At 50.4% G+C, this 53,745-nt stretch overlaps 1 protein-coding gene across 1 annotated transcript; it reads left to right on the forward strand.

The window, feature by feature from the left end:
• Window positions 1-5,027: 5,027 nt before the first annotated feature.
• On the forward strand, window positions 5,028-30,157 carry TBX19 (T-box transcription factor 19). The gene is made up of 8 exons (XM_058700387.1): window positions 5,028-7,359; window positions 15,193-15,457; window positions 17,116-17,250; window positions 20,251-20,312; window positions 21,686-21,747; window positions 23,106-23,294; window positions 25,511-25,646; window positions 28,873-30,157. Exons 1-8 carry the CDS (start codon window positions 7,157-7,159, stop codon window positions 29,156-29,158), a joined length of 1,338 nt encoding a protein of 445 aa, XP_058556370.1. The 5' UTR covers window positions 5,028-7,156; the 3' UTR covers window positions 29,159-30,157.
• Window positions 30,158-53,745: the final 23,588 nt, after the last annotated feature.

A 53,745-nucleotide genomic window follows, 5' to 3' on the forward strand; every position in this document is an offset into this window, starting at 1 on the left:
CACCTAGGCGCTGCTGAGCCTCCTATTTTCAATTCCCTCCAACATTTCCAGTGGGTTGTCCAAGAGTCAACTCAAACATTTCCCAACATTGTCTTTTCAACCCCGATTCTCCTGTGTTCCTTATGGCCGTTCATGGTATTGGCGTCGACCGGTCACTCAAGACTCAAAGTTGTTGAGGCTTCCTAACTCCTTCCTCTCTCTTAATCCCCACATCTAATTGATGCCAGAGTTATGTGGACTTTATCTGCTAATGAGCCAGTGTCCCCGCTTTCCTCACATGACTTACTGCCATTGACTGGCTCATGACCTTGCCATCCCTCCCCTGAACTCCTGTAACGGGCTCCTGGCTAGCCTCCCTGTCTCTGTCCATTTGTCACCCTGCCATTAATCAGTATTTCAAAAACAAACCTCAGTATAGCACTATTCATTTATTTACTTATTATTTTTCTTTTCTTTCTTTCTTTTTTTTTTTTTATTTTTTTTTTATTTTTGGGACAGAGAGAGACAGAGCATGAATGGGGGAGGGGCAGAGAGAGAGGGAGACACAGCATCGGAAACAGGCTCCAGGCTCCGAGCCATCAGCCCAGAGCCCGACGCGGGGCTCGAACTCACGGACCGCGAGATCGTGACCTGGCTGAAGTCGGACGCTTAACCGACTGCGCCACCCAGGTGCCCCTCTTTCTTTTTTTTTAATATGAAATTTATTGTCAAATCGGTTTCCATACAACACCCGGTGCTCTTATATAAAGTTTCAAGACCTCCTCCTGTTTGGTCCTAGCCAGAAGCACCCACCCCCCTGGGTGTCACAGGTATGCGATGCATCCCATCCCTGAGGTATTTCGGAGTTGTCGGGCACACGCTGGCTTGCTTCTTACTGGCTTCTGCCTGGAAAGCCTGGATCTCCACTTTTCTCTGATCTGCTACATCAGCCGGGGGGGGGGGGGGGGCATCCATTTGTTTCATCAGTTTCCAGCATCCATTTGTTTCGTCAGTGTCCAGCATTTGTTGACCGCTCTTATCTGCCCCCATTTCCTCTTCTGTACTTTTCAACTGTGTGGGTTTACACTGTGTATTTCCTTAGTGCCATTTTAGAGGGGCTTGGTGGGGAGCAGATATGAACCAACGCATGTGTTCAATCTGCCACGCGGTTTTCAAATCCCATTTTTTAAAGGAGAAAGCGTGCATATATTTGTAAGTAAAAAGTATCTACGGCAGACTTGTTAACAGGCGTCTCTGGGTGTTGAGATGATGGAAAGTTTTTATTTTCTCCCTTATACTTCTCAAAGTCATCTTTGATAAGATACTTAGTAACTAGAAAACAATTATCCAAGTAAAATGGTATTATTATTATTATTATTTTTTTATTTATTTTTGGGACAGAGAGAGACAGAGCATGAACGGGGGAGGGGCAGAGAGAGAGGGAGACACAGAATCGGAAACAGGCTCCAGGCTCCGAGCCATCAGCCCAGAGCCTGACGCGGGGCTCGAACTCACGGACCGCGAGATCGTGACCTGGTTGAAGTCGGACGCTTAACCGACTGCGCCACCCAGGCGCCCCAAAATGGTATTATTATATAGATGGTATTAGTATATAGTCAAGGCATTTTATATTAGCTTAAATCCAAGAATTAGATTGAGCCATATGAAATTGCCGTTGTTTCCAGGTAAAACGTATGTTGAGTATCAGCCGTTTCATGTGGTTCCGTGTGGTTCCATCTAAAATGTCTAATATATCGGGGCACCTGGGTGGCTCAGTCGGTTAAGCGTCCGACTTCAGCTCAGGTCATGATCTCAGTCTGTGAGTTCGAGCCCTGCGTTGGGCCCTGTGCTGATGGCTCAGAGCCTGGAGGCTGCTTCGGATTCTGTGTCTCCCTCTCTCTCTGCCCCTCCCCCATGTGTGCTCTCACTCTCTTTCCTTCTCTCTCACAAATAAATAAACATTAAAAAAATTAAAAAAAAAAAAAAACTAAAAAAAAAAAAATTAAAAAATTGGGGTGCCTGGGTGGCTCAGTCCATTAAGCGTCTGACTTCAGCTCAGGTCATGATCTCATGGCTCATGAGTTCGAGCCCCACACCGGGCTCTGTGCTGACAGCTCAGAGCCTGGAGCCTGCTTCGGATTCTGTGTCTCCCTCTCTCTCTGCCCCTCCCCTGCTCATGCTCCGTCTCTCTCTGTCTCAAAAATAAATAAAAACATTAAAAAAAAATGCCTAATATAATACAGATTTCAGAGGTGGCATAGGCTGGAAAGAGGCCAGACATAAAGCCAAGAGAGCGTAAACCATTTTTTATTGCTTGGGGACCCTGTCTTGGGGCTGCCCCATGGCCACTGCGTGTGCTGTTCCCTAAGGGCCATCCTCTCAGGGGCCTGCTGGTTGAAGAAACTCATGAGCTAACCTAGTTTTCAGGAGCACATGGTTTGGGATATAACTGACAAGAAAAGAACACTATTATTATTTCCTACTTTTCTCCCTTTTTTGGTACTTCCAAAACACCTTGCACACTCTGTATTAGAGTTTCCAGAGCATATGTCTCTTTCTCCCTCGTAGCTTGTTAAATTCCTTGAAAACAAGAGTCCTCTTCTCACTGGTGTTATGGACTCTTTGGGGGAAACATCGTTGACTGTATTGCCCTCTGTTTTCCTTAGGATTCTTTAGATTCGTGGGAACATTTTCTCATGGGCAAATGGGTCGTTTTTATTTTAGGAACACGGTGTAATGTATGCCGGATTGCATCCCCCCCCTTTTTTTGCACTGGCTGCTAGGAAGCTCAGAGCCACACTTGTGCCACGATTCTAAGCAGTGCCTTTTGGAAATCTCTACTTGGAGGCATGTCTTAAGGTCTTTGTGTTAGTCTCTTATTGTTGCTGTAACACAATGCCACAAACTCAGTTTCTTTAAAACAGCACAAATTTATCTTCTAGTTCTGGAGGTCCAAAGTCCAATCAGTTTCACTGGGCTAAAATCCGGATGATGGCAGATGCTCCTTCTGGAAGCTCTAGGGGCGGAATCCATTTCCTTGCCTTTCTATCCCCTGGAGGCTGCTTAGATTCCTTGGCTTGGGACTCCCTCCTCCATTTTCAAAGCCAGCTGAATATATCGTCTTTTCTCCTCTCTGACCTCTGCTTCCGTCCATTTTACCTTCTCTGTTGGCTTCCGGATCTGTTTGCTCCTTCATATAAAGACCTTTGCGATTACACTGAGCTCCCTCCGTAATTCTGGATATTCTCCCCATCTCCGGATCTTTAATTTAGTCACATCTAGAGGGCTCCCCACCCCCTTCCCTTAATAGGTTTTAGTTTTTAGAGCAGTTTTAAGTTTACAGTAATATTGAGCTGAAAGTATACAGATTTCCCATATGCCTTCTGCCCCTCCGTCTCCCCCCTGCAGCCTCCCCTGCCTTCAACATCCAGCACCAGAATGCTAAATTGGTTACAGTCGATGGACTGCATCGATACACCATCATTACCCCAATTCCATACTTTTCTTTTTTTTTTTTTAATCTATTTATTTTTTTTTTAACGTTCATTTATTTTTGAGACAGAGAGAGACAGAGCATGAACGGGGGAGGGTCAGAGAGAGAGGGAGACACAGAATCTGAAACAGGCTCCAGGCTCCGAGCCGTCAGCCCAGAGCCCGACGCGGGGCTCGAACCCACGGACCGTGAGATTGTGACCTGAGCCGAAGTCGGACGCTTAACCGACTGAGCCACCCAGGCGCCCCTAATTTTTTTTTTTTTGAACGTTTATTTATCTTTGAGACGGAGAGAGACAGAGCATGAACAGGGGAGGAGCACAGAGAGAGGGAGACACAGAATCGGAAGCAGGCTCCAGGCTCTGAGCCGTCAGCCCAGAGCCCGACGCGGGGCTCGAACCCATGGACCGTGAGGTCGTGACCTGAGCCGAAGTCGGACGCCCAACTGACTGAGCCACCCAGGTGCCTCAATTCCATACTTTTCATGAGGGCTCCTTCTTACTGTTGTACATTCTGTGGGTTTGGACAAATGTGTAATGACAGGTATCCGTCATTACGGTAATTTACAGAGTATTTTCACTGCCCTAAAAGTCCTGTTCACCCCTCTTCCTGTTTCTCCCCAACCCCTGGCAACCATCGACCTTTTCGCTTTTGCATCGTTTTGCCATTTCTAAAACGTCCTATGGTTGGAATCATACAGTAGGTAGCCTTTTCAAATGGGCGTCTTTCACTGCGCAAAATGCACTTCGGTTCATTCTCCCGTGTCTTTTCATCGTTGACAGGCCATCTCTTTTTGGTGGTGAGTAGGATCCCACGGTCTGGATGGACCACGGTCTATGTATCCATTCACCCGCTAAAGGACATCTGGGTTGCTTCCAACTTTGGGCCATTATGAATAAAGCTGCTAAAAATCTGTGTGCATGTTTTTTGTGTGGACATAAATTTTCAACAACTTTGGGTAAATACCAAGGAAAGAGATTGCCAGACCCTACGGTGTTTAGTTTTGTGAGAAACCACCGGACTGTCTTCCCAAGTGGCCGTGCCATTTTGGATTCCCGCCGGCAACGAATGAGAGCTCCTGTCATTTCACGTCCTCGGCGGCATTTGGTGCCGTTAGTGTTTGGGATTTGGGCCATTCTAACAGGTGTCGAGTGGTATCTCATTGTTGGTTTCATCTGCCGTTCCCTGATGTCATATGACGTCGAGCATCAGAATCCCTTTTTACCCCGTGAGATCATACTCACAGGTGCCAGGGTGTAGGGCACGGACATCTTTGGGAGGGCCATTAATGCGTCTATCAGTCATCTCAGTGTTGCGCAGAAAAACGACATTTTGATTCCACTATCCAAAGCTGTACCTCTGCCCCCAGCCTTCCCCATCTCAGCACACGGCCGTGCCGTCTACTAATTATTCATCACGTACATAGTTCCTCACTCCCCCTCTGCCCCTCACGGAGTCCCTAGAGTTCTGTCATATCTGCTCCTTTTTTTTTTTTTAAACTTTATTTATTTTTGAGAGAGAGAGAGAGAGAGAGCGAGAGCGAGCAGGGGAGGAACAGAGAGAGAGGGAGACACAGAATCCGAAGCAGGCTCCGGGCTCCGAGCCATCAGCACAGAGCCCAACGCGGGGCTCAAACCCACGGACCGCGAGATCGTGACCTGAGCCGAAGTCGGACGCTTAACTGACTGAGCCACCCAGGCGCCCCTGTCATATCTGCTTCTAAGATGTATCTGGAGTCCGTTCACATCTTTGCGGCCACTGCCGCCACTCAGGCTGACCCACCACCGCCTCTTGCCTGAACCACCGTAACAGCTTCCTAATCTCTTTACTTCAACCCTTGCCTTTGACTAGTCTGTTCGGTACAAATCAGACTTTGAAAAGTACAAAGCAAATCATGCTGCCTTCCTGCTTCATTCTGTCCGCGGGTTTCCTGTCTCACGTGGGATACCATCCGGTTCCTTGCCATAGTTTACGAGGCCCCCCTCGGAGCAAATCTTACTCTACTCTCTCTGCAGCCCCCTTCCGGCCCCGCCTCCCACAGTTCTTCGACTGGCCCACCCGTGCCAGGAACCTCTTGGGGTTCCTCTGCCCGGAACTCTTCCCCGACTCTTCCCCGACTGTGTCCTTGGCATCTCGTCGGTTTCGGCAAGACTGTCTGCTCCTCCGGGGTTTTCCACACAACCCTCTCTAGTTAGGATCTTCCCCGCCTTGCTGGGTGCCACTACCCCACCCGTTATGCAGTCTGCATAGACTCGTCACCGCTGAGCATTTTTCATTTTCCGCATCAGGTTGTTAATTCCACGAAGGCACAGGCTACTCGGCCTCATTTGTCGCTGGATGTGACGTGTCACCAGTATTTGGCACTTGCTAGGCACTGAGTGCGTTTTGAGTATCATCCTTACCCTGACTTTCTCTTCTCTTTTTTTGCTTGTATTTTCCCTTTAATCCTCTTTGGGTTCTAATGAGAGAGAAACTCCTAATCCCCCGGGGATCTACCGCTGGCCAGCTCTGTCCTTGCCCCCGCCTCCTCGGCTTGTACTGTGTGTCATGGGTAAATGAAGCATCTACGGCAGTATCTTCCCAGGGAAAATGGGGCTTCACCCCAGAATGCCAGATAGGTCACGGGCCGTCTAAGAGGAAAGCCCGAGAGCCCTTGTGGAGCCCTTCTGGATCCTTCTGGATCCTTCTGGGTCCAAGTTGCTCTGCCTAGTAATGTCAACAGCTTATTTTCACTCACTGAGGGCGGTGCTTCCTTGGAGAGGGTAATATGATGCTGAGTGAGTTTTTTTTTCCTCCCTCTGGCGGGGGCTGGACTCAACAAAACTGGGGCTTTGACTTCTAGGGAGGAAGGACGAGGTTTGGAGATCTGATTGCGGGAGGTGCTGGGGTCCTGTGTGTGCACAGGGGTCCCGGAGGAGGGAGAAGAGCAGTAGGGGGTGTGCCGGGAGGAAGGGGGCCCTGGCTCTTTCCCCTTTCTCTGGATCTCTGACCGTTGAGTGGGTGGCACACAGAACATCTTCACTCACTCTTGGGTACGGCTGCCATATTCCCTGGCGTGGTGCCTTTGGCCTTTTGTGTTTGCCGTTCCATCCGGGGCTGGTAGATATCAGAGGGATTTGGGTTCCTGACTGTGGCAGGACAGCCTGCTTTGGCCTCAAGTTTGGCGATTCTCCCCAGGAGCTCTTTTCCTATAGGTACCACATGCCACGATTTATACACAAACATGATTTGCCTGATTGTCGCAGTCTGGGCCTCGAACAGTTTTAATTAATGGGAAAATGGTCCTCAAAACAGTGATTAGACCTCTTCAGGTACAACAAGATAAAAGCCTGATAATTTGGATGGAGTACTCTTCTTAAATGTCTATTCTATGCACAGCAGCCAATGGGAAAGCCAGGCTCTCTCCCACCTGATCCAATGAGTAATTAAGAGAGGGCTTTTTCTTCCTACCTCTCCCGGCCCTCCCCCTCCCCCTCCCCACTGAAGCTTAACAGGTTGGTGGTATAATTTGGAGACTTTAAGGGGTGTCATGCTAGGAGCTTAGGCGAGAGCCAAAGCATCTTCTCCCCAGCTCCCCAGGCATTGCCGGGCTGGGTTGGAAAAGCAGGCAGGTGAGAGGAGGAAGGAGCTGGAAGCAGGCTCGAGGTAGGTCACGACGCTCCGCGGCCAAGTTTGAGAGGGGCCTATGGCCATGAGCAAGCTGGGCGCCCAGAAGACCAGTGATGGCACTGTTTCTCGGCTGCTCAACGTGGTAGAAAGTGAGCTTCAGGCAGGGAGGGAAAAAGGTGACCCTACGGAGAAGCAGCTTCAGATCATCCTGGAGGACGCGCCTCTCTGGCAGAGATTCAAGGAAGTCACTAACGAAATGATCGTGACCAAGAATGGCAGGTGAGTGGATCTGCGGCCCGGCCTGGGCTGCAGGGGGGGCTTGGCGAGGGAGGTGAGACCCCCCGAAAATGGAAGAGGCTGCCGCTCTTCACTCAGAGGCAGCCGAGTCGGATTAAAATGCTCACGAGAAGAACAATCTCAGACGGCTTTCCCCCAGCCAGCTTGATTAATTTCCTGAGGTCAGAGCAGAGAATGAAGTTGCATTCTTGCATGCATTCTCCGTGGAGAAATCCTGGGAAATTACCATAAGTGGGGGCCTTAGGGAAGTTAGTCGGGAGGTGATATTATGTTTTGACTGACTGCGTATCTTGGAGCCGACCTGAGCTCCACCGCCGTTCGGATAAGGTGAAAGTCAACTTTATTTGGAAGCCGGATGCTTCCTCTTAAGGGTAGCAAACTTGCCAGGGAATTGTGGACTTAGCTGAAGATCGGGAGCCAAAGGGCAAATTTCATCTCACTGCCTGTCGCGACGTCTGCTTCGTCGTGTGTGTTTGTGGTGAGGGTTCCTTTGAGATTGTGTATGTTTGTGGTGACGGGAGAACCATCGCAGGAATAGTTGCTGAAGCCATAACATACTGTCTGAGAAAAGAGAAGAGACCCGCTTTTTCCCCATCGCCACACATGAGAGATTAACAGAAACCGATCTCCGGTGGCATTTCTTGGATTCTATTAAATCCAGCCCTGCTGAGTGGCTGTCAGGGTAATAGTGGGAGGTTTCACTTAAGCAGAGGAGATGCAAATATTTTGAAAGAAAATCTCTCTGCTCCCAGCTTGGCCAGACTGGCTCCCGAGAGTCAGACGATGCTCACAGAACCCTTGGTTCACAAGGTCAACAAGTACAAAAGTCAGAAAGCATTTTCGGTATGCTCAGTTTCAGCAGAGCTCCAATTGTGGCCCTTCGGAGAAATGCTGGTAAGAGAGAAGAGTTGGGGCCAGCAGGACCTCTGGCAGGCTTTTGCCCTCGTGCAAAATGCCTCCGTCCCCGATGTCTTGCTTTCCTATGTTTGAATGAAATGCACAGTACTGACATTGAACCATTCCTTGTCTACCTGGGAGAATTAGACACTGCCACGCGGGTGCCCCGTAATTTTACAATTTGGGAATGGCTTCCACGTGCCTCTGTTCACCTAAATACTTTTTCTGCATATGTAAAATTGGAAAATCTTCCCAAGTTTAAAGTCCTTTAATGTTAGATATGTGAAAAAATAGCCTTTGTAGAAAAGTCTCATGTCAGCCAACTCGGTTAGTCTTATCTGTGGAGGTCCTGCTGTCATTTCCCTTCCTCCAGTGAACTGAGTCATTTCTCAGGTTCTCTTAAAGATCTCTGAACCCCTTAGGATCGAGATTCTTCCAGGAGGAGACCGTTCCCCTTATACTTCAAATAAAGAAGGGAAGACACATGTCTAAGAAATTGACGCGGTGGATCGTGAGTGAGCGTGGCCTGGAATTACTCCCTATCTCGTATTTTCACAGGTTAGATTGTTAGCCACATCTTAACGTTCTTGATACCAAAAGATCGTTCTTGTTCCTGTCCCCTTGTCTTCCCTTAACCGTCTGTCCCTGCGTATCTCCTCTGTACCCCCAGCCTCTGCCTGCAGACCCGCTATCTCCAGATGCTTCATCCCTGCTTCCAGACCAACTCCTGAGCCCGGGGCGCATGCCCCCGTGGCCCTTCTCTGTGCGGAAGACTGTTTCTGGTATTTAACACCCAGCTGTAGCCCTTTCCATTCACATAACCCGCCTGCCCCTGTGGGCAGACTTTTGGGGGTCTAGAAGCTTCAGTGGGGGTAATTAGATAGCTCCTGTCCACTTGATGTCTCCTTGTTCTGTGTTAATAGCAAGTTTTGAAATAACATAGGGTGGGCTGATGAAAGAATTCAGTATATATGTGTGTGTGTGTGTGTGTGTGTGTGTGTACACACACACACACACACACACACACAGAGGAGGCTTCTCTCTGACATTGATCAGAGGTAGTAAAGAGAGGACTTCCCCCTGGATTATCCCCAGAAACCGGGACCCTGATGGGTTTCATTCCTCCCTCCGTCTCTCCTGCCTCACTCCCTGTCCTTCCTTTTCTTCCCCTCCTCCCTTTCCCCCTTCCCCCTTTCTAAATACAACTTTTAGTTTTCCCTCTTCAGTCGTCTTTCAGCTACAACAGCAACAATTATAACATCCCCCTAGAGCTCATTTGAATCATCTGTAGGGTGTGTAGCTTGACGAGTATTCTCTTTCATCTCAATCCTTGGAGCCAGGAACTTCAATTTTAGGTCGGATAAAACAACAACAACAACAACAACAACAACAACAACACCCTTATTCCAGGCTTCCGAGGCAAATATATGAAATCGCCTGTGCCTCTTGTTGTCTTTACTATACTGTCTTCACCTGAGTGGAAAAGGCCGTATTTCCCATGTATTTCCACGCAGTTAAATAATTTCGACTCAGTTCTGATTCGATTTGCCTTGCACACGTTTTCAGAAATTGGAAGCATTTCAGATGTAATTGGTGTGCCCATGTGTTATAAACAAAGAAGCGTGGGGAGTCATTAAGTTGAATTTGCCAGTGATTAAGGGCAGCGAGCTGACCGTGCGAGAGGGGAGGAAACGGAGGCTGTGCATCAGGCAAATGCTTTTCCCTGCCCCGTAGCTCACACACCGTTTCCCCCCAGAGTTCACAGTTAGGATTCATGGGGATCGTGGGTATTGCTGCCAGCTGCCTTCTGCTAACCAGGTTCCTTCTGCTACTCTTAAGGCTGCTTACCATCGCACAAGCCTCGACACACGCGTGCACACGCGCGTGCACACACACACATCCTGACGGGTAGTTGACGAATATTATAGTTCTGCGGTGAGAGCGGAAGGTGAATATTACCTTTAACCATCTCTGCTGTTCCCCACCTCCAACAGCTGCCCCCTGTCTTCCTGCCAACGTCACTCCTCGTAGCCTCCTTTGCAGCGCTGGCTCTCAAGATCCGTTAGGAGAAGACAGAGGGAGGAACCGACCTCCTAGCAAAGCAGAGTTCACAGGCAAGGCCCAACCACCTGTGGTCCCTCAAGCATGGTTCTGGGGAATGCTTTTTTCACCCTGCTGCATTTGCTTCTCTATTCCTCTCTCTCTCTGTCTCTCTCTCCCTCCCTCCCTCTCTCCCTCTCCCTCCTTCCCTCTGTCTTTCTCCCTGTCTTCCCCCTTCTTTCTGTCTCTCTCTTTCCCCCCCAACTCCCGAATTAGGGACCGACTTACATATTTCTCAGCTCCTCACCAACTCTGGGGCTCCTCTGTGGTGAGCCATACCTTGGAAACAGAAGGAGGAAAATCAACCAGATTAGAAGTGCAGTTCATCCTGGGCTCCTGGGTGGCTCAGTCAGTTAAGCGTCTGACTTCAGCTCAGGTCATGATCTCGCGGTGCGTGGGTTCGAGCCCCGCGTCGGGCTCTGTGCTGACAGCTGGGAGACTGGAGCCTGCTTCGGATTCTGTGTCTCCCTCTCTCTCTCTGCCCCTCCCCTGCTCACCCTCTGTCTCTCTCTCAAAAACTAAAGAAAACATTAAAAAAAATATTAAAGGAACGACACTATGTTGTACACCTGAAACTGGTGTTATGGGCATAAACTATACTTCAATTTAAGAAAAGAAAAGGAGAGAGAAAAGGTGTGGTGAACGTACCAGAGGAGGAGGCAGTGGGGCAGAGTCAGAGGAGCACGGACATGTACCTCCTGAACCCCAAGTGCACAATCTGTGAAATGGGCATGGCAACATTTACTTCCGTGGGGCAAAATGAGACATGAGTGAGATGCACATACATTAAGTCCCGGGTGCCGTAAAATTCCGTGTTTAGCTGCTGTTGCTGGAAAAACTGTCTTACATTAAGTCATCTCGTAAATCTAAAGGCAGAGTTATACGATCACACCATGGAGAGAACAGCTTGGCCACGTGCTGGAGCAGCCGTGTCCTTCCTCGCACTTTAGTGTGAGAAGATATGTTACATGAGCTTTCTTTTCTTTTTATTGCTTTCACACGTACCGCGTATCCTTACTGAGAAAACTTCTGGTGCTCTCTAACTTTGTGTATGAAACGACAGTGATCCACATTTAATTCCTGAGTTTTCTTGAAAAACCCAAACCCAAACCCAAACTTCAGCATTTCAGAGAAAGCAAAGGACCAGGAATCAGACCATCTCTTCTCTGTGTACGTCGTGGAAACAAGCCAGGCTCCTGGCTGTCAAAGTGACCCAATCTGACCCCTACGATCATTTCTGATGCCCACTTTTGTGATTCTTTGCAAATGACATTTGTGTTTTCAGGAGGTTTTTGCTTTCTTTTTCTTTCTTCCTTCCTTCCTTCCTTCCTTCCTTCCTTCCTTCCTTCCTTCCTTCCTTCCTTCCTTTCTTCCTTCCTTTCTTTCTTCCTTTCTTTTTTTCTTTCTTTCTTCTTTCTTTCTTTCTTTCTTTCTTTCTTTCTTTCTTTCTTTCTTTCTTTCTTTCTTTCTTTCTTTCTTTCTTTCTTTCTTTCTTTCTTTCTTTCTTTCTTTCTTTCTTTCTTGTTCATTTATTTTGAGAGAGAGAGAAACCGTGAGCACAGGAGGGGCAGAGAGAGAGGGAGACAGACAGAATCCCAAGCAGGCTCTGTACCACCAGCACAGAGCCTGACATGGGGCTCAAACTCACAAACCATGAGATCGTGGCCTGAGTTGAAACCAAGAGTTAGACGCTTCACCAACTGAGCCACCCAGGTGCCCCGGGGCTTCGTTTTCTATACGTGGCCAGGATTATTAAAATAACGGAAAACATTAAAATATATTGCAAAAGGGAATAGTTCAGTCTGATATGAGAGAAGAGAATAGATGAAATCCTTCTGTCGGAGAAAAAGCAAAAGGGGGGGCGCCCGGGTGGCTCAGTCGGTGAAGCAGCCCACTTCGGCTCAGGTCATGATATCACAGTTCGTGGGTTCGTGCCCCGTGTTGGGCTCTGTGCTGACAGCTCAGAACCTGGAGCCTGCTTCGGATTCTGTCTCCCCCTCTCTCTGCCCCTCCTCCCCTCATGCTCTGTCTCTCTCTCAAAAATATAAATAAAACATTAAAAAAAAAAGAAAAAGAATGTGCAAATGGAAGAATTTAGATGACACAGGGAGCCTCCCGCGGGGAGAATCCTCATTTTCCTTATCATGAAAGTCTCATCATTAATGGAGAGGAGAGACAGGTGAGTAATGCCGTGTTCAGGCAGGATCTGGATTCGAGGTGCATCATCTGATGCATTTTTTCCTAGAAACTTCTTTTAACTCACATACTTGTCGTAACCTCCTATTTAGATTTTGTCTCCTTGTGCCCACCAAGACAGAGGGAAGGGAGAGACAGTTCTGCTGGGAGCCGGGGGAAGGAGGAAACCTTTAGCATTTCCCACTCGTGATGCCAAGGCCAGGGTCTCTGGGCAAATAACTGTGATCCTGCTGGAGAATAAAGACCATGGTGGTGTAAGTTATTAGTTTGCTCTTTTTTTTTTTTTTTTTTTTTTTTGGAGAAAGAATTCCTATGCTATCGAATTCATCCTTTGTAGAGTATACAATTCAATAGTTTTTAAAATAGTCAGCCATCACTGCTATCTAATTCCAGAACATTCCCTAAAAAGGAACCCAAAGCCATCAGCAGTCACTCCTCTGTTCTGCCCAGACTTCTTCTCTCCAGAGAGGAAGGCGGAGGGAACTGGCACCTGTCAGCCAGGCAGAAGGGAGGTGGAGCTGGTGTCCCGCGTTTCCAACTTCCAAAGTCACTGCCCTGGGGCAGGATTCTGGAACAGAAACAGAGCTGGGCCAGCTGAAGGGCTTGGACGTAATGACAGAACATCCGACGCTTGCAAAGCACTCACTGGGCGCCAGGCCTTAGAATGAGCACTTTGGTGAATTAGCTCACGGAGTTCTTGCCCCCCGTGGACAAGGCTGGGGTGAGTGTGCTTGGAGAACAACTTCAGGAAGGGCGGGAGACGGAACCAAGATCGCTCTTCCGTCTGGCCTCTCGGAGGGACTGCCGAATCCTTACCGAGTCCCAGGCCAGAGACACGGACCAGACTCTGTGTTCCGCCGCGAGGAGACGGGAACTGGTCTCTGAGGCAGTGGTCTGAAAGCACACCCCACCACCGCCAGTTGGAAGACCAAGTCGAAAGAGGAGCCAGGAAAGGAAATGCCGAGGGAAGATAATTCTGATCTATGTCCAGATTGCTCAGGAAGCCCTTGTAATTTCAGCTCAGGAGAGACAGGGAGCCTGCACGGCTTGAGTCCATCTCTGGGTCCTTCCCTTGTCATCTGCCTGTCAGGTCCCTTTGCTTTTCTTTTCTTTTCAAGTTTATTTATTTCTAGAGAGAGAGAGAGAGAGTGGGGGAGGGGCAAAGAGAGAGGAAGAGAGAATCCCAAGCAGGCCCGACTCGAGCCTGGGCTCGAACTCACGAACTGTGAGATCATGACCTGGGCCGAAATTAAGAGTCAGATGCTTAACTGACTGGGCCAGCCAGGCGCCCCTCCTTCGTTGTTGTCTTCAAAGCCAAAGATGCTTTGAAGCTAAGTACTACTTCAGCTTTAATGTTCCTGTGACACACCCGGGGCTTTGGGAAAAGTGGGTCTGGAGTGAGGTCAGAGGTTCCGCATTTCTGATGAGCTTCCAGGTGATCCTGGTGCTGCTGGGTCGGGGGACCGCCTTGGGTAGCAAGTGTCCAGACTCTCGGTTATTAGCTTCTCAATGTGGAGATTCGGATTTCAAAAGACGTGTTCACAATACGATGACGTCTGGGGCTATCAGGTGGTGGAGGGGGCATGTCCGGAAACCAGGTCTTTTGAGGATAGATTAGAGCGACTTAGGACATTCGGTGAAGGGAAAACAAACCAGAGAGAGGGAGCAGCCAAGCAAGGTAGCCTCTCCACACATGTGAGAGCACATTTGCTGGCACCGTTCTAGAAGGTGGAAGAAGGACCGAGGACTCCAGATCGGTGCGTCTCCGAGTACATCCCTTGAACACAAATTCGCACAAAATGCTCAGTGAAAGGATGGTTCCACTGTCCTATAAGTTCTGTGTGTGCACAGTCCTCATCTGCTCGGAGGTTTATCGTGCACATTCGTAGATTAAAGGCTCTGAGAAGTCACGCAGGGAAGGAACTGGTCTAGCTCTGTAGAGCCAAGCGTTCTCTCACTTATTTTTACCATGAAACCACGTTTTTGCCGTTCAATGCTATTGCTGTCATTCAGAGCTAGTGTTCTCTGTGACAGGGGAAGGACTGGTTTGTGGCCTTAATGGAAGAACTGATGTGTGCCCGGAGGAAGTCTTTGAAGAAAGGACTCCGTGAGAACGTGGCATGTGATGATATGCTTTGGGCTTCAGGGTCCTCTGTCAAATGACTAGATTAATGGTTTTCAGACTTTAAAATGGAGCACAGTGGTTTTCAGTAAAACCCATATATCTATATAGATATAGACATATTTAACTCTATTTATTTTGAGAGTGAGAATGCACGGGGGGAGGGGCAGAGAGAGAGGGAGAGAGAGAATCCCAAGTAGGCTCCCCGTTGTTAGCATAGAGCCCAACACGGGGTTCGATATCACGTAACCTGAGCCAAAATCGAGAGTCCGACACTTAACTGACTGAGCTCCCCAGGCGCGCCCCTAAAACCCCAGTCTAAAATGCATTTGTAAAAAAAGATGCTCTGGAATGGGGGGCTGCTGTCCTGGGTCACTCGCTGTACCCCGAGGCTCTCCACGGAAGGTCTCCGCGCAGTGGAGAGACAGCCGGACCAGGCGAAGGGTGGCCCGAACCCGCCACCATCCCCCCTGTGACTCAGTTTCTGCCTCTTCTTTTAGACGGATGTTCCCCGTCCTAAAGATCAGTGTCACGGGCCTGGACCCCAATGCCATGTACTCCCTCCTGCTGGACTTCGTCCCAACGGACAGTCACCGCTGGAAGTATGTCAACGGGGAATGGGTGCCCGCGGGCAAGCCAGAGGTCTCCAGCCACAGCTGCGTCTACATCCACCCGGACTCCCCCAACTTTGGGGCCCACTGGATGAAAGCTCCCATCTCCTTCAGCAAAGTGAAACTGACAAACAAGCTCAATGGAGGAGGGCAGGTAAGATCGGGTCGCCTGATCGCCTGTCCCCCCGACCGCCCCACACCACCAATCAAGAAATATCAAGGGTGCATTTAGGCAATTAGAGGGGTCCTCACCGGCCTCTTCTCCCATGGAAGCCAATTATTCCCCGGAGTCCAAATGTGAACAGGAATAAACAGCTCTTAATTGGTGCTTTCAGTTTTTAATGGACTTCCTGATGTTAAGAGAGAGGGAGAGAGCGCGGTAGTTTACGTAATCATCGTAATCATTGAGGGCCCTTTCAGAGTTTTGTCTTGTGTGGGGCTTTTTACCCAGCCCCCCGGAGAAGGAGATGGTTACGGGTACCGGGGTTTTGTTGTTCTCTCTCCTCTGTTTTGGTATAAGTGGCATGTTGGCAATAGACAAATGCCTTAATAAAAAGCGGCTCCCAAATGAAATAATTGCTACCTCGGCTCGGGCATGATGATAATTGTCAATAGAATATTGAATCCGCTTTGGGTTTTCAGAACAACAAACACACCTTAAAGAAGGAAGGTTTTATTTAAGGTCTCCAATCAGAGTAAACACGAATTTGGGGCTTTTTCCTCCTTTGTTTTCTCTGGCAGGATAGCGGATACTAGTGTAATGTGTAAGGTTGTGATTTATGTTATAAAATGTAGACCGTTTGGGGGGGGCGGCGTGGGGGAACTCTGTAGGCTGTTCAGAGCTGGAGCTGGGAGGCGAGGCCCTTGCCCCTATTTCCTGTTGTTGGCCTCTCAGCCCTCCATCTCTGTGGCCTCCTCTGATCCCCATGTTTAACCAGCCGGGACCCGGGAGTTGACGGTTTAGGAGGAGGAGGTGACCCACCCAAGCCTGGGCAATAGTCAGAAGGTTTCAGTTCTTTATTAAAACAGGAAACTGAAAAGCGACCTGTTCTTGCCTCCCACATGTCACAACCGAAGACTTTTTCTTTCTTTTTCTTTTAACTTTGTTTATTTTGAGAGAGAGGCAGAGAGAGAGAGAGAAAGGAAGACAGAATCTCACACAGGCTCTGCACTGTCAGCGCAGTGGGGCTCGAACTCATGAACCCTGAGATCATGACCCGAGCCCAAAAAACGTGAGTCAGAAGGTTAACCGACTGAGCCGCCCAGGCGCCCCCACGACTTAAGACTTTTAAGAAGGCTTCTGTGTGAATCGCAGAGTGGGTGCTAGGTAACCGTCAGACGTCAGACATCCTTACTCTTTAGCTAGTCGCTCGCAACAGGCAGCCACGTCAGCATTTTGAGATGTCAGGATTCCTCATATGGAGAAAAACAGTATGTTTTAATGGATCGAAATCCACACTGTTGTTCTGAAAATAGGGAGAGAGCGAGAGAGAGCGAGAGAGAGAGAAAAGGAAGGCATGATGTTGGCAGAGAACTGAACGCTTTAGAACTTTCTGGCAATCCTAGCATAAGCTCTCATTTCATGCTCCCTGGGAGCTTCTGAATAACTACCCCCCCCCCCCCCCCCCCCCCCGCCATTCAGTTCTCAGACAAGGGAATCGTGTGGTGGCAGCTCCGGTGACCCGGATTCGAAACGTATGGCCCTGACCGGGCTTGGGTGCCCAGCCTGGGACCAACCAAAGGGGTCACTATTGCCTGTGCTACACCAGGCTCTGCATGGCTTCTCCTTCTCTTCCTCTCCCACCTCAACAGATAATGTTGAATTCTCTGCATAAATACGAACCTCAGGTTCACATAGTGCGCGTTGGAGGTGCCCATCGAATGGTGATGAACTGCTCCTTCCCAGAAACCCAGTTCATAGCCGTGACCGCCTATCAGAACGAGGAGGTGAGTGTGCACAGGCGCGTGCCTGGGCGGCTGTCCCCTGGAAGAGGGTGGGGGATGGGGACCAAGCGTGGGTGAGAGGTGGGTTTCTGGGATTCACCGGTGAATCTAGCAGAGCTAGAGTCCGGAACACCCCAGCGGAGATGAAGTTAAGCAGGAGGAAACCACTCTCTACTCCCTCTTGCCTGTTGGCCAAAGGCCTGCCACCCTTGCTCTCCAGGTGCACGGTTGTGCACTGCGTTAAAACCAACAGACCCAGGAGTCTTTGTGTTCCGGGCCCGGCGTGCGCTCGGCCCAGAGCTGGTGCTCAGAGCCGGGTGGTCTCCTGCTCCAGGAGCGGGTCTGTGAGAGCCGATCCCTGCACACCCGCCTCCGGCTTGGGTTAGGCTCACTGTCCTGTTGGCTCGTGCTGAGCACACTGAGGTCTTTCCTGCCCCACGGGAGCCGCTGGCGCTTTGAGCCGAGGAGGCAGAACCTGGCCTCTGTGGATTAGTTTGGGCACAGGACGTTTGGGTCCGTGTGCACCTTCTAGGGCTTTCCAGGTTTGTGTGTCATCGGAGGCACTGGGGGCGGGTTAGATCCTTTCTGACTAAACTTAAAAAAAAAACGAACACTTTTTTAAAGTAATACAGGTTCATTACAGAAACTTCCCACAATAAATACATAGTGCAGAACTACGTTCAGTGAAAATTACAAACAAAAGGTAAAAATGTATTCTTTCCCTCCTGCCTTTTGAATCCAACTCCCCAAGGCCGCCACAAATAACAGCTTAAAGTGTGTGTCTTCCCCTGACACGTATTCTCTGTATATATAAATATATATGAGAATATAGACTTATATAAGTTGGCTAATGAAGTACAATATTGGTCTGAAAATTTCTTTTTATTTCCCATTTAGCCGCATATTATGGATATCTTTCTATGTGATTAAGTTCAGGCATATCTCTTTTTCTGAAGTGCCTGCGGGGGATATACGGTCTTTCGGGCAATCAGCTCCCCAGGGTGGCTATTAGGTTGTTTACAGGTGTTTTCTTTGCTCTGACCCGTGATGCTGCAAAGAATATGCCAGTACCTCTGCCCCCGCTGTTTGCTTGCACGGATGAACATCTAGAAATGGAATTCTCTGTCAAGGAGGGGGTGGGTTGAGAAGCGTGGGACATCACCAAGTTACCTCCCCCAGAGAGCCCCCACCTCTGCAACCCTCCCACGGTTCCCGACACGGGTGATGATCAGCCCTTTTCAGTTTTGATAATCTGCTAGGTGAAACAAAACAAAACAGAACAACCCCAAAGTATCTTATTGCTGCTTTAAGCTGTAGATCTTTATTTGGAAGCTTTAAAAGATTTGGAGCTCCCCCCTCCCCGACCCCCGCCCAGCCAATGGAGTCAGAATCTCCAGGGATGGTGCCCCGAATCTGTAGTTTTTAAAGTCTCCCTAAAGGATTCTGATGATGAGCGTTCGGATTTGGAAACGGCTACCTTAGTGCCTCGAGGTGAAATTGAATTGTAGGTCTAACTCCCATCACAGACGTGCAGAGAAAACGTAATTTCGTTTCTGTAAGTCGTCTGGCCTCTTGGCCGAGTGCCTCCAAGCAGTTAAAGATTAGATCATTTAAATATTAGATCATTTAAACAGGCCCTCAGGTGGTGTTGACCGTAGGCTAAAACAGGCTTGTGTTCTAGACGGCCTTCCCTGCCCTGCTTCTCTCCCTATGGTGGAGTCTGGGTCTTTGAGGGGAGGGTGTGGCTTTTGCGACTCTAGAGAGTGGGGAGTGGGTGTTGGGGACGAAGCCCTAGCCGCTTCCGTCTCCACGGCGATGCCCCTGCCCACTTACTCCCACCTGCTCCCTTAGTCAGGCTGCCTGCTGGGTGGGTGCTGGAGAGTCCCCTCTGGACCACCAGCCTGGCTAAGGCCACCCCTCTGGCAAGCTCCCCAGCCTCATGCTGTGTTTCCACCTTGATTTCCCCCCCTGGGAATCAAGCCCAGGAGACCCCATCTTAGAGCCTCCCTCTACTTCCAACACTTTCCAGCCAAATGGGTGTAGATGCACCCTGAGAGGGGAGCATGCACCTGGGGCTGCATGCTAGGGCTCCCTATGCACCCGAACACCCCCTCTTCTCTCCCCACGCCCCCCCTCCCCCCGGGTTTAGGCCAGGAGAAAGACCAGGTCACTCGCATCAGGCTCTGTGGCTTTCCTCCCTCTTCTGATTTCTTCCGCATTCCCGGGGCCAGAAAGAGGCGTGCTTTTATTTCACTTTTCTTCCTGCCCCCAGGCCCTTGCTGCAGCGAACATTCTTTCCAACGCTTATTCATTCAGCAAAATATTTGTTGAGTCTTAGTACCTGCTGGGACTACTGTGATGGGCATCACAGATGTGTGCACTGCCCTCAAATCACTTACACTGAGGTCACGAGAGCACACACGCGTCATATACACGGATATGCACCTCTGGGGGCGCTGAAGAAAAAGGACGCCCGCGAAGGCCAGCGGGTTGGCGCGAAGGCGGGTGGGAGTGAGAATCTGTGGTTGTGTGAACATGAACGTGGCCCAAGGAGTAAGTGATCCCCGAAGACTTATGGAGTGACATTGGGCCGTACTCTCTGGGTGAGGGGGAATCACTCCGACTGTGTTCCCAGGGACTAGAAAACTGACATGGGGATGTTTTGGGGGGGGGGGTGTTCAATAAAAAAAAAAGGATGAATAAATAAAAGAAGACATGGCAGGCTTAGCACATCAGGCTTTGCTCCTTTCTAACTTTGTCCTTCCCTTGCTCGCTTTTGCTGCGTTTGCCTTTCTCGCTGCAGCCACAATATAGCATCCTTTGTCAGGAACGGTGTACTAGTAATTTCGTGCAGAAGGAAGCAAAGATACGCGGACAGGGAGAAAAGGGAAGAGAGGGGGAATGCTTCCAATTGGACAGAAATTCACAGGTGGAGATACAGGGTTCTGCCCGTTCGTAACGTGTTCCGCTTTCACTAACGCTTCTTGTCTTTGTAAACGCAAGATAACAGCTCTCAAAATCAAGTACAACCCTTTTGCCAAAGCCTTCTTGGATGCCAAGGAGAGGTGAGTAGAGAAATTGCAGCGAAATCTTGCGGGTTGGCTTCTGCAAATGTGAGATTGATGACAGGATGATCTTGAAAGGACACACACTCCCTCTGATAGAAAGAGGTTTGCAACATTCAATTCGATCTTCAACAAAATCATCGCAATTCAACAAAGTTCCTAATTATCTGTCCCTTAAGCAGGGCTCCAGGGGAACCTCATAACTGGCAATGTTTTGTCAGCTCTGTTTTACTACCAGCTCTCGAAAGTAGCACAGGCACGTTTAAGAAAACATAATTACGTGATTCAGATTTTTAATAATTCACTCCTCCCCTCCTCTGATTATCTCTGAGTAGTATGGTTTCAATTTTTTTTTTTTTTTTTTGAACTGCATGGAGCCTAGGAGAGGTGAGTGATTCATACACGTAGCTCATAAAGGAGAGAACTTTTGAGAGAAGAAGTTCAGAGACTTCTGGGATCGTGAATGGTCACTTTGGGCCAGTGGCTGTACATCTTTGCGTTTTTCCTTTCCATTCTAGGGAAAAAAAGAAAAGAAAAATAGTGCTTATCATTGACTTCTATCAAAGGGCTTTGTCCGTCCTGTCAATATTGGATTTAATGTAATTTCAGATAACCAAAGGCCTAAAAAAATAAAAAAAAATCTGATGTGTGAGATAACAGAACTTTGAATATGCGGTCCTGACTTGGAGTCCTAGCTTTGCCGTTTCCTGGCTGTGTGACCTTACATAAGTCACTTAACCTCGCTGACGTCCACTTTAAAAATTTTTTTTTTTTTTAGCGTTTATTTATTTTTGAGACAGAGAGAGACAGAGCATGAACGGGGGAGGGGCAGAGAGAGAGGGAGACAGAATCGGAAACAGGCTCCAGGCTCCGAGCCATCGGCCCAGAGCCTGACGCGGGGCTCGAACTCACGGACCGCGAGATCGTGACCTGAGCCGAAGTCGGACGCTTAACTGACTGAGCCACCCAGGCGCCCCTGAGGTCCACTTTTAAAATCTGTAAAATTGACATAGGAATATTTCCCCCCCCGGGATTATCGGTGGTTCTAGCATATCACAGATGTGTTTGTGCCCTGAAGTCCTACGCAAATCCTAGCTGTTGCTATTGCTTGAATTTCTCCAGGCGGGAGCAGTGACCCCAAATCAGTGAGATCAGACTAAACAGGGATAGCTGTAAATATGGCAAGCTGGAGTCACATGAACTTGAAATTCAAAGAGGAATTGCACATTAGATAAAGTATCCTGGAGGAAGAAGGGGAGGGAGAGATTCGAGATAAAAGATATAGAGTGCTTTGCAGAGAGAATATGGGGTAGACTTTCTGCAGGACTTGTAGAATACGCTGGATGGCCATGGTGTACTTTCCTCTCTTTCAGGAATCACCTAAAAGACATTCCGGAAGCTGTCTCTGAGAGCCAGCACGTGGCCTATTCTCACTGTGAGTTGGGTGGACAGTGGTGGGACAGGAGTCCAGTTCAGGGTGACCACATGCCTGGTTTTGCCCACTGGACACCTGCATCAGACAAACTTTTCTTTTTTCTTTTCTTTTCTTTTCTTTTCTTTCTTTCTTTCTTTCTTTCTTTCTTTCTTTCTTTCTTTCTTCTTCCTTCCTTCCTTCTTTTCTTTCTTTTCTTTCTTCTTTCTTTCTTTCTTTCTTTCTTTCTTTCTTTCTTTCTTTCTTTCTTTCTTTCTTTCTTTCTTTCTTTCTTTCTCCTTTCTTTTCTTTCTTTCTTTCTTTCTTTCTTTCTTTCTTTCTTTCTTTCTCTTCTTTCTTTCTTTCTTTCTTTCTCTTTTTTCTTCCTTCCTTCCTTCCTTCCCTCCTTCCTTCCTTCCTTCCTTCCCTCCTTCCTTCCTTCCTTCCTTCCTTCCTTTCTCCCTCCCTTTCTTTCTTTTTTTTCTTTCTTTCTTTCTTTCTTTCTTTCTTTCTTTCTTTCTTTCTCCCTTCTTTCTTTTCTTTCTTTCTTTCTTTCTTTCTTTCTTTCTTTCTTTCTTTCCTTCCTTCTTTCTCTTCCTTCCTTCCTTCCTTTCTTCCTTCTTTCTTTTTCTTTCTCCGTTCTTTCTTTTCTTTCTTTCTTTCTTTCTTTCTTTCTTTCTTTCTTTCTCTTTTTTCTTCCTTCTTTCTTTCTTTCTTTCTTTCTTTCTTTCTTTCTTTCTTTCTCTCTTTTTTCTTCCTTCCTTCCTTCCTTCCTTCCTTCCTTCCTTCCTTCCTTCCTCTTTCTTTCTTTCTTTCTTTCTTTCTTTCTTCCAATGCCTTTTCTTTCTTTCATGTTTTTTGTTTTCCATTCAAAACCAAGTTTCTGTGAGCCATCCTGGCTCGTCTTGCTTGGAATGAGAACCACAGACACCTTTCCTGCTGGGCAGAAAGAGGCCTTCACGCCTGTGTAACCACATGAAACATTCCCCACCCCCCCCCCCCCAGCTGGACATTACATATGCGTCTAACATCAACAGGTTATTGCTTCTCAGACTGACTTTTAATTTAATTCAGTGAAGTCAGAAGCAACTTCACTTTTGCATTTCTGTAACTTTTCATTCAAACGGTCTTTTATGTCGCTCGGGCCCAGCGTTCCTCCAGAGGCTTTCCCAACTTTGATAGGAACTGTCATCCTTCTCCAAAGAAGCCAGCTTCGGTGCTGCTGTGGAAGGGGGGTGGCGGCGGCCGTGGTCCCCGTCGGTACCCCGGGCGGATGTTCAGCGTCGTTCACACAGAGACGCAGTATGTGCATTGGCTGGTCAGCTGCCTTTTGGTGTGGAAGTTCAGAGTCGGTCTCTGTGTCTTCCTCTTGTCTATTCTAGTGGGAGGCTGGATCTTTTCCAATCCTGACGGAGCGTGTGCAGCAGGAAACGCCAGTTACCAGTATGCGACACCCTTGCCTCTGTCCGCAACCCACACCCACCATGGCTATGAGCACTATCCTGGCCTCCGTGGTCACCGGCAGGCTCCCTATCCTTCTGCCTACATGCATAGAAACCATTCTCCCTCAGGTGTGTGATTTTGCGAATTAGGCCCTTGGGGGTGTGGGTAAGGGGGGCGGTGGTGCCGAGAAATGGGTACACAGCAGGTAGTAAAAAGAAGCATCCGAATATAGGTAATAGTATTGGGTAATATCATTGTGATGGTTTTTTAAAAAACTTTTCATGTTTCTTTATTTTTGAGAGAGAGAGAGAGACAGAGAGAGACAGAGCGTGAGCAGGGGAGGGGCAGGGAGGGAGTGGGACACAGAGTCCGAAGCAGGCTCCAGGCTCTGAGCTGGCAGCCCAGAGCCCGACGCGGGGCTCGAACCCGCGACCCGTGAGATCGTGACCCGAGCCGGAGTCGGACGCTTAACCGACTGGGCCACCTGGGCGCCCTGTCATTGTAATGTTTTATTTTGTATACTAATAGTTGGTTATGTAGTTATAACATTATTCGTGTTTTATAATTGTTTCGTAAGACGCTCGGTCTCCTGGTTTCTCATGGGGGTGAAGGGCCTCCACTCACTGCCTCCGCGGGTCTCTTTTCTTCACTTGTATTACGTCCGGGGGACGCGGGGCCCAGAACTGGGGAGCTTTTAGGAAGACCTCTGGGTCTTCCTAAAGACCCAGACTCTGGGTTGTTCCTGATGTTGGCTCAGGTCCTGATCTCACGATTCATGAGCTCGAGGTCTGCGGTGATGGTGCAGAGGCTGCTGGGGATTCTCTCTCTCTCTCTCTCTCTCTCTCTCTCTCTCTCTCTCTCTGTCTCTCTGATTCGAAATAAAGATGAGGAAACATTAAACATTTTTTGTTGTTGTTGTCTAAAGAAATAAGTGAGATTCATGGCATGGGAGTCGGAGGAGAGGGTTAAGATCCCACCCTGAGCTCTGTCTGCAGAGGGCTTTCTGGGTCACCGGCTGCCTGTCTCTGTGTCCCTTCGTGTGCCACTCCCAGCAGCCTTGAGAGCTGCTTCCGGGAAGGAATAGAATGTAGCTTAATGACACCAGAAAGTGGGCAGCGTTCTCGCTCTGCTTCCTGGTCCTTTCCCACGGTCAGCACGTAAAACACAGCTTCTGAGCCCCTGCTACACGCCAGGCCCTCGTCCAGACAGTGGATGGGAAGGTGATGAAGGGATAGTTTCTTCCCTGAGGAAACTCGGGCCCATGCGGATACATGAATACTGAATCGTAACACCAGGCAGTGAGAGCTCTCGTGTGGCCCTCGGACCTACAGCATCACCTGGGAACTCGTTAGAAAGGTAGACTCTCGGGCTCTCCTTCTGGACGAGTCTACATTTTAATGAGATCCCTAGGTGGTTCTCCTGCACGTTACAGTTTGAGAGACATTCTAGAACACACCTAAGCCCAGGTGCTGTGGGAACGGAGGGAAATGAGCAGCCGTAACTGCCCCGGAGGGGTTAACCCTTAAGTGGAGATTCGCAGGGTGAATAGAAGCGGACAGAGGTGGGGGTGAGCAGAGGCGGAAGGCAGAAGGCAGGGGGCCCAGGAGAGGCGAAGGGCCCTGAGGTAGGAGTGGGGTGAGCAAAGGCCCGGGGTGGGGGGGGGGGCCCAGGGTGTCCGGGGAACGGATTTGGAACAGAGTGTGGAGGGAAAGGTGGAGGAAACAGAGCTGGGGCTGAAGAAGTTGCAGGTGCCCCATCCTGACGAGGAGCGACTGGGTCAGCCAGGTGTGCGCACTGGAATGTTCTTCCTCGCTCTCCTCGGCCTGCCTCCCTCCTCTCTCTTATTTATGCACACCATTTGTGCCCATGGAGAGCCAAAGACGTAGAAGACACTGTTCTTGAGGTGTTTAAATGTACTTGGGGTTGCTGAGAAGAATAAGGTGTGGGTCCTTAGAAATCTCGTCTGGGGCACTGGCGGGCCCTTCGGCCTGTGTTGAGGGGATGCTGACACGATCCGTTCTTCAGGGGGCGTGAGGGTGGTGATGAGTCAGACGGGTCTGTGTCACGAAGCGCGGATCACCTCTCCTCTCTGAGCCCCATGGGCAAAGGGGAGAGGACAGGTCGCTGTTGTGCAGAGTAAGATAGGACCGGAACATGCCATGTGGTTGACGTTCCGTATTCCTGAGGGCTTCCTTCTTTGCCGTTTCCCTCGGAAAGCACTAACAAACTATTGGCCCCTGTGGCACGAGCCACGGTCACGTTTCGCCCTCGAATAATATCATTGGCCGCCATCGTTGCGTGTTGTACACACCCCATCAACTGAACTGTTGTTATTTCCCCAAAGTGAATTTGATAGAAAGCTCCAGCAATAACCTGCAAGTCTTCTCCGGAGCCGACAGCTGGACTTCCTTATCTTCCACACCCCACACCAGCATCCTGTCTGTACCCCACACCAGCGGGCCGATCAATCCAGGGCCTAGGTAAGACCAACGCCAGCAACGTGCTCATTGGTGGTCTCGAGGTCTTGACATTAGCACTGGAGACTCAAGGTCATTCTTCTTCCTCGGGTGCCTTGGCCTAAGCCATTGTCCTGACTCCTAAGCCACTAGGAAGGGAACATAAAAACAGGATGGGCTTTTCACTTTCAGAGAGAAGGGAGTGGGAGAGCACCTGCTCAACTGTATGCCGAGACCCTGGATTGTTGGTGCTCTCCTAAGCCACCCATCCGAACAGGGGAACAGACGGTGGGTGCCTGGCCCGCAATCCAGGTAACAGGGCAGAATGTAGCATGCCAGACCCGAGGCGGAACTCACGCACCGGAGACCTGCATGTCGTTCGAACTTCTGGAGATCGGTGTGGGGAAAGGGACAGGGAGGGACCTTGGAGTTTGACGGACACTGGCTTTAGTCCTGGTTCTACCTGGTATGGGCTGGTATGGGCTTTGTGGCTCCAGGCGGTTTCCTGAGCCTCACCGAGCGTCCACTTTCTTATCTCTAAGACAGAAATGATATGAGCGGCTCGGTAGGTTACGGTGAGGTCACAAGGAGAACACGCATTAAGATGCGTTGTAAGCGGGAGCGTTCCACGTAAATGTCGGCTGCTGTGTTCAGTTCCGTGTGCAGAGTTTTGAGAAGGTCCTAGAAGGGACCCAAAATGAAAAGGCGGGTCTTGGGAGATGTCTGATAACTTGTGATTTGCTGGTCTAGAAAATGTTAGGGGAACGTAGTGCTTTGGTCTACAGCAGGGCTGCTCACGCTTAAATGGGTGTTAGTATCACCTGGGAGGTGGGGGCTTGGTCGGTTAAGTGTCTGACTTCTGCTCGGGTCGTGGTCTCCTGGTTTGTGGGTTCGAGCCCCGCGTCGGGCTCTGTGCTGACAGTTCAGAGCCTGGAGCCTGCTTTGGATTCTGTGTCTCCCTCTCTCTCTGACCCTTTCCCGCTTGCACTCTGTCTCTCTCTCTCTCTCTCTCTCTCAAAAATAAGTAAACATTAAAAAAAAAATCACCTGGGATGCTGTTAAAATGCACAATCTGGGTGCCTGGGCGGCTCAGTTGGTTAAGCGTCCGACTCTTGATTTCGGCTCAGGTCATGATCTCACGGTGCGTGAGACTGAGCCCCACATTGGGCTCTGTGTCGACAGCGCGGAGCCGGCTTGGGATTCTCTCTATCTCCCCCTCTCTCTGCCCCTCCCCTGCTCACCGAGTCTCTCTCTCTCAACATAAGTAAGAACTCTAAAAAAATGCACAGTCTGATGAACAGGTCTGGGTTGGAGCCCGAGATTCTGCATTTAACAAGCTTGCGTGGGTGTTGCCAGGGTTGCTAAGATCTTGATGGTTTTGATACTGATGTGGCTGTGGCGATCAGGGTCTGGCACTGGGCTACCCCATGCAGCAGCCAGCGGTCGCCTGCGGAGACTAAACCCTTGAAATGCAGCAGGTCCCCATGGACGTGTACTGTGAGTACACGGAAGTCTGAAGACTGGGCAGGAAACAAAGAATTAAACATCTCAACTCTTCTTTTTTTTTTTTTTTTTTTACCTTGAATGCATGTTGAAATAATTTTTTGCACGTTTTTGGTTCCATAAGATATTATTACCAATAAGTGCATTTTTTCCTTCTTTTGTCTTTTTTAAAATGTGTGGCTGCTAGCAAACGAAGCCTGGCGGTTATGGCTCGCGTTTTGTTCCTATCGGTCGGTACGCGGCTGGATTACCTAAAGGAAAAGCACGGGTTCGGGTTGTGGTGGCAGGAAGTGAGCAAGCGAGTCCTTGAAGATGGTAAACGATCACGTGGCAGGTTCTGTCCTAGATATTTTGTTAGTTCTTTACGGTATTCAGCGACATCCACGAGGCTGCCGTTAAAGTCCCTATCTTACTGTTGGAGAAACCGTAGCTCAGACACGTTAAAGACGTCCTGAAGGTCATCCAGTAGGTGGTGTCACCAAGTGCTTGGTTCTCCCACTGGCCCACGGGGCATCAGGCAGGGGCCCTGCCGCGGGCGATGCCGTAGAAGAGACCTCTTCTAGAGGTCAGACCCCAAATCACAGCAGGCTGAGCGAGCTAACGAACAGACGGACAACAAGCACACAGCCAGAGCATGGGCTTTTGCAGGTTTCATGTGGCCCAGCCAGGTCTGTAGTATCTGGACCATGGCATGGAGTGCAGGCTGGCGTTTCTGTTTCTGGTTTCCCCAGCAGCATCTTTTTTAAAAAAAAAAAATTTTTTTTAACGTTTATTTATTTTTGGGACAGAGAGAGAGCACAAACGGGGGAGGGGCAGAGAGAGAGGGAGACACAGAATCGGAAGCAGGCTCCAGGCTCTGAGCCATCAGCCCCGAGCCCGACGCGGGGCTCGAACTCACAGACCGCGAGATCGTGACCTGAGCTGAAGTCGGACGCTTAACCGACTGAGCCACCCAGGCGCGCCCCCCCCCCCCCCCCGCCCCAGCAGCATCTTTAACCCGTTACCGACTCCCGTCGCGATTTTGCTGGAGAACAGCAAACGCGTCCAGTGCCGTCACTGCGCAACGAGCCCGTTCTCCCGTAGCTCAGTATCAGGCGATAACAGAGACTCTAAAATGTCAGGACATTGCGATGGCTGAAGGCTTAGGGCGCTGGCATTTACCCGGCCTGTCCCGACCGCAGTCATTTCATCTACGTTCGGGCGCAAAATTTGCTGCGCGTTACTGTCGACCGGAAAGCTTTTAAAAAGTTCTGATCCCCAAGTGGCACACCAGACTGGTAAAAACCTGAGGCGCTCTGGCAGCGGGACCCAGGCGTCAGAACTTGCTAAGTGGTTCCAGCAAGCAGTTGGGTTTGGGAGCCAGCAATGGAGGAGTTCATTATAACACCCACCGTTGGGTGAGCGCCCCGTGCGAGGCCTCGTATCCTCGTTGTTGTCCAATCCTCGCGATAGCGTCTGTAACGTGCGCATCGTCATCACTCCAGATCTTGAAGGTGAGGAAGCCGAGGCTCAGAGGTATTGCCTGGACCAGGGTCTCGGGGGCAGTAAGCGGGAGACCGGGATGCGAACCCGGGTTTTCCGACCCTGGGTGTCCCGATCGTTGTGTCCGTCACGTCCCCTCTCTTCCAGGGAGGGGTCTCACTCACAGGTTGGGCCCTCTGGGTCAGAGCTGGAAGGAAAGCCGTGGCCGGGTGCTCTGTCCCGAGGCCCGGGCCCTCAGCAAGCGTCTGTGTCTCTGTCTCTGCAGCCCCTACCCGTGCCTGTGGACCATCAGTAACAGCGGCGGGGGCCCCGCAGGGCCGGGCCCAGACGTGCACGCCAGCTCCCCGGGGACGTTTCTCCTGGGGAGCCCGGCCGTGACTTCGCCCCTCTCTGCCCAGGCACCCGCTTCAGCCGGCGTGGAGGTTCTGGGGGAGCCTTCGCTGACCAGCATCGCTGTGTCCACCTGGACGGCGGTGGCCTCGCATCCCTTCTCGGGCTGGGGTGGCCCGGGTGGGGGAGGGTGCCATTCTCCCTCTTCACTGGATGGTTAGGCAGGATCCTAGGGAGGGTGTCGGCGGAGAACCTTCTATGCGTAGAGCTTTTAGAAACCCCACCTGCGGATCCCAGGAAGTTAGACCGCGGGGTCGCCTCGCCCAGTGAGCTGGGGGGGGGTGGTGGGTGGCTTACGGGAGATGATTTAGTCTGATGAGGCTCCCTGGTGTCTCTTTACGCTCCCGTTTTTCTCTGCAGCTCATCTGCGACCCGCTTAGGTAACCAAAGCTCACTGAGCACCTCCCTCGGCCCTGCCCCTCACTTCCAAATGGTTCCAGAAGGCCCCACTTCCTGTTCTGTCTGAGCTCACCTGGCCTGAGGCTTTCCAGCCTTGTGCCGCCCTGCGAAGCATCTGTGGCCACCGGGCTTCTGCTCTGAGGCCAAGGGAGGGCGTAAGGCCACCGAGTGACGTGAACGCGCAGAGAGCTAGTCACGGTTTACTCACAGCTCCGTGCCTGGGATGGAGGAGATGAGACCGTGACCTTCCCTTGCTCAGAAACCATCCATGGCTCCCCGTTGCCTACAGCACGAAGTCTTACCTCCTGGCCGGAAGGACACCGTCGACCGTCGAGCCTCCAGCTTCCCTGCGTGACCCCATTAGCGTCCTACGTTTCCGTCGAGGTCGACGTTCTGCCTGTTGTCTCAACGTTCCGTGGACTTTGCCACCTCTGTGCCTTCTCGGAGCCTCAGCTGTCCTTCTCGGTTCCGTCCCGCCTCTGGGACTCCCGCCCCTCCCCCCCGGGGGCCGGCTGAGGCGTCACTGCCCACATCATACCCCTGAGGTGCCTGGGCACGTGTGATCCTGCCCCGCCGGTTTTTGCCTCCGTTTTGTGGAGCTCGCCCCATCCTGCCTTGTGTTTTTGTCACCTGTGAATGTGTCTCTCTCCCCCTAGACTGTGAACCCCTTGAGGGTGAGGACTAGCCTTCTCGTCTTTGTACCCCACAGCACCCGGTGCCTTGCCTATAGTAGGTGCCCAATAAACACTGGCCGAATGCAACTTGGCGTGCAGTGCGTGCGTGCTAGGAGGACAGCCGTGCAGCTCGCGGGACGGCAGACCTCGGAGACACGTGTCCGGGTCAGGGTAGCGTGTCAGCGCGGGGAGCCCAGGAACACGCTGTGTTACCCAGGGCTCCTCGTCTGAGGCACAGCCCACGGGCAGTGACTGAGGAGCCGGAGAAGGTGTGGGCAGAGCCGTTGCTTCCAAATACGGGTCCTTGGAGCCCCCCGTGCCGGGATCACCAGGGGCACCTGTCAGAAACACGCATTCCAGGGGCGCCTGGGTGGTTCGGTCGGTTGAGCGTCTGGTTTCAGCTCAGGTCACGATCTTGCGGCCCGTGGGCTCGAGCCCCGCATCGGGCTCTGGGCTGACGGCTCGAGCCTGGAGCCCGTTTTGGATTCTGTGTCTCCCTCTCTCTCTGCTCCTCCCCTGCTCGTGCTCTGTCTCTCTCTGTCTCAAAAATAAATAAATAAACATTTAAAAAAAAAAACAACACACGTTCCTGGGCACATTCCGTACCAACCGATCAGCATCGTTAGGGCTGGAGTCCAGGAATCTGCCTTTCAAAACAGATCCTACAGAGCCAAGTTTGGAACCTACTTGCCCAGACCAGAGAAATCGAGGGATAGGTACTACAGGAAACTGGCTTCAGATAAGAGTTTCTTTTTTTTCCTTTTTTAATTTTTTTTTTTTTACATTGATTTATTTTTGAGAAACAGAGTGAGACAAAGCGTGAGCGGGGGAGGGGCAGAGAGAGAAGGAGACACAGATTCTGAAGCAGGCTCCGGGCTCTGAGCGGTCAGCACAGAGCCCGACGCGGGGCTCGAACTCACACAACCCTGAGAACGTGACCCGAGCTGAGGTCAGACAATTAGCCGATTGGTCCACCCAGGCGCTCCAAACCTGTGATGCTTTTTAAACACACGAAATGACAGCTGGTTCTGCATTGAGGGTCTCTATTTGCACGGTGTGGGCCATGCAGCCAGAACAATATGCTTTCTGGTGTTTTCTCCAGATAGTTCGGGGCTAATTTCTGCCTGGGAGAACAACCCTTGATTGCCTAAGTCATTTAATGACTGATGGAGTCTCTGACGTCCTAGACTAACTTTGGAGCTTTTTTGAAAAATAAATATTTTAAAATGTTTATTATTTTTGAGAGAAAGAGAGAGAGAGACAAAGAGAGAGAGTGAGAGCGGGGGTAGGGCAGAGAGAGAGGAACACACAGAATCCGAAGCAGGCTCCAGGCTCTGAGCTGTCAGCACAGAGCCCGACGCAGGGCTTGAACTCGTGAACCATGAGATATGACCTGAGCTGAAGTCGGACGCATAACCGACTGAGCCACCCAGGAGCTTTTACAGCACCTCCTTGCTCATGCAGCTTGTTATAAGACAACAGTGATGTCGCTTCAGAGATTGAAGCCTGTCACACTGAGTTGAAGAGAAACGTAAATCGCACCGGAATAAAGAGTTAATACAATTCTTTTAGGCAGGCAGGCAGTAGAGATTTGTAACTCTCCCTAGAGCCTGCTCTGTCGAAGGTGTCTCCACTCGTGGGGTCTTTATTTGGTCCGTGTGGCTTCCGCAGCCCTCCCCGCTCCCGGTGAGCCGGCCTCGCCACCAAAGGCCTCTGCCCGCCACACCATACCTATGCCAGGCCTTCCAGATGCTTCCGGGGGCTTCCTGTCGCTCCGGGGGCACCTCCGGGGACTGAGCGGAGGGGAGGGGAGGTGCTGATATGAGGAGAGTGTAAAAACTATGCCGTTAAAACAAATCTCGATAACAGATATTTGAGGCAGTGGGTGTTTGCCACTTTCCCCCAAGACTGGACTCGATTTGGGTGAGTACGTGTGGGTTGAAATAGGGCATTTGCGCAGGAGCCGGATTCTGGCTTAGGGACTGGGTGTCAAAGCTGGAGAATGGCACCTGGGGCATTGCTCTGGCATGTGTCTCAGAGCCCTCCCTCTTATTCGCTTTACCCCCTTCCCACCTTCCTGAGCCCCTTGATGGTTCCTGGCCGGTTGGTGGGGTTGGTAGACGGAGCGAGCACGTGCTTCCTGGAGCAGAGGTCCGGGGCGGGGGGGGGGGGCGGGGCGGGGGCGGATATGCGGTGCCGGAAAGGGTGCAGGGAAGAGCCTCTGTGGTCTGAGGGTATTAAATCTTTTCGAGCCTCGTTATAGAGACATGTTTGTCTGCCCGGCACCCCGGCCTTCTGGGACAAGAATTGCACCCCCCCTCCCCACACTCTTGGGGGGACTGCCTCCCCTCCTCCCACTCGGCAGGCGTTCAGTGGGCGGGGGGGCAGGGGCCCACATTCCATTCCTGCTGAGTTGGTTGGTTTGGGGGTTTCTGTCACTTGCTGCGGGTGTCCCATTTACGCCGGCCCAACACGGTCACGCAGAGGCTCGTTAATTCCAAGTTTCACGGTGTTAGAGGCCACGTTAGGCCTGGGTGTTAGGCCTATACAAAGGCACCAAAAACGCCTTCAAGGTGGAGGAAATGGAGCTGAACCTTGACATTTATCGTGAACAAAATGGAATTGGAAACACCTCTTAAGGCCAATGGTTAAAAACCACGGCGAGTAGAAAGCTTTGTTAGCGCGCGCGGCTGGTCTAACCTAGAAAAGGGAGATCATCCCTTTAGGTAAAGGCTTTCCCACGGGAGGATCCAACATACGGTCTCTGCGGGTCTCTACCGGCAAGATTCTGTGCTAAGCGCAAGGCATGCTCCAGATGGACCAACCTCTCTCTCTGGTTGGCTCGTGGAGGCTGTCTCCGTGCTGGGCTGGCTCCTAGTTCGGGCACGGTCAAGGTCCCACGGCTTTCAGCTCATCTCCCTGGTGATCGCATACACATACTGGCTCTTGGGCTGCTGTTAGGATCTTGGATCACGAGCACCAAAGTACAGAAGGGACCGGGAAGGGAAACTGTTGTTCTCCCTAGCAGAATCGAACCCAGATCCCCTTGGGTTGGCAATGGAGAGAGAATGTTCCATGAGGAGGGGCAGTTCGAGTTTCCAGCTTCTAGATTTCTGACCAATCTTTCAAATCACCACAGCCTCTACTGTGCTGGGCTCTATGGCTGGCTCAGGTGAGGACACATGACCATTCCACAGTGACCCACAAAGCAGGCTGGAAGGTCTTTTTCTTTTTTCTAGAAGCTTCGTGCTTATAGGGGGAAACTAAACCTAACAGGTTACATACATTTAGAAAACTACGAAGTTTTTCTTCTACCAAGAATTCAATAACCTTCATGTTTTTTGGAATCTATTTAAGATGTTTTAAAATTTGTATTGGGATGTAACATTCAGGAAGTAAATAAACCTTAAGCATATGGCTTGATGAATGCTTACAAATGTAACTACTTACAGAACTCTCGACAAGATCGAGTTATAGAATGTTTTCAGCAGCCCAGAAGGCTGCCCTTTTCCAAGGCGATACTCACCTCCAAGAGGAACACTCTTCTGACCATTAATTTAACCTGTTCTTGACCTTCATATACATGGAATCCGATGGGAAGGACTGCTTTGCGTCTGAATTCTGTGTCTGTAGTTCCCTGTTGAGCTCCCACCCAACCCTCCATTCTGGAAGATTATCTTTTCGCTCACTAGTCAAAATACTCTTAGCAGACAGTGAAATTCATTCATCTCCAAACCAAGACTGATGCCCAGAAGAACGCTGGCATGTTTCTTCTGCGGTTTCCCACCTTCTCTCTGGATCACTGGCAGGGAGAGTGTGTACCTTCTTTTCACAGATCCTTACTCTCTCCCTCTCCCCCAATGACGACCACACCATGGCAAAGTAAATTTAGCCCCTGCACACTGCTGGTGGCCGAAGGGTGGTTTTGTCACAGGGGTTTTAGAATGCATCTCTTGTAGTCCATTCACTTTTCAGATGAAAAAAACACTGGTTTAGCATCACCCATGAATGGAGTCGGTCATAACAAGTGAGAGGATTTGAAAGCCAATGAAAAAGAACCCCCTAAGAATGTATCTCCTGGAGCCTGACCTACTCTAGTCCTCCCCACCCCCCCGCCCCGCCCCAATTTGTGATTCTTTTGGGTTGAGACCAAAACAAACCAAACAAACCCTCTTCTATTATGTCAAGATTATCTGTGGCGAATATCTCGTTAATTTTTTCTTGCTTACAATACTGCCGGCCGTACAAATTATCAGGTCACTTAGCTAGTAATTAAGCGAGTTCCAGAGAGGAGGACATCATCAGATCGAGGTGAAGTGACTATTGATGACTGCATCACACTTGGCTATGGGCGGCAGCCAAAGACAATAAGAAAGCACAGAATGAGGGGAGAATCAGCAGGTGTGGAGGGCGTGTAGCAATCATTTTTACCTGGGGCCACCGTGTCCCCTTCCTCTGCAGTTGGTGGTGACGACAGAGAGGACCAGGGACAGGGCGATAAATGAGCAAGCAACCCACTTCTAACTTGTAAATCACCACGTGAGGACCCACCAAGCATCTGGAATTGGACTAGGGACAAGAGAATTGGCCATTTTTGTCGCCGAGGCTCAGCGGAGCTTGCACGGACAGGCAAGTGTTTGCATCTGTGCAGAAGATTTCTTTCCGAAGATTTTATTTTTAAGTAATCGCTCCACCCAGGGTGGGGCTCGAACTCACCACCCCGAGATCACGCGTCACACCCTCTGCCGACCGGGTCCGCCAGGCACCCCGGAGAGTTTTAAGTTTAACGCTGTAAGGAGTAAAGATTCTCTGCAGCGAAGATCTCGAAGACCAATACAGTTTCGCCTCTGGGGAATGTTGGCGTAAACAGCACAGAGGAAAGAGCACTGAGAGCAATGGGCACAGAGAGAGGGACGTGAATTTCCATCCCAGCTCTGGCACCGGCACTGAGCAACTCACGTCAGCGGACTTCAGTTTCCTCATCTGTATAAGACCAAGTCCTGTAGCAGCAGATTTGACAGAGTCAGATGGCCTCCGTACCAGTCGGCGTTCCACTGGAGAGGCAGAACCGGTAGATCATGTATGGATCACGTGTGTGTGTGTGTGTGTTAGTCTGTGTACAGATAAAAATCATCCAGGTTTGGGGCTTCCTCAGCTATAATCAGAACCCTGGCCCCCACCTGGGCCACTTACCATCACCCCCGCGGACCTTGGGAAGCAGGGGGAACCGATGCAAACGTGAAGTGCCCGCCGCCTGCTCTGCCTTGAGGGTTGAAGTCCTTTGTCTCTGACCCAGGAATCCCGTGTCTCTTTCCGGCATCCGTGACCCTGGCCCTGGCGGGCTACGTTGCTCGTTTGGAAGGAGGGCAAAATCCGAGATCCTTCACAGTTTTTGACAGTAGCCACAGTCTTGAAGTGGGTGTGTGGTTACCGTCTCCTCCCTAAGGAGAGAGAAATCAAAGGGAGAGAAAACTTCAAGGTAACCTGGCTATGCGCCTCCATGACAGCATCCCTCATGACCTCGTAAACCGAGGCTACTTAATCGGACTGCATGTCTGTGTGTGTTGCCGTATATGGGAGACAAAGAAATAGCAAATGTAGAAAAAACTATGCCACGTGACGTTCGGGGCTCAGTTCTTTGGGTGCGAACCCAATCGAGCAGGGCTGGCATGAATCAAGTTGCTTCCTGGAAATTAAAAAGCCTGTGAGAGAATCCTGCTACAGATGTACATCATTCCCATGTACGTTCTGGTAAGTTTCCTAGTATATATGAATCCATAACTAATACAAACAACTGTTTTATGTCTCTTAAATTGTGGGTAAGTGATATTAACCTCTATAAGTCATTTGACATTGATGTGATTTGATTGAGATGATTCAAAATTATACGATTTAAATTAAATGATTGAAAAATTATATCCATAATGGGGCCCCCGGGTGGCTCAGTCAGTTAAGCATCCCACAGCTGATTTCAGCTCAGGTCTTGGTCTCAGGGTCATGAGCTCAAGCCCCGTGTTGGGCTCCACTGGGAATGAAGCCTACTTGACAAATATTATATCCATATTTCTAAAACCGAAAAATTAACCCGTTAATTCATTGTAGTGGTTTCATTATCATTGGTTGGATCGTTTTCAATTTTATGAACAAATCTTAGACGATTTGTCACTCCTGTACCCAGTTAGTCTCCTCTTGCTTTATGTCACAAACAGTGCTGCAGTGAACATCCTTGTGCATGTCTCTTGTGCGCAGGTGTGTGGGGGTCTGCTCTGGGGACTCCCCAGAAACTTAGGGATGTTGTGCGATTCAACTTTGCTCAGTATGGTCAAGTCGTATCAATTTACAGTCCAGCGGCCATATATACGTCTCCAACGTTGCCGACATCCTGCATTACTGAGCTATTAACATGATCCAGTTTGCATGGCGTAACATTTCATCTGGTTGTCTTAATTTTCATGTTTGTTGAGGTTGAATATCTTGGCAGAGCATGATGGCCGTCTGGGCTGCCTGTTCTATGAAGAGCGGTTTCATTTCTTACGTCCGTAATTCTTACGAGTAGTTCAACCTTTCTTTACAGGTTCTGGACGGTGTTTCTTTGTTGATAAGCCTGGATCTACGGTAAAGCTAGTGAGACTTAGCCACGGGCCCCCTTGTTTGTATAAGCCTCCTCCCGTGCCCTGGGAGAGGGCACAACAATATGCTCATATATTTTTGTAAAATTTGCAATTGTAAGAGATTTTTATGCATCTTGGTTAATGCCGGTTTTTCTTTTCACTCCCTTCCGTAACGCCTCTCTTTGTGGCGAGCGGTTACCGGGCATTTTTGGCATCTGACTAAAGGGAAACTGAGCTGGAAACCCATTTAGTGTGGAGTTAGGGAAATATGTGTATGGGGTTCTCAGTCACTTCCCTATTATTGCTGGACCCCCGCCCCGTGAGACACAGGGCATCCGGCCAGACTCCTACTGTTCGTGACATGGAAATTTAGTGCCAGGGACTACACTGTGATACAAACACGTCCTACGGCGCCGGGCATAGAGTTTGGGTCATGGAAGAGAGAACAAGACTGAGATGTGCAGACCCAGACAGAGAAGGTGCTCTGTGGAAATTTCATCCAGCCGTCCCGTGTACGGACCTGTCAGTAGGAGAACGTGGCGATCAGTGACACCTAGTCCAAATGGAAATTGTCTCCTGCCAGGAGTATACTCAGTGGAACATAAAAAATAAGCATCAATGCACCATGGTTCCTTCTCTTGTGACGGAAGTTACGGGAGATGGATTAGAGTTTTTGTGTGTCTAAGGCACAAACCTGTAGCAGTACCAGAAAGAGCAGATGTATGTGCAAGGGCTCAGACGTAAAAGAAACTTGATCGGGAATTTTCCAAAAACTGACAGTTCCAGAAATGTGCACGAAATGACCACTAGCTAGTTGTGAAGAGGAAAGGAACTGCTCTAAAATTAGAAATGTGCATGAAATGACCACTAGCTAGGTGTGAAGATGAAAGGAACTGCTCTAAAATATTCCTACCAACTCTCCGCCCCCCCAAAACAAAAATCAACCCCACCACACCGTTTGATCAGCGGTGTTGGTTACGTGAGTTACTGTGCAGATTCCTCTATTTGAAAACAGACACGAGCAGCAAAATCTAGTCCTAGTTTTTTCCAGTGGCTGGTTATTTTCAAAAAAAGTTCAATCACTTTAAAAGTTTTTTCAGTGTGTGTTTATTTTCGTGTGAGAGAGAGACACACACAGAGTGCAAGCGGGGGGAGGGGGAGAGAGAGAGAGAGAAAGAGAGAGAGAGAGGGAGACACAGAGTCGGAAGCTGGCTGCGGGCTCTGAGCCTCAGCACAGAGCCTGATGCGGGGCCCGAACCCATGAGCGGAGCTGCCGCTGGTTGCACACGTAACCGACTGAGCCACCCAGGCGCCCCTGAATCACTTCACAGAGGCTCCCTTTATGCGCCCCTCCTGATCGTCGCATTGCCATCTTGGGTTCTTGGCGTCTGACGCTGCAGCCCTGTGGCGGCTGCGGCCTGGCATTCGTGACGCAGGTCTCACTTGCGTGTTTGTGCTTTGGACTGCTTTGACCCGTGAGCGTGTTTTTTCGAGGAAGGTTGACACTCGTGTCTGGCTCATGCCCCCGTTGTTCTGGCTGCGGCTGCGGCCGGACTAGCCACCGCAAGCTTCGGGGGGGCGTTGAAACCGCAGCCACGTAGGATGCTTCTGCTGGACAGGAACGAAATGGGCAGAGCCGGGGCGGCCGTTCTCTGATCCACGAGACCTGGGACCTCAGCGGGAAGTGTTTGGAACGTCTGCGTCCAGGCTCGTGGCGGGGAGGCCGGACGCGAGGGAACCCCCAGAAGAGAATCGGGAAAGAAGCTGGTGAAGAGGGCAGGGGTTACGGGGAAAGCAGCAGGGTGGCCAGGGATTGGGGTGGGGAGGGGGAGCGAGGGATGGATAGGGGGAGCACGGAGGATTGCTAGGGCGGTGACTAGCCCCTTTGTGGTGTTTTCAGGGCATATGGTGTGTGCAGGGTAGTCTAGTGACGGTTGCACGTTATTCGTTTGTCCGACCCACAGAACGTGGAGTTTGGGTGCTCGGGAGGCAGGCGGTGTGGTCATCGGTGGTGACGACTCTGGGGGGAGACATGGGTAATGGGGAGGGGGAGGCTGTGCGTGTGTGAGGGCAGGGGGGTATGGGACGGGTCTGCACCTTCCTGGAGTTTTCTGTGAACCCTAAAACTGCTCTCCTAAATAAAGTCTGCTTAAAAAAAAATACTGTCTTGTCTTTTATGACCTGGCCTTGGAGGGCCTAGCATCACTTCTGTCCCCATCCCAACCAACCCAGATTTAATTCGGAGGGAATGCGGGCTGTACCTTTGGATAATCGAGGAGGGAGAAGCGAATGTGGCCCCGGGAACCGTTCTTGGGGCCATTGTTGGAAAAACCCCTCTGCCACAGCAGTCTAGTCCCGGTTTGTTTGTTTGTTTGTTTTATAAATGTTTATTGATCTTGGGAGAGAGAGAGAAAAAAGAGAGAGAGAGCACGGAAGCAGCGGGGAGGGGCAGAGAGCGAGGCAGAGAGAGAATCCTAAGCACACTCTGCGCTCTCAGCGTGGAGTCCAAGGTGGGGCTCAGTCTCACAAGTTGTGAGCCCATGACCTGTGCCGAAATCAAGAGTCGATGCTTACCCAACCGAGCCACCCGGGTGCCCCTGTCCAGTCCCAGTTTTAATGTTACCTTTTCCACTTGGCGTTTGCTCGTTCCTAAATTGTGACCCAAGGCGAAGTCCAGAGCCTCAGATCCAAGGTTTTAGACTGACGCTAAATCCAACGTCTCAATTCAAAGTTTTAGACTATCACGGGAGAAATTTTCTCCCACTCAGAGCCCAGACAAGGGTGGATAATCTTCCACATAGTTCTTTCTATGCCAGTTGGACTTTCCCAAGTTCAGTCTTTTGTGGACAACGTTGCCTTCTGAAGGTCAGGGTTCCTATAACTGCCTCTGTTTTATTTATTTTTTTTAGGCATCCTTCTCCCTCACTGGATGGAGCTCCCCCAGAACGGCGCCTGTGTCTCCACTTTGTATTTAACAACAAATGCAGACACCCGTTCTCTGGTAGATGCTCCCCGAGTGTTTCTGAAGGGACACGAACTCTCTTTCTTCTATTTTGACCTCCTGCTTCTGTCCTTTATTCAGTACCCATTCATTCCTGCTGACTTCATCACATCTCATCTTGGTGTTTTTTTAAAAACATGATTTGTTGTTTAAAGACTCCCTGACATTCCTGGAGATATAGGCCTGTAGATATCCAATAAATTAATAATGTTGTCGGTTTAGCATTTATATGATCCTCTATATTTGCAAAGCAGCAAGCATAAATATTTCAGTGCAACGCGCTTAGAAGGCAGCAGGGTAAAAAAGCCCACCCCCCACCCCGTGCCTCTGCGGGGTGATGCTTCCATTCCTGTTCTAGCCACATTCTAAAGAAAATCCAAATTCCGTACTTCCTCCTTGCAGTGTATCTCGGGTGGACATTGGGGGTCCTTTAAAAAGGCTGTGGCCTCCAACAGTGAGCGAGGTTTGGGGGTTGAGAGCTACCCCCCTCGGTCCTGGCTGAGCTCTCTGTGTTCCCATTTCGCCAGAGCGAACAGATCAGTGTTTCCGTGATGCAGTTTGTGGATCTAATCGACGAAGCCTGTCCCCCTGGGGACAAATGCAGTTAGGAGAAATAAACCACGGACAGAGTGTGTTTCAGATACAATTTTAGAGGCACCTGGGTGGCTGAGTCGGTCGAGTGTCTGACTCCTGATTTCAGCTCGGGTCACGACCTCAGGGTGTGGGGATCATGCCCTGTGTCGGGCTCCTTGCTGAGCTATTGTCTGTCTCCCTCTCTCTCTGCCCCTCCCCTGCTCTCTCTCCCTCTCTCTCTCAAAATAAAGAAGTAAACACTAAAAAAAATAAAATAAATTTAAATGCTAGTTTAGTCTTGAGAGGGAGAGAGCACGAGCAGGGGAGGGGCAGAGAGAGAGAGAGAGAGAGAGAGAGAGGGAGAGAGGGACAGAGGATCTGAAGCGGGCTCCATGCTGACAGCAGTGAGCCCGAAGGGGGACTCGAACCCACGAACCACGAGATCATGACCTGAGCCAAAGTCAGGCGCTCAACCAGCTGAGCCACCCAAGCGCCCCCTCCCCCAACTAAAATACAATGTTATGCTTAGTAACCATTATTTATGGCAGAATCTTTTCAACAATTTTCCCAGAGTATCTGTACATCTCCTCCTCCCCTCAGCAAATGTTCCCCATTGGTTCTCACAGGGATGACTCCGAATTTTCCATGCCGATGGGGAGCCTGGGGCTGTTTTAAGCCTTAGCCCCTCCCCCCCCCCACCCCCCAACCTCACTCTAGCATCATTTAACCTTCTGCCCCCTCCCTGCGATCCAGCTATTCTGTGGGTTGCTTGATTAAGCGGCAAACATTGGCTTACTGGAACTCCAGCCCGTTCCTTTACGTTTAATGATGTGAATGGTAATGAGAATCATAACTGATATTTGTACCGTGCTTTGGATGCTTTGGAGTTTATAGCACATTTTCACACTATTTTGCAAAGTAAGATGTGATGGCTCCACGGAGAATTGTCTGGAAACGCTGCTCTCCTTCAGACACTTGCTAGCACGTTCCTGGGCTGTGGCCAAGGATTTGGCTTTCTGCCTTCCCGGCATCCTGCAAGGCTGGTGGTTCCGTCTTTAATTTGGATTGTGTCACCTCACTGCTCAGAAATCTTCAAGGGCCCACAGTCACTGACGTAAATATAAAGGTCACATTCCTTCGCCTGCTGTTTAAAATATTCCAGAATCGAGGGGCGCCCGGGTGGTTCAGTCGGTTGAACATCCAGCTTCGGCTCAGGTCATGATCTTGTGGTTCGTGGGTTCAAGCCCCCATCGGGCTCTGTGCTGACCGCTCGGAGCCTGGAGCCTGCTTCGGATTCTGTGTCTCCCTCTCTCTCTCTCTCTCTCTGCCCCTCCTCAACTCCTGCTCTGTCTCTCTCTCTCAAAATTAAATAAACATTAACAAAATGTTCAGCACAAAATCCATCTGATGATCAAACAGATCTTTCCCTCATTAGCTTCCTACCCCATATTGTTTGTGTGATCCCTATGTCTGATTAAAAAAAAAAACAACAAAACTGGTTAATTTTTAAAAAATTTTTAAATTTACATCCAAATTAATTAGCATATAGTGCAACAGTGATTTCAGGAGTAGATTCCTTAATGCCCCTGACTCATTTAGCCCGTCCCCCCTCCCACAACCCCTCCAGCAACCCTCTGTTTGTTCTCTATATTTAAGAGTCTCTTCTGTTTCGCCCCCCTCCCTGTTTTTATATTATTTTTGCTTCCCTTCCCTTATGTCCATCTGTTCTGTGTCTTAAAGTCCTCATATGAGTGAAGTCATATGATACTTGTCTTTCTCTGACTAATTTCGCTTAGCATAATACCCTCCAGTTCCATCCACGTAGTTGCAAATGGCAAGATTTCATTCTTTTCGATTGCCGAGTAATACTCCATTGTATATATATACACCACATCTTCTTTATCCATTCATCCATCAATGGACATTTGAGCTCTTTTCATACTTTGGCTATTGTTGATAGAGCTGCTATAAAAATTGGGGTGCTTGTGCCCTTTTGAGACAGCACATCTGTATCCCTTGGGTAAATACCTACTCGTGCAATTGCTGGGTCGTAGGGTAGTTCTATTTTTAATTGCTTGAGGACCCTCCATGCTGTTTTCCAGAGTGGCTGTACCAGTTTGCATTCCCACCAGCAGTGCAAAAGGGTTCCTCTTTCTCCACATCCTTGCCAACATCTGTTGTTGCCTGAATTGTTAATGTTAGCCATTCTGACAGGTATGAGGGGGTATCTCATTGTGGTTTTGACTTGTATTTCCCTGATGATGAGTGATGTTGAGCATTTTTTCATGTGTCGGTTGGCCATCTGGATGTCTCTGGAGAAGTGTCTATTCTTGTCTTTTGCCCATTTCTTCACTGGATTATTTGTTTTTTGGGGTGTTGAGTTTGATAAGCTCTTTACAGATTTTGGATACTAAGCCTTTATCTGATATGTCATTTGCAAATATCTTCTCCCATTCCATCGGTTGCCTTTTAGTTTTGCTGATTGTTTCCTTCGCTGTGCAGAAGCTTTTTATTTTGATGAGGTCCCAATAGTTCATTTTTGCTTTTGTTTCCCTTGCCTCCAGAGATGTGTTGAGTAAGAAGTTGCTGCAGCCAAGGTCAAAGAGGTTTTTGCCTGCTTTCTCCTCGAGGATTTTGATGGCTTCCTGTCTTACATTTGGGTCTTTCATTTTGAGTTTATTTTTGTGTATGGTGTAAGAAAATGGTCCAAGTTCATTTTTCTGCACATCGCTGTCCCGTTTTCCCAGCACCACTTGCCAAAGGGACTGTCTTTTTTCCATTGGATATTCTTTCCTGCTTTGTCAACGATTAGTTGGCCAGGCGTTTGTGGGTCCATTTCTGGGTTCTCTATTCTGTTCCTTTGATCTGAGTGTCTGTTTTTGTGCCACAAAACTGGTTAATTTTAAACATACCTTGGGGCGCCTGGGTGGCTCAGTCGGTTGAGCATCCGACTTCGGCTCAGGTCATGATCTCACAGTCTGTGAGTTCGAGCCCTGCGTCGGGCTCTGGGCTGATGGCTCAGAGCCTGGAGCCTGCTTCCGATTCTGTGTCTCTCTCTCTCTGCCCCTCCCCCGTTCATGCTCTGTCTCTCTCTGTCTCAAAAATAAATAAACGTTAAAAAAAAAAAATAAAATAAAATAAACATACCTAATTTTCCTTACTACCTAGGTAGGTACGGTCTTTGTAAGGACTCTAGATGCTACAACAGGTAAAACCCTGAATCTCAGTAGTTTTATACGACAAGACTGTAGTTTGCACTCAATGCGACCTTCCGATGTGGCTTCCTGGTTAGAAGAAGCCATTTGTTTCCACAAGGGGTGTGGACACAGAGACAAGTGACAAATCTGGGTCATTTTTGTCTCATTCAACTGCAGTGAGTATGCTCCACATCAAGAAACTTAAGAACAAGGAATGGCCAGCTCCTTGACATTTTGTAGCTGGGGCTTCCTCGCTGGCTCTTGGGATCATTTTTCCTCTGTTCCAAGAAGAGCTTTGCTCTAAACTGCATGGCAACAAAGCAAATGGCTGAAATGATGACGGGATGATAACTCCACTTAAAGTACAAAGTCCTGGAAGTGAAAAGGAACAAGGCTTACACTGTGGCGATTCAGGTGCTTAGAGGTAGTCTGTGGTTATTTCTGTCTGCAGACCCTTAAACCCCATCATGGATGGGCACCTGGGTGCCTCAGTTGGTTGAGCGTCCAACTCTTGATTTTGGCTCTGGTCGCGATCCCAGGGTCGTGGGATTGGGCCCCGTGTTGGGTTCTGCACTGGGTGTGGATCCTGTTTGGAATTTTCTCTCTCTCTCTGTCCCTCTCTGCCCCGCTCGTGTGCACGCTCTCTCTCTCAAACAAACAAACAAACAAATAAATAACAATATATAAACCCCATCATGGAGATGTGTGGCTTTCTTCTTGTCAGGCTGTTCTGGTCTGGGCAAGAGTATCCAAATTACAACCATGATGGGCCCTCCTAGAGACATCTGGCCCTCTCTCTTGTAGCAACTAGAATCTATCCACAGTGCAATCTTGATAATTCACCTCCCACCCATTACAAATGCCCTGTGTTACTGGAAAGAACGTTATCTGTCCATTCATTGTCTAGTGGCCCTTCCAATGCACCTTAATTTCAACGCACCGCACAAAGGATTGGGGCTTTTTGATCTTGAACTGAGGAGAGCTTTAGGGCCAGGCCTGGAACAGGGTTCAGTTCAATACAACGCAGTATGCCAACCTTCAAAAAGACCACCAAGGTCGCCTGCTGACAAAGCAACACTGAATTTATTACTAATTGCAGTAAAGGAGTCCCTTCCACCTTGATAGAGTCTTAATAGTCTTAGAAGAGAAAAATCCAGGATGGATGTTTATAGGATTTGGGGGTCTGGGGGACCATTTCGAGTCATGTATTATTCGGATGCATGGATCGTTAGGGCGTTTCTGAAGCAGTCACTAACGTAATTTGTGACTTCATCATCCTGGGAAACAGTATCCTGGAATAGGGTCATGATAATGTGGAGGGTCTTTGCTCTTGATCCTCTCGTGACGTGGGGTGGCAGGCACGTTGCCCTCTGGCACGTCACGGGCTTATCGAGTGTTGACCCTGTGCTAATAAGGGGCATCTGAGCGGAAGACGGACCGAACAGGTGACCTGGCAGCCCTGGGCCACAAAAGAAGAAACCTCTTCAGGTAAGCTGCGTCGAATTCTAAAGTAGACGCCAGTCACTAAAAACAAAGGTGCCATACATGTGACTTGTTAAACTCACATCGGCTTTGATACCTCTCCGTTCAACCAAATGCAGGATGAGGCAGTAAATGCCCCCTGGGCACTGGGTCTGCCAGGCGCAGGTGCTGGGGACAACGAGCTGAAGAGAACCCGATTCCCTCCCGCGTGGACACGGCGTGTCAACCCTGCAGCGGAGGCAAGCACAACGTGGCGAGCATGAGGCCAGAGTGATGACTTCTGGGGAAGATCAGGAAGCCTTCCTCCCTGCAGAGGCTGACTGTGCGTCTCAGGCAAGGTCCAGCCCTATTTCTCTAGCTGCTAGATGGACGTCTAACCCTGAATAGCAGCCATCATGTAGGTCACACCTTCTAGCCTCTGGGGAAGAGAAGAGTAGTTCCCAAGAGCGAAGCCTTGGCCGGGGACAGACTGGAGTCCTCAAGGGATCTCTGAGAAGGGGATTGAGCTTCCACTGGGGCGGAGGGGGTACAGGAGTTAGAAAGGGGGCGAGATTTGGGCCAGTGCTGTCACTGAGCAACCCCCCAAGGATCTACTGGAGCAGGAACCCAAGCAGATAACCCACGCGAAGTGATCTGCGACCAGCGGACATGTTTTCCGTTGTGATATTTACTACCTTCGGTGGCTATTTCCCTTCCAATGAGCGCACCCTGTCTCTTCGGCTATTTTGCAACCTCCTGATATGGAGGGATCACGTCTCTTTGTGTTTCAAGTGGCCCGTCAGCACGCCCTGCACATAGAAAGTTTCAACACCGGGGCCTGTGGGTCCAGCTGGAAAGGCACTTCTTGGTATGAGAACCCTCTGGTGGAGAACCGGACGCTTTCCCCAGATTCACTGCCTGCCACTGAGCTTTGTGTCACCGGGCAGTTGCTTCAGCCTCAGGGCCCAGGGGACCTGGGATGGTCCCAATTTTCCTCAGCTGCCAGGCACTGGGCTAGGCGCGTCAGCTGTTCCTTTGCCTGAAGAGCGGAGGCCTCTGAGCATGGGGCAAAGGGTCCACTTAATATATGGCATTCCAGCGTTCTGGAGAAAAGACTGCCCTGCCCCCCTGCTCCCAAGCGGGATCTACGTGGGCAGATTGAAGACTGACGCCCAGGCAAAGATCCCACAAATGGGTCCTGAGGCAGCGGGGTCTGAGTGGAATATAGCGAGAGCTGGCGGTTGGAGAAGGAGGGGACAATGGCTATGTGAGTCTGGGGTGACTGATACGTTGAAATTGGGCTCGACTATTTCATGCGTTTCATTCCTGAGCGTGCGAGAAAGAGGAGGGCAGAGTTACCTTCAATTAATAATGCTGAATGTTCTCACATTCAGCCATGCCCTATGGGAATGTCACAAGTTGCCTATGGTAATGCCACCTAGTGGCGTCCCCCTCTGTCGCTCACCAATCCCCCCCCCCCCTTTTTAAAAAGTCTTGGGATTCCTGTTTATCTCTGGTCTCTGAGGAAAGGACACTGGGGCCAACAAACTCGAGGGTGAGGTCATGTACATCACGGCCCCCTTATTTCTAGATTATCTCCAACACGAAGCAGAATAAAAGTGAGATTCTCCACTGCCCCCGAGGTAACTACCTGAACCTTCCTTGTTGGCACGCGTCACTTACCCCTGCCCCCCACGCCTGACATAGATCCGCTTTTGCGATCCCAAATAGCCTCTTACAACTCGTAGAAGTTAGTGTTTCTGAGAAAAAAAATGTATTTGGCTTGGAAAGACCGAAAGAACCGGGGCCTCCCCATCTACATGAGAAACAGTAGGCAGGAGAGACAGGCGAGGACACGGGTGCGGGGCAGACGACGGTGTCCTCGGGTGAAATCAGTGTCGGCTGGGGAGAAAAGAGGCACGCTGGGGGTCTCCGAGGGGCAGACCGCATACCGGCCCTCACTCCGGGCCGCAGCTCTAAGGAGGGGTTGTTAGAACCCCACAAATAAGTTCTAGGAAATAGGAACCTGAGGGGCGTGTGGGCCCGGGAAGGCATCGGGAGGTGTCCTTGGTCCTGACAGTCCCGCCAGGGGGCTTGGTGTAAACCCACTCCGTTTACTGGTGACATCGCCCCGAAATCACACTCTTCACTGAGTGTGGGTGAATCACACACCCCTTTGGCTCCTTCCCGCCCAGAGGAGCTGAGAACCTTGACAGCCGTGCCCTGTATTCTGTCACACCCGCCCCTTCGCCTCCACGGTCCCTCCTGACCCACGCTCTTTGCTCTCTCCCAGGAATCTGGAAATCGTCGTCAGATTCCAGTTCAGTTTCAGCTGGCCTTCCAGTGCACGAGAGATGGCCATGGCCGAGGTTGCCGAGGAGGGGCCACCTTCCACCCTCTGTCCTCCATGTTGCCCTCTCTCCCGTGCAGCGGGAGAGGCCGAGGACTCCGGGCAGCTGGGAGAGAAGCCGACAGATGGGGCAGGAGACAGAGTGCTAGAAGACCCAAGGCTGCCAAAAGAATTTCCCGTTTGCTCCAGCAACACTTGAAGGCAGGGTCTCCGTCTCCGAGCCTTGAGAGGTAGGAGCCTAACTTCAGTAAGCGCCGGTTAGCAAGCCCAGGTGCGTGTCACCTGCACCCACCTCCCCTCCCACCTTTTTTTGGTAATTTTTCACTTCCCGGACTCTGCCGGGCCCCTGCTCCCCCTCCGCCCCCCCTCGCATTCCCTCAGACTCCCTTTAAAACACCCACTTGGGGGGCGCCTGGGTGGCGCAGTCGGTTAAGCGTCCGACTTCAGCCAGGTCACGATCTCGCGGTCTGTGAGTTCGAGCCCCGCGTCGGGCTCTGGGCCGATGGCTCGGAGCCTGGAGCCTGTTTCCGATTCTGTGTCTCCCTCTCTCTCTGCCCCTCCCCCGTTCATGCTCTGTCTCTCTGTCCCAAAAATAAATAAAAAACGTTGGAAAAAAAAAAAAATTTAAAACACCCACTTGGGGCGCCTGGGTGGCTCATTCGGTTGAGCGTCCGACTTCAGCTCAGGTCACGATCTCGCGGTCTGTGAGTTCGAGCCCCGCGTCGGGCTCTGGGCTGACGGCTCAGAGCCTGGAGCCTGCTTCGGATTCTGTGTCTCCCTCTCTCTCTGCCCCTCCCCCGTTCATGCTCTGTCTCTCTCTGTCTCAAAAATAAATAAACATTAAAAAAAATTTTTAAAACACCCACTTACCTCTGTGCAAGTCAAAGCGGAGTTCAGTTCCTGCTGGAATCTTCCCTATCGCTGATTCAATCCATCCCTACCACTTTAGCGCCTGCCTTTGACACCTTCCTCTTATCGGCGCCGCCTAAGACCGGTTTGGCGTTTTTTTTTGGACAGCGGTTCCAGGTCAAAGGCAGTCAGCAACCCCATCACCTGCTATCAAGCCAAGCTGGCACATCCTTTATTTGCGTGATCAGCTTAAAAAAAGTAAGCTATCGGCAGGCTTTTAGTCTCATCTCTTAGAAGTCTGTTGAATTATGGGGCACTTGGGTGGCTCGGTCAGTTAAGCGTCCGACTTCGGCTCAGGTCATGATCTCACGGTCCGTGAGTTCGAGCCCCGCGTCGGGCTCTGGGCTGACGGCTCAGAGCCTGGAGCCTGTTTCAGATTCTGTGTCTCCCTCTCTCTCTGCCCCTCCCCTGTTCACGCTCTGCCTCTCTCTGTCTCAAAAATAAATAAACGTTTGGGGCGCCTGGGTGGCTCAGTCGGTTAAGTGGCCAGCTTAGGCTCAGGTCATGATCTCACGGTCCGTGAGTTCGAGCCCCACGTCGGCTCTGTGCAGACCGCTCAGAGTCTGGAGCCTGTTTCGGATTCTGTGTCTCCCTCTCTCTGACCCTCCCCTTTCATGCTCTGTCTCTCTCTGTCTCAAAAATAAATAAACGTTAAAAAAAAATTAAAAAAAAATAAATAAACGTTAAAAAAAATTAAAAAAAAAAAAGAAGTCTGTTGAATTATTCTCGAAGGAAATTCTGTCCCAGAATGCATTCTCAGTCTTCCCCAGCCTGTGCAATATGGAATTTATCAGCACATCTCCGAATCTTCTTCCTATGTATTAGCAGAAATATTCACAGGACACAGACTGTGAGAGTTGTAACTACCAGAAGCCACTTTCCTGGATCAGAGACAATGTTTGCCTTAGCTCTCAGATAACGAAAAATTTGAATTAAACCTCCCTGACCCTGATCCTTCTGAGTAAGTGAAGTTCATAGCGTTATTTTTTTTTAAGTTTATTTTATTTATTTTGAGAGAGAGAGAGAGAGAGTGAGCGAGCACACACAGGAGGGGTAGAGAGAAGGAGAGAGAGAGAATCCCAAGCAGGCTCCACACCAGCAGCACTGAGCCCGATGTGGGGCTATACCTCACTACCGCGAGATCGGAACCTGAGCCGAGTTCGAGGTGGAGGCTTAACCTACTGAGCCCCCCAGGCGCCCCGAGTTCATAGCATTACTATTAAAGGTTTGAGCAAGTGTTGTGTGAGTGTTCCCCGTTGTGTTCCCGTACAGAATACACACCAGGAGCTACTGGGGCTTTGGATTTGCAGATGGACCCCAAACAGCCAGCAGACATTTTTAGTAAAGCTGGCGTTAGCTTTTTTCCCTTGAATGTCTGTGGTTGAGTCACAGGGTGCTGTCCAGCCCTTAGGAAAGCAGGCTCATCACCTTGATGGCTGGCGTCTCCTGGAGGTTTCCGCGCACGGATTTCACGAAGATCGCTTTCTCTCCCTTGGTTTTAGTGCTCAGAACTTTCTGTAGGGGCTTGAGGCGCCCAGAGGAGGGGAGGGGGGGGTCTCAGGGGATTCAATCCTAGCACGTGGGATTCAGGTGGGCGGGAGAAATCACCGAGGGCAAACTGGAAAGGTCTGCGGGGAATGGGAGAGTGCTGGCCACACCACCGGCCTCGCCCTGGTGAGGACGAGGGGCGGGATGGGTGGCTGGAGGTGGGGCGGGGGGTGGGGGCAGGCTTGGGTTTTCTGCCTCTGGGTATGCATGGTCGACCTCCTGAAATCAGCCGTATAACCCAGAACTCTGCACCCCCGTGTCCGTGCAGCACTGGATCTGGGAGCCTGCGGACCACCGGCGGACCACCGACTGTGAAGGTCCGCAGAGCGCCTGCTCCGGACGCCTCTACCTCTTTACCGCTGCAACCCCGAGGCTCGACACTAGGTGGCAGCAAAGCGCCGGCCACACAGCGTCTGCAGTCTTCTGCGGCAGAACTTGAAAAAAAGTGGGGCCGCAGATTTTCCTTTCAGAGAAGGACCCACCCAAGCAAGACGAGCAGCTGTAAAGACAGCAATAGAGATAACTGAACAGTCGTCAGGACAAAAATGCCTTCTGAATAGGATGGGCAAACAAACCACCGCCCCCGCCGCCCCCACCGCAACGGGCCATCGTTTATGAAACCCCTCCGAGGACGATACAATGCAATTTTGGTCGATGCTTCGGAGCCGATCATTTGATATTGGGTGTGGCTATTCTCTGAGGCCCGTTCTCCTGGCAGTTTGGCACCTAAAACGTGAAAGTCTCATGAAACTTTACTGGCCGCAGAGGAGGTAGTTCTGCACGCTTTGGTGACGTCCGTCATGTGACCTCGCGTCATGGGGCCTCGTGTAGATCAATACGTGGATCCCAGACTGATGTTAACACGGGGTTTCTTTCTAACTGACAGGGATTAGCTCGGGAGGAAGAATCCACCCGCTTTTAAGGCAGAGCCTTCGGAGAGTAGACCATTGGGCCCATCGCATGACACAGCCCTGTCCCAGCTGCATCCCAGAGCAAGGAGAGGGACAAATGGGGGACCGAGGGGGCGGTGAAAACAAGCACTTTGCTAGGGTCGGAAACACCCGAGTCCCGTCTCCCGAAGACCAAACGGTTCTTTGAATTTAGTGAACCCGCCCCCATCATCCCTGCTCCCCACACCCACCCCTGCTCTTGCTTCAGCAGGGTATTTTTAGAGGGCCCGCAGAATTCTTTGAAGAAGCCAGCCCGTTTCAGCTGGGCCTGCTGCGCTTGGAAAAGCAATCTTCTTGCTGAAGACCAGTGTTTCGGCTTGCCCCAAAGCTATTTACGTGGCTCCAGGGTGGGCCTGGAAGCTGCGAAAGGGCAGGCTCCAGGGTGGGCCTGGAAGCTGCGAAAGGGCAGGGAGAGGAAGCGGGAATCCGAGAGAGAGGGAGAGCTCCTGTCAGATTACTCTTTCTCTCATTTTTCGTCACCTAAGCAGCCTACAGTTTCAAGGGCAGTGGAGAGCTGTACGTTTACAGAGGATGAGGCACCCATCTGGGCGGCGGTGTTGACATCCTCACCTTTCAAAGTCTCCCTGCGACCTCAGCGAGACATAACGTGGCCCGCGTGCCCCTTGCGTTCTCTTAAGAGCCTGGGTGATCGATGAGATCTACCTACTTGCTGTCCCGTCCCGGTCAGTGGACCACTTCACCCACATAGTGTGCGTTTTAGGCCTCATCTTTCTGATATTTACATGCTACCTGAAATCCCTCCTTCCTCAGAAAGCCTTCTTTGCTTAACGAAGGAGAGTTGGGATCCCATACATTCAAACTCTACAATTCTGTTTTCACGTGTGACCTCACCGAAACTGCTTCAGGTCTTTGCTGACAGCGGAAAGCGGTTCCTGGTAAATTTGCGTATGAATGCTAGATTTGCTCGTGACTGGCGACTGGCGTTTTCCCTGCGTCTCCAGAATTACTGTGCTGTGTCTCAGATTTCTGTTTGCCAGAGGGCATGCAAATGGGGAGGCAGACAAGAAGACCATCAAGCAAATCCACGTATAAACTATAACATGCAAAAATATGGCCATGGCCGCTTTGTCACTTGCAAAGAGATGTCAAGGACTTTTTATCTCACTTGACCTTTGCAAAGACTACTATCCACATCTTAATTGGGAAACTGAGGCTCAGATAGATACAGTAGGGCATTGGTATGGGGCACTGTTCTATTCAAGATCTATGCCTACCCTGAACTACACAGCATAACCTGCTGGGGGGGGGGTGTATATCGTCCATGCATACGCCCAGCAGTTCAGCGAAGGACAGGGGTCTAGAACATGGCAAGGGGCAGGAGCCTCTTGGGTGAATAAGGCAGCCCCATAATCCCAGGCCCCACCCTACCCAATGGGCATATTCACCCCGAAGGCAGAGCTGGAGGGAATGCGACCATCTTCCCAGAGCAGTGCAGGTGAGTCTTCAGTCAAAGACAGCTGGGAGCCCTGGTTTCTGGAGAAGGTCGGGTCCTCATCAGGCACCAAGTTCAGATGGGGTCTGACTTGTGAATTTGCAGCTGACGCCTCAATGACATCTGTGGGCTGGCGGCTGCCTCCACGACTGAGGCTGTGCAGGTGGTTGAGGGTGGGTCCCAACTCCTCAGGCCTGGAGCGCTCCGGCTGCCCAAGGCCTGCTGAGGGGTGCCTACTGCTCATGTCCACGTAGTTCAGGGGAACCGGGGATAGGGCACAGGGCAAGGTTCAAGGGAGGCCTCGTCACAGGAGCTGTCTTTCAGAGGAACATGCCGTCTAAGTGTAAGCCATAACCTACCCGATAGTGGACATTTCCCCTGAAGGCAATTCCCTGGAGGAATCTACACTGCGTGGCAGGCTGCAGGGACATCTTTTGCAAACAGACACCTGGGAGCCCTGAGGACTGGTAAGCTGGGGGTCCCAGCACACAACCAGTCCCGATGGTGACCGTCACCCCGTTTAAAGCTGCCGCCTCAGAATGACTTTTGGGGCCAGGTGTCCTTCTCCCAAGAAACTCAGCAGGCTATCGTGCACCAGCAGGAGCTGCATAGACCTGGAGAGCCCCGCTGAACTCCGGGGCTGGGGCGGGGGGGGGGAGGGGGGGAAGCACCGTTGTGCGCATGCGCTAGGGCCCCTCGCGCATGCCCCCTCCCCTCTTGGCGAAGCTGGAAACCCAGGCGAGAGCAAGTGTTTGGAAAGGTTAGGTCAAAGGTGTAAGCTCTTGGGGGGGGGGGATCAAAACCTCTCTCGAAATCCAATTCCTTGGACACTGAAGTCCAAAGCCTTGTTTGGGCGGTTTAATCTGTTCCAAATTTAACCTCATTAGGTCCTGGATACACATTCATAATGACAATGTTGTGAGGTGTGTTAAGATCGATTAAACACCAACTTGAAAATTGGGGCTGCATGGGGGCCACTCTTTTTTGTGACCTTTCGGAAGGGAAAAAGCCCTGCTGGCCACTTCCAAAACCAGCCCCGGAAGATTAGGTGACAATGTCAGAAAGAGAGTGATTGTATTTTCAGAAACAGTATGAGAATCCGGGGGTGCAAAGTAGATATTCGACCTCCATTTTATTGAGCCATGAAGTCAAGTACGTTTCAAGAAGGAGGAATCCAGTTTGGGCAGTTCTGTCTAAGGGATGCCAACTGTGTCTCCCACAGGGCAGCCCCCACCTTTGGACAGGCATTTTATTTTATTTTTTTAAATTTTTTTAAATTTATTTTTTGAAGGAGAGAGACAGAGCATGAGCGAGGGAGGAGCAGAGAGAGAGGGAGACACAGAATTTGAAGCAGGCTCCAGGCTCCGTGCTGCCTGCACAGAGCCGGACATGGGGTTCGAACTCACCAACTGTGAGATCATGACCTGTGCCGAAGTCGGACCCTCAACCGACTGAGCCACCCAGGCGCCCCTGGACAGGCATTTTAACCGTCCAAGAGCGTCCACGATGACTTCTAAAATAACTGTTTAAGATCTTTATAGTCTCTCGCCTTCACAGGCGGTGCATTTTTCTTTCTGCCGAAAGCACTTCTGAAGTGGTAAAGAAAATGCAACAGAGTAAAA

Source organism: Neofelis nebulosa, chromosome 15 (genome assembly GCF_028018385.1).
Source record: "Neofelis nebulosa isolate mNeoNeb1 chromosome 15, mNeoNeb1.pri, whole genome shotgun sequence".
Taxonomy (NCBI): domain Eukaryota; kingdom Metazoa; phylum Chordata; class Mammalia; order Carnivora; family Felidae; genus Neofelis; species Neofelis nebulosa.

Excerpts from the sequence above, each read along its gene's own strand:
- TBX19 (XM_058700387.1), top strand. The coding sequence starts at position 7,157 with ATGGCCATGAGCAAGCTGGGCGCCCAGAAGACCAGTGATGGCACTGTT. Across the intron at positions 7,360-15,192 it reads ATCGTGACCAAGAATGGCAG|ACGGATGTTCCCCGTCCTAA; the intron begins GTGAGTGGATCT and ends CTCTTCTTTTAG. Across the intron at positions 15,458-17,115 it reads AGCTCAATGGAGGAGGGCAG|ATAATGTTGAATTCTCTGCA; the intron begins GTAAGATCGGGT and ends CCACCTCAACAG.